A 72,089-nucleotide genomic window follows, 5' to 3' on the forward strand; every position below is an offset into this window, starting at 1 on the left:
GAAAAGAGAAATAGAGTTGAGTGTCATCAACATACTGATGGCACCGAACACCAAAACCCCGGACAACCTCTCCCAGCGGTTTCATGTAGATGTTAAATAACATGGGGGACAAAACAGAACCCTGAGGGACCCCATAGGTCAATGGCCAAGGGGTCGAGCAGGAGTCCCCCAGTACCACCTTCTGGGTTCGATCCTCCAGGAAGGATTGGAGCCACTGTAAAACAGTGCCCCCAAGTCCCATCTCACCAAGGCGGCCCAGAAGGATACCATGATTGATGGTATCGAAAGCCGCTGAGAGGTCTAGTAGAACCAGCAGAGACACACTCCCCCCGTCCAGTTCTCTGCGTAGGTCATCCACCAAGGTGACCAAAGCCGTCTCTGTCCCATAGCCAGGTCTGAAACCAGATTGAAATGGATCTAGATAATCTGTGTCATCCAAGAATCTCTGGAGTTGGGCAACCACAACACGTTCTATTATCTTGCTTAAAAATGGAATATTGGAGTGAGAATTGAGGGTATGGTGTGGTGGCTGCAAAGAGACTGGTAGTTGAATGACAAGTATGTGGGAGTTGTGGATTGTACCCAGTGTAGTGCTAATATGAAGTCATTTATCAGTACAGTAGGGCCCCGCTTTACAGCGCTTTGCTTTACAGCATTCCACTAATACAGCGGTTGTGAATTGTAGAAAGGCCCCGCTTTACAGCGCTTGTTCCACTTTTACGGCGGTTTTTTGCCGCCGGGTGCCATTTTGGTCAATGTAAGTCAATGGGATCCGCTTTACAGTGGTTTTCGCTTTACAGCAGGGGTCCGGAACGTAACCCGCTGTATGAGCGGGGCCCTACTGTATGCTTGTTCCTCCGGCAAAACTTTTTCCACCAGTGGAACATTGTTGTACAAAGGAATCCATAAGCAGGTTGTAAACTGCTTAGAGGGTTTCTTTCATTTTTGTTTTTTACAATCAAGTGGTATATAAGTTTTGTTAAATTAATAGATTGTGCACAAACTGTTGCACAGTGAGTTTCTGCTAGTGCAACGGTTGCATTGGATTCCTATACTGCACAACATTCAAACACACTGTTGTGCTAGCAGACAGAGAACACTGGATGCAGCCATATGTGTTGAGATTAGTTTTGTGGAATGCAAATGTATATCTGAATTATTTTGGTGAATGTGCTATTACATATGGAGTTCTTTTTGTAAACTTTATGAGATTTTCTAGATAGTCGTATAATGTTGCATTTTGATGCAGGATCTTGATGTTTTGTATATGTCTTGCTTTTAGGGTTCTTGTTGACTTTACTTACTGTATGTCCATTGTTTTGAGATACTGTTGCTTAATCGGGTTACTTAAAATGTGGAATTATTATTATTTAGTAGTAGCAGCAGCAGCAGAATTGCTTAGTACCGAACGTGCAATTTGCATCGTATATTTTAAATACTGATTTTGTTGTAGTTGTCCAGATATGTGAACTGTTTAGAGATTTCTGTTGAAATATGAAACTGTATGCAAGTTAAACAAAGAAACAAAGAAACTACTCTGGATGTTGGCAAGAGGGAAATTTCACTGCCAATTGTAGAGAGACTGAGGGTCGAAATAGATGCTTGGCAACTGCCACCAAATATCTAAAAACAAACAAACAGACAAGCAAAGGTAAGGTGTGGTTGAGAGAGGAGAAGAGGCTTAACCCTTCCTCCTCTGGAGCCACTTTTCCACATCCATCATTCTCAGATATGTGTTCATTCGGGGTGGGGTGGTGGAGGAAGGAAGGTGCTAAAAATAAGGAGTATGGCAAGGGGATATGCACTAGGGATGTCAACAAACAAACGAAAAAGAGCAAGAGTTGAGGGAGAATGTTGACTTGAGAAATGAAGAAACACTTCCATGGGGAGCACACTGAGAAAACAGCACCCAGCAATCTGCAGCGCAGTCAGGGGCCAGGGGAGACACCCTATCTCCTTCCCTTGCCACCCTTCCCAACCGTATATTTAATTAGGGTTTCTAAAGCCTGATTGAACATTAAGTCCTCCCCCAAAGGGATTTGGGGCCAGATCCAGGTCAGATGTTCCCCAGGTCAGGACAGGGCCCCCAATGAGGTCAGTCAGCAGCTCTCATTGGTAAAGCAGCAAGGTGGGGAGGGGGCAGCTTTCCGAAGAGGCCTTCTTTTGAATGGAAAGAATGGAGACTCACAAGAGAAACAGAAATGCTTGTGTTGCATGGTTGCGCTTCTTGTCGTGACGTTTCCTATCACTTCTTTATATGCACTGAACAAATCAAAGCGGAGCCACCCTGCCATCCCTCCTTGTTGGATATCTGCTTCTTCCAAAAAGCACAGCTCAGCCCTTTTAGGGACTTGTCTGGCGTGGAGATGATGGGGTGGGGGGTTCTTTCAGGATCACTGAAAATCAGTCCCAAGTGTTTAACTGATCACAGTAGCTAACAAAGCCTGGATTTGTAGTTTAATCCATAAAGGCTTAGCAGAACCCAGTTGGGTTGCAAATTCTGCCGTACTAGCTACTTACTGATTCATGTTGCGGAGGCCTTTGCCCTTACTTATTGGCATTGGAAGCAAGGAGATTCACTGTGAGCAGGTGGATTTCCTGCCGAAATCCCTTTTGTGGCAGTGACCAGACTAGCAGATGCACTGGTGGCGTGTCAAGTTGTCAGAGGGGCTGGACGTCAGGACCAAGAGGATTTCCTCCATTCCACTCGGCTGTGGTTCCATTCTGCTCCACATAGTTTCTGATTTAACCTGGAAAATATCTCACATTAATTTCTGAATTCAGTAGATGGACTGTGTATCGCTATTTTCAGTTTCTACCTTTCTTTCCCTGTCCACCCTCCTCGCCACCTCTGGGTACAGGCTACTGGAGGAAGGGCCATAGCTCATCGGTAGAGCATCTGCCTTGCATGCAGAAGGTCCCAGGTTCAATCCCTGGCTTCTCCAGGAAGGGCTGGGAGAGAACCCTGGCTGAAACCCCGGAGAGGTGCTGCCAGTCAGTGTAGACAATACTGAGCTAGATGGACCAATGGTCTGACTCAGTATAAGGCAGCTTCCTGTCTTCCTAAGGACAAGCTAAGGAGCAAGATCAAACAGCAATTCAGGGCTGTAGAGCAGCAAACAAAGGAAACAGGAACACACCAGTGTTCAGAAAGACTTTGCTGTTCAAGCAAGATTCCACTGGAAGAGGAGGCCCTTTAATACTCCCCCCTGTCCAGAAGGATCCAATGGCTAGCTTGAATGGGTGGAGTCAGTCTGGGATCTGAGGATACCGGGTTGCTTTGACAACAGTAGAGGCTGGTGGCTCCAATATCAGTGGAGCAGTAAATCCACTCTGGGTTTTGTCTGAGCTTTCAAGGAGATGTCCAAGGTGAAAGCACTAAAGGGAAAGTTCAGACGAAAACCCGGAGCGGCTTCACTGTCCCACTAACATTGGAGTGACCAGCCTCCATTGCTTGACAAGTGCTGCCATGTGCAGTTTATTGGGTTCACCACAAGGGGCTGCTGCACACAGATCCCGGGGCTCCCCCTTGAGCTCCAGCAGTTCCTGGCACACACATCCTGTAGGCACTTGCAGCCTATACATATTTAATGACTAATAATGGGATTTCTCTGTTCATGTATTCCTTGCAGTTTTCCTTCCACCTTGTAGACTTTCAGGTTAAGTGTATGTGCTTCACCGGATTCCTTTCGGTTATGAGGAAAGTAAAGAGCCACTCCTTTGGTACAACTAATGCAGAAAGGATTATCTCTGGAACGTTTCTGATGCCTTCCCACTGGCACTTGCATTTGCTGGAGAGTTTGCTAAGCATCTGAAGAAGAAGCCATGGACCACATTCACATCACATATTTATTCCACTATTAAATGTAAATGTACTGCCTTCAAGTCAATTCTGACTTACGGCGACCCTATGAATAGGGTTTTCATGAGGCTGAGAGGCAGTGACTGGCCCAAGGTCACCCAGTGAGCTTCATGGCTATGTGGGGATTTGAACCCTGGTCTCCCAGGTCGTAACCCAACACCTTAATCACTATACTACACTGGCTCTCTTATTCCACTATTATTCCACTTTAAACAGTCTTTGCTTCCCCCAAAGGATTCTGGGAAGTGTAGTTTGTGAATTCCCAGAAGTCTCTGGGAAGAGGGACTGACTGCTAAACCACTCGGAGAATTGTAGCTCTGTGAGGGGAACAAAGATCTCCTAACATAGCCTTTCCCAACTAGTGGGCCACCAGATGTTGTTGGACCACAATTCCCATCTTTCCTGAACATTGGCAATGCTGGCTGAAGCTGATGGGAGTTGTGGTCCAACAACACCTGGTGGCCCACTAGTTGGGAAAGGCTGTCCTAACAACTCTCAGCACCCTTCACAAACTACACTTCCCAGGACTCTTTTGGGGAAGCCATGACTGTTTCAAGTGTAATAATAATGGAATAAATGTGAGGCATGGATGTGCCCTTGGTGCTGTGGATCTCCTGTTTTTGCCCAATTCATTATGAATTAGAACCATGCGATGAAATGGCAACTGGGAACACCGAACAGTAGTAGGGATGGGCAAGAATTTCGGTTCAGTTCACATTTCAAGCCAAATCCATCAAATTCACATTTTCTGAAACAATATGAGAACCAAAACACAGCTATCCTTTGAAATTCACTCTTATTCAGATTTTGCAAACCAGTTCACCAGCCAAACAGTGTTTATAAAAATGCATATATTGGCAAAAAATGTGCATAAAAATGAATATATGAGTGAAAACAACATGCAAAAATGCATTATATTTATTTGTTTGTTTATTAGATTTATATCCTGCCCTTCCTCCCAGTAGGAGCCCAGGGCAGCAAACAAAAGAACTAAAAACACTTTAAAACATCATAAAAACAGACTTAAAATATATTAAAACAAAACATCCTTAAAAACATATTAAAACAAAACATTAAACAAAAGTTTAAAAACATCTTTAAAAAAAAAAGCTTTAAAAACATCTTAAAAAGCAGTTCGAGCACCGACACAGACTGGGATAAGGTCTCTACTTAAAAGGCTTGTTGAAAGAGGAAGGTCTTCAATAGGTGCCGAAAAGATAACAGAGATGGCGGCTGTCTAATATTCAAGGGGAGGAAATTCCAAAGGATATATGATGAGAAATGGCTTGCAAAAATATGTACATTAGTCAAAATGGCCTACAAAAATGTGCTTATTAGGAGAAATCCACATTAAAATGCTGAAGAACTTTCATGAGGATTTTTTTTTTTTAAATCACAAGTTGCTGCAAAAATGTGGAGAACCAAATTTAAGACTGGAAAAATGAGAAACTGAGTGAACTGGAACTGACAGATCTTTCCATCTCTCAACAGCAGGCAGCTATTGCAACTCGTGAAGAGTAAATGGACGTGAGCTCCTTGCTCCAAATTGGATCTGGCAGCTTATTTATTTTATTTAAGAATTTATATACTGCTTAATCATTAGCATTTCTAAGCGGTTTACATAAAAATAAACCATACAGAAAATAAAACAGTAAAAATCCATCATAAACTGAACACTGCCTTAAATTGCCTTCTGGAACAAGAAAGTCTTTGCCATGTGCCATCCATGGCTCCTTCTGGAAGGAAGGGCGGGATATAAATTTAATAAATGAAATAATAAATAAGTTCAACAAGGAGGGTGCCTGTCTAATCTCAATTGGGAGGGAGTTCCACAGGCTTAGACCCACCACACTAAATGCACAGCTTCCAGTAGTTATGAGCCATGGGGGACCACCAACCATTTGAGCCATGGGGGACCACCAACAGAGACTCCTACAAAGATCTCAGTGGTCGGGCAGTCCTTATATAGCCCGCTTACCAATGTAACCCTTTGGGGAATATTTGTTGTGTTCTTCAAAGCAAAAGCAGCTTCGGCCAGGACCTGTCAATGTTTTTGCTTGGCGGCTACTTTTAACCAGGGCCCTGCACTGACTGAGAAGGTTGTCTCAGAAGGATCTCCTTTGCTGATATGTCCTTCCACAAATATTCAGATCAAAGTGGAGGCCCTTCGCCGCTTTCCTCCGACATTCGAGGTATGACGGGTGGGCATTCTGCATAGGGCCTTTCCTGTTTTGGCACTCCGCTTATAGAATTCCTGGTTGTGGAATGCCTGCCTGTGAGAGGCCAGCCTAGCCCTATTGCTATGATTCACCCCACCCCACCTCAGTATGCAATTAAAATATGGCAGTCTTTCAAAGCATTTTAGGAAGGTGTTTCTGAATTGCTCCTAAATGTTGTTGTTTGTTATTGTTTACTGTGGTGGTTGTGTTTTTGCAAGGCTGGCTGTTGGTTTTTAATGGATTTTAACTCCACACCCACATTGTTTTAATCTGACTGTTATCCACCTTGGGTGTCTCTTAGACAAAGAAGGACCAACAGTGTTGTCTCTGACCAGCTATTTGACATATTACGCCTGAACGACTATAGACTTTGGAGGGGAGGGGAGCGGTGGTGAAATTCTGGACCGTACCATTTCAGATTGCTGATGAAGGTTTCATTTTTTAAAATGCTTCTCCAAGTAAAATGCTTCCTAAGGTTGCAATACTATACTCACTTACCTGGTTGTAAGCCCCACTGAATGGTAGCCTTCTTCCTGATATGCTAGTTAACATCATGCAGGGAGTTTGTACAGTGAAGTTCAAAAATATGCTCCATCACCCCTGTTTGTGTAATGCAGAGATGGAGAAGCTGTGGCCCTCCAGATGTTATTGGACTCCAACTCCCATCAGCAGGGGTATAGTCATCTAGGGACTTGGGGGTCCTAGACCCCTTCCTTTTTTGGGAGCAGGGTCCCAACAGGATCCCTATGTCTCCAGCATCCTAAGAGCCACTCATCATGAAAGGAGAGTGTGTTAGCCACTGAGAAGAGTCTTCTAACATGCTTCCTTATCCTTTCCTGCTGATGGGAGCCAATCAGAGTGAAAGGAGGTGAGTCAGCCAGTGAGAAGACTTTTTGCAGTAGCTAACGCACTAACCTTTCAGGCTTATTGGCTCCTAGGGACATCTGTTGCTGTGGGAGAAGGTGTTAACAAGGATTTCATTCTCAATCCAGGAGCAAAAAAAAAAGAGGGGAAAGGGTGTTGCTGTGACTATCATGAAGGGAACCTGCACTTCTGAATTTGCCAACCACACTACTGCCCATCAGTGCCAGCCAGCATGGTCAAAAAGCAGAGATTGTGGCAGCTGTCATCCAGCAACATCTGGAGAGCCAAAAGTTCCCTACCTCTGGTGTCATCTGTAGGATGGATGTCACTCCCACACAAGCTACAGGAGGAGCAGTCAAGTGGTGCCCTCCAGGTGTTGTTGGGCTACAACTCCCATCATTTCAACAAGCCTTTTGAGACCTATCCCAGTCTGCGTCTGTGTTGGAATTGCTTTTTAATATGTTCTTAAGCCTTCTTTTTAAAAATGTTTTTAATCTTAGATGTTTTGAACACTTTTTTAAGCAACGTTTTTGAAGATGTTTTGCTTTAATGTGTTTTAAAGCTTGTTTTTACAATGTTTTAACATTTTTGGTGCTTTTGTTTGCTGCCCTGGGCTCCTGCTGGGAGGAAGTGTGGGATATAAATCTAATCATCATCATCATCCCTCACCATGGGAGCTGCAAGACAAAAGCATCTGGAGGGCACCATGTTGGCTATTCCTTTTTTGATCCCCCTCCTCCCCAGCAGGAGTGTAGTCGTCCAGGGTCTCAGCGGGTCTTAGACCCTTCATTTTGGGGGAACACAGTCCCAGTAGGGTCCCTATGTCTCCAGCATCCTACAAGTCAATCAGCATGAAAGGGGAGTGTGTTAGCCACTGAGAAGAGTCTTCTAACATGCTTCCTTGCCTTTTCCTGCTGATTGGCGCTAATCAAAGTGAAAGGTGGTGAGTCAGTGACTGAGAAGACTCTTTTCAGTAGCCAAAGCTCCCCCTTTTCACGATTATTGGCTCCTAGGGCGCCTGTTGTTGTGGGAGAAGGATCTCACTAACAAGGATCTCATTCTCAATCCAGCAGCAATAAAAAGGGGAGAGGGAAGGGATGTGGCTGTGGTTATCATAAAGGGACCCTGCACTTCTGAATTTACCACTACACTACCGCTCCCCAGTGTAGAGGGCATGAGACTTTGGCAGAGTCCTTCTGTGATGATGCATCCAACTCTTCAGGTAACTAGAAAAGGACTCCTTAAATACTACAGGTCTGCACCAACCATTAAGCACTTCCTGGACCTACCTAGCTGATCCATCCTTGGATAACTCAAATAAGCTGCAATGGACAATGGGCAAGAGAGCACGGTACAGGTTAGACAGCTGCAAGCACCATGTCCATGTCTTCAGGCCTCAATAACTGAAAGTGATCCTACAAAACTGAGTAGGATATAACATTGGGCGTCTCATTTATTTATTTATTTATTTAAAGTACTTATATACTGCCCCATAGCCGAAGCTCTCTGGGCGGTTTACAGTAACTAAAAACATTAAAACAAATATATAAATTTAAAAACACATCTTTTAAAAACAATTTAAAACACAATATAAAAATTTAAAACAATTTAAAACACATGCTAAAATGCCTGGGAGAAGAGGAAATATCATCTGGTTCTGTAACAGCAGCAGCATTCAAGTCAGCATGGAGATGAGCAGTTTTATCTTGAAGTGCATAACAAACTTGTCACAGCCAGCTTTCAACACCCCATTCCACTAGGGCAGAAGTCAACTGCCCTCTCGCCACTCAGAATAACTCTGCTGGACAGCTACTCCAGTTTAGGGTGCACAATCTTCGCTAAACTTTTCCGGGAAATCTCAGTGTCTTGGGCTGCAAATGGTGTTGAACAGGCCAAGCATCAGGTGCATCATGGTCAGGAATCTGCTGAGGCCTACACCCTACCAGGGCACCCGTCGCCCTCCAATTCCTCACTGTCACCACTTGCTTGCTCACCCACTCTCTCCTTCTGGCCCAGGGGAGTGAAGAAAGAAATGGTGGTGGTGAGGACGGGCATTCATCAGTGAGGAGGGACAATGTTGGTGAGGAAGCGGTGGAGATACTGATTCTGTCTTGTCCCGCTGGCACTGATGCTACATGAACTCCTCACCCCTGTATATTTCTCTTGAGGAGGGGAAAGTCAGGAAGATCTTGGGCAAACGTTCCCCTTGACCTACCTACTGATTCAAGTTGCTATTCTGGTTAGTTTCATCAATAAGTACATAAAGCAATTGCCAAAGCCCTTCCCGTGCAGGTAGAATTCTACCCCATTTCTCTCGAAGACGTCAGCTTGTTCCTGCCTTCCAACATTCTGCCCAATGATTGCAAGGCCCTAGGATGACAATGCCCTTCTCTTCTTTGTCTTCTTTCTATTTTATGACTGCATTTTATATTTCAATATTTAATGCCATTAAATTCACTTTGAACAGAGGTTTTGGATGTTCTGCAATGATCTTCTGAGGAAAGGCTGTAGGCTCAGTGGTGCAGCACATGTTTTGTGTGGAGAAGGCCCCGGGTTCAGTTCTTAGCATCTCCAGGTAGGGCTGGGAGAGATTTTGTCCGAAACACAGGGGAACTGCTGCCAGTCGGTCTGGACAATACTGAGTTAGATGGACTCAGGGTAAGCCAGCTTCCTGTGCTGCCTGCCCCCCACCACAATTAGGCCCCCTAATCAGAACACTTCTGGCTCCATGCCTGCAACACCATGAAAGCTAAAAGCCCGACAAGGCTGACTTCTGTCTGAATGTTGGCCCAGAAGCATGAACATCTGCTTCTTTCCTCCCAAATCCAAAGTCGCAGATCGCTGTGGGTCACTTTTAAAAGGACAGGACAGAGAATTCCGCCAAATACCCTTTCCAAGGTCCCAATCCACTAATAGCAGAATAATCCTCTTACTAGGGCCAGATAAGGGCACGGCCAGAAATTCATACATATTTGCACATTGGGAGAAATTACAGCTACACTTTCTATGCCCCACACGCACACAGCCGCTGCATTAGCGGGATGTTCTAATATAGCACACAAGTCCACTTACATAACCCCGTGCGAGTCTGGGCTGATGTGCATTTTTGGAAGAGAACCCGCCTCTTGTATCATCATGAAAGCAGGATAACAACTGCAATGGTTATTCTTCTGTCAAATGAGACGGTGCAGAATGGTCAGGATTCAAGTCACACAGAAGCAGCTCCCACATTGGGGTGGAGCCTCAATGCTGGCTTCCTGACAGTGGCAGTGAAGCTGTTTACTTGGGAGGGGAGGGGAGGAGGAAAGGCAGCAAGATTAGGTTTGTGAGGCTATACTGGCAGGAGCACCGAATTGGCTCAGCCTTGCCACAACCTCATAACGATGGACGAATCTGTCCACTTCAGTTCTCTGGTTTTCTTATTTTCCCCATCTTCTATTCATTTCTCCATATTTCTGCTGCAGATGGCAATTTAAAAAAAAAATCCTCATGAAAATGTATCAACATTTTAGTGCAAATTTCTTCCAATAAACATATTTTTGTAAGCAGTTTTGACAAACGTGCATATTTTTTTTTGCAATCCGGTTTCCCAAATATAATGTATATTTGTGTGTTATTTTCACTAAACAGCTGGTGAAGGGCAGATATTATCAACAACAACAACATTCATTTTTATGCACACTTCCTTCCGATACATGCATTTGTGTAAATATTGTTTGGTTGGAGAAGTGCACTGGAAAATTCAGAGAAGGGCGAATGAATTTTGAAAGACGGCTGTGTTTTGGTTCTTGTGCTATTTCGGAAAGTGCGAGTTTGGGGTGTCTGCCTTTGAATGTGAACTGATTTGAATTTCTTCCCCATCCTTAATGCTCCATCCCTCCTCCTCCCCCTCTCAGCAGGCAGGAGTGAGGTTGCTTCTAGGAAGGAAGCCTTGTGGCTCTGCCCAGCTAGGGACCTGCTTTTACCCCAGGGATTCTGAACCTGGGGGATGTGAGGTAGGGATTCTGCTTAGGCAACATTGCCTCACCTTTCAGCTTTGATCAAAGGAGGGAATGGCAGGAGAACCATCCAGGCCAATGAAGAAGCCATTCACAACAACAGTGCAGAAAGGGTCAAACCAGAGAGCTTCCAGGCTCGGCTTGTTAAATGATCCCAGCAAGGAGTTTCTGTTGTTCCTGTTCCCTGTAATGGATTGCCTTTGTCCAAGGAGATTGGTGGCTCCCTGTCAGTGGGGCAGTGAATCCACTCTGGGTTTTAATCTGGACTTTCAAGATGCTGTCCAACGTGCTGAAAGTATTTAGCAGAGGTTGAGGAAGAACCATACCTCAGTGGTAACACGCAGCATCTGCTTTGCATGCAGAAGGTCCCAAGTTCAACCTGTAAAATCACCAGTCAAAGCAGAGGTGAGGAAGGCTTTGGCCCACCAGTTGCTGTTGGACTACAACTCCAAGGATCCCTGCTGCTTACTGGCCAATCTGGCTGGAGATGATGGGAGTTGGAGTCCAATAACATCTAGTGGCTTTCGATACCGTTGACCACGGTATCCTGTTGAATCGCCTGGAGGGATTGGGAATAGGAGGCACTGTTTTACAGTGGTTCCGTTCCTATCTCTCCGGTAAATATCAACGGGTAGTGTTGGGGGACGAGGTTTCAGACCCTTGGCCCCTCAACTGTGGTGTGCCACAGGGTTCTATCCTCTCCCCCATGCTATTTAACATTTATATGAAACCGCTGGGAGCCATCATCAGAAGTTTTGGGCTGCAGTGCCATCAATATGCGGATGACACGCAGCTCTATCTCTCATTTAAATCCTCACCAGAGTTGGCTGTGGATACCTTGTCCAAGTGCCTGGAGTCCGTAAGTGGATGGATGGGACAGAACGGGCTGAAGCTGAACCCCAATAAGACCGAGGTGTTACTGGTGGGGGACAAGATAAGGTTGGATGATTTTGACCTGATACTTAATGGGGTGAGTTTGCCCCTGAAGGACCAGGTCCGCAGTCTCGGGGTCATCTTGGACTCCCAGCTGTCTATGGAAGCTCAGGTTTCTGCAGTGAGCCGGGCAGCCTGGTACCAGCTTCATCTGGTACAGAGACTGTGACCCTATCTTCCCATACATCTGCTCCCACGAGTGATACATGCCCTGATCTCCTCTCGATTAGACTACTGTAATGCGCTCTACGTGGGGTTACCCTTGAAGACGGTCCGGAAACTCCAGCTGGTACAAAACGCGGCGGCACGCTTAATAAAGCAGACCCGCCGCCGCGATCATATCACCCCAGTGTTGACTGAATGACACTGGTTGCCAGTTGTATACCGGGCCCAATTCAAGGTGTTGGTTTTAACCTTTAAAACCCTATACGGTTCCGGCCCCGTTTATCTGAAGGAACGCCTCCAGTATCACAAAATATGCCGCCAAACAAGATCAGCCTCACAGGACCTTCTCTCGGTCCCACTGACGAAGACAGCTAGGTTGGTGCGGACCAGGGAGAGGGCTTTTTCAGTCGTGGCCCCCACCATCTGGAACTTACTTCCCTTTGACCTTCGGCATGCCCCCTCCCTGTTGACTTTTCGCCGAGCCTTGAAGACCTGGCTCTTTAGGCAGGCCTATGGGATCTCTGGGGTGGGCTAGATTTTATACTGTATTAGCGTAGGATGGTCTGTTAGATGAGACGTTATGATATTAATATTATGATGATTATGTATATGTTGAGATTGTATTTTATATTGTACATCGCCCGGAGTGTCCGTTCGGTCGGACAGATGGGCGTCTGATAAATAAAATTTTATTATTATTTATTATTAGAGATCCACAGGATTCCCTGTCCATGAGTTAAAGGATCTCAGTGGTAGGGATGACAGAGAATTCTGATGAAAACAGAAATTGGAGCAGAAACTACTGATGTTTCCTTGTTCGTCCCATGTCTGGAACAGAAATTGACCCAGCTAATAAGAGCGGGATTTGCTGTTGTTACTTTCAGTCTGCGAATGATACATAGTCCTAGGCTATAGTCTGAAGGCACATGAGGCCACCACGTTGTGGAAGCTAAGCAGGCCTTGGTCTGGTTAGTGTCTGGATGGGAGATTGCCTTGGGTTCTATAATGAAAGAAAGGTGGGGTATAAACGTAAGAAATAAAATAATAATGTGGTACAACATGTTTCTGAATTTGGGATGAGAGGATCTATCAATTTTAGTTCTCTCCATTCCTCATTTATCTGATTTTAAATTTGGTTCTCCACATTTCTGCAGCCATTTGTGATTTTTTTTAAAAATCCTCATGAAAATTCTTCAGCATTTTAGCACAGATTTCTCCTAATGTACACATTTGTGCAAGCAGTTTATGTATTTTTGTATGTTATTTTCATTTTTGTAAACATTGTTTGGAGAACTGCATCACAAAATTTGGAGAGGTGCAAATTTGGAAGGATGGCTGTGTTTTGGTGCTCATCTTGTTTTGGAAAGTGTGGATTTGACAGATTCAGCTCTAAATGCAAACTAAATTAAATTTGTCCCCCATCCCTCATCAGAAAATACCAGTTGCCGGACACTGCAGAAGGGAGAGTGTTGTTGAGCTCAGGTCCTGCTTTTAGGCTTTCCAGAGGCATCTGGCTGGGCACTGTGAGAACAGGATGCTGGATAAGATGGGCCAGAAGTTCTAATGAAACTTCCATCAGGTGAAGGACAGGCGTTTTGGGTGGCCGTAGTGCAGAGGGGGCCCTTGAGGAGTCACAAGAGCATGCTGACACCAAAAGCACCCCCTTGAGGAATCAGGTGAACCTGATGGCCTTCCTGCCAGACCTTCCCTTTTCTCCCCTGGGCCCCAGGAATAACAATGGCAACATGCCATTCTGGGGGAAAACCAAAACCTGTAATGCAGCACCTGCCTGGCTGCTCAAGTCTCCATTTGGGTAGTTCTTTGTGAATTAAGGGGGCAACTAGTGCAGACCCTGAACTGAGAGAAAGGGGTGGTGCAGCCTCTTGCTATAAAATCTTGCAGCCTCCGCCTTCTGGTGCAACAGTTTGCTTAGGGCTTTCTTTAGGGCGCTAGTTTGCAGCTTTAAGCTCAGTTGCTATCCATCCCCTCTAGGGGTGACGTGGGCTTTTCATTGGAGTTGATTCATAATATAAAGGCTCGTGTGAAACAACCTGCCATCTCCACTTGAAGGTATGTTTGCTATGTTCTTTTCAATTCTCCCCTCCTCCCTGCAATTTGTCAGAAAGTAACAGTTTTGCTCACTGGCGGAATGAGAAGATGGCCATCTGATTATTAAAAATAAATGCTGGCGTCCAGCCTGCAACCTACTTACACATTAATCTTTTCTGACAGATGCTGATTAGCAAACACACTTTCAACTCCCAACAGGAGGACCAGTCCCCTGCTCCAGCTGTGTTTTATTATCCTTTAAAAGCTATCGGCCTAGTCTAATTACGAACTCCAACCTCTTAAGGCCTTTGTGCTGAGGATCAGGCCTCTAGGAATATACCCGGTCTCTTTAAACCTAGAAGAGGGTCAAATGAAGGCAGGATCAAACATGCTTCCTGTTTTCTGCAAGAAAGGGGGGGAGATTGTTGGTGACAAATCAACATTAAAGCTGTAAATAAAAGGAAGCCGGAAGCATCTGCTTGGCTGACTTTGCATGATTTTGGCTACAGGCATTGCATCATCTTGTCATGGATTTAGGGAATTTCGTTTTTTATTTTTTTGCTTTAAATGATTGATGTTGCAAGTTAGACTAATGGCTCCGCTTAGCCACAGAGATCAAATTCACACAGGATTGGGAACTCCAATTTGTTCGGTTTGCATTTTAAGGTCTTCCCTCATTCAAGGACCAAAACACAAACCGAAATGCAGCTCTCCCTCAGAATTCACACTTCGCTGAATTTTGTGGTGCAGTTTCCCCAACCAAAAAATCCGTACAAAAATGAGCATATTGAGCAAACATGTGCACAAACATGCATCTATTAGAGATAGTAACATACAAAAGTGCACTGTACTAGGAAAAATTACTTGCAAAGATGTTCCAGGGAATAATGGAAAAGCCCCAATGCCTGTTGCTTGCAACAGTTCTAACAGGAAGTGCAGGAGATATTATGCGCACTTCAGGCCAAACTAGAAGAGGAGTTAATTGTGTGAATGGAAATAACAAGCAGGCGTGGTTTTTTTTTTAAAAAAAATGTAAATATCAGCTGCAGGGGGGAGTTAGCTGCAGCAGAAATATAGTGTGTGAGGAGGAGAATTAACCCTTTCCTCCTGGTGTGGTCCTGACAAAAATAGCTCCTATGCTGTTTGCATTGGGATGGAGCCTCCATTGCTGCCAATGTGAATTTCCTTCCCAATGCAAATAACAACTTATGGGGATAGGATCTTTGCTGGTACTATGGCAAGAGGGAAGGCTTACATTTTGCTCCCCACACCCTGTGGCTCACACCCTTGGCAGCTTTGGGGGGTAGGGGGCATGCAGCAATTTTTCATTTAAGCCATGCACATTAATTTCATTCACAGAGTTAGTATCACATCTAGTTGTGGTTCTCAGGTGGAGTTTGCACTAGGGATGGGAAGATCTGTCAATTTAAGTTCTCTCAGATTCTTATTTTTCCAGTCTTAAATTCAGTTCTCCACAATTCTGCAGCAATTTGTGATTTTTTTTAAAATCCTCATGAAAATTCTCCAGCATATTAGTGCAAATTTCACCTAATAAACACATTGTTGTAGTCAGTTTTGACTAATATACACATTTTTGCAAGCCACTTCTCATGATATGATACATTTTTGCATGTTCTTTTCACTCATTTTTATGCACACACTACCCTGGTATATACATTTCTGTAAACATTGGTTGGTTGGTTGGTGAACTGCATTGCAAAATCCAAATAAGTGCGAATTTCAAATGATAGCTGGTTTTGGTTCTCATATCGTTTCTGAAAGTGTGAAGTTGATAAATTCGGCTTGAAATGCAAACTGAACCAAAATTCTCACCCATCACTAGTTTGCACCAAATAGCTTTCCCACATTTGAAAATATAATCAATATCAAATCAATTTTTATTACACTCAACAGACCATTGAATCATCAGATAAAAACAGATAATATTATTACAACCTCACTTTAAAAAGTATAAATGGAATATATATAAATAAGTGAAATACAGGAATACCCCGCTATACGGACCTTCACTTTACGGACACTCGTGAGTATGGACATATGTACAGTAGCACCATTCCCCTGTTTACGTACGCTCGCTTCGCAAGAACGGACACTTAACGGCATGACGCCACCGCCCGATCAGTTTCCACGACAAAGTTTTTCTTATAATAAGGCCTACTGTGTTTATTTTAGTTATAAATGTGTTATTTACATCAGTTATGCCCGTATATGACGATTGCAGTGCAGTATATGCATTGATAAGTGAAAAAAGGTAGTGCTTCACTTTAAGTACATTTTCAGTTTACGTACTTGCTCTGGACCCATTGCGTACTTTAATGCAGGGTATTCCTGTAATACTTTTTAAAAAATGACAAAGGACCAAGCAACACAAAGTTAGTTTGGAGACTATCAAACAATCATTAGTGGTCTAATATGAATAGCCAAGTTCAAGAATTTGGCCACTTGCTCTGTAATTGACTTGTTAGTGTTGGATGTTGTATCTGGCGCAAGCAGATGCCCAGGATGCAGAACAGTATAGTGACAGGCTAGATGCCAGTTGAAGCAAATAGCCAGACAAGTAATAAGTTTTAAGAGTCACTTTACTGACAATAGAGGTATAGAATATATCACAAGCTCTCTCTCTGTACAAACTCCTCGACCCCCACACCAACTGGCCAGATCTGCCAAGTCTTATAGATAAGGCCAGCTGGTTGCCTTGGATACTTGTCCTTGAGATCTGCACGGACTCTGAGCGTCTTGGCCTTGTAACTCTGCCATGGAAAAAATACTCTTACGAACTTTTTACTTGCCAACACCCCCCACCTATTTTTCCATAGCCTTCTTGCTTAGCATTTCCTTTGAAGATGTTGTTTGGAACCACAAAAGTAACACGCTTTTTGTCCATACAGTCTCTCTTGTGCTGCTTTGTTGTTCTGCTTTTCCACGTTGTGTTTAGACTCAGTCTTTTCCTGCTTTGTCATTTCTTGCCTTCTTTGAAATTCTTGTAAAAGTTTGCCTTCTATATAATCCATATTGAGATTGGCATCGTCCATTGCTTCCAAAGAGCTCACCAGACTATCATAACTTGAATCTAGTGAAGCTAATGTGATATACACTTTTTGCGTTTGAGAATGTTCAATTTCACGTTCTGACAACTCAGTAAACAGTCTGTTTATTTCCAACAAATGCTCTGACATGGTTGTATCTCCAGATAAGCGCATCTGATACAATTTTCTGGCCAGATATATTTTAGAACTAGCAGTCTTTTTCACATGAATATTTCTTAAAGTTTCCCAGGTTTCCTTAGCCGTTGTTGCATCATGCACGTGCAGTAATTGAGAATCATCAATAGCAAGAACAATTAACGCCTTTGCCCTCTCATCCAGCCTTCTCCAATCTGCTGGAATTGGCACCACCGCGGGTGGGTCTTCTGCGATAGCTTTCCACAGGTCTTCTTTCACTAGAAAAGCCTGCATTCTCTGTTTCCAAGTGCCATAATTTTTCCCTGTCAGCCTTTCCAAGGGAATCCCGGCCGATAACGTAACAGACATACTTTCACTTTTCACAGTTCACCGCCTTTGTAATTAGAGCTTCTCACCTCTGTCCTTCAGTTAGTTTTTTTCTTCCCACGGCTCTCTCACAGCTTTCAGCTCAGCTTTCGGTTTCTCCGTCTCTCTGCTGTTTTACTCGCTGGTCTGCAGTTCTGGCTTTTCTCTGCCGCTTTTCTGCAATCCTCAGCACCAGGTAATCCTCAGCACCAGGTAACCATCCTCTGCTACCACTTGTTGGATGTTGTATCTGGCGCAAGCAGATGCCCAGGATGCAGAACAGTATAGTGACAGGCTAGATGCCAGTTGAAGCAATGAGCCAGACAAGTAATAAGTTTTAAGAGTCATTTTATTGACAATAGAGGTATAGAATATATCACAAGCTCTCTCTCTGTACAAACTCCTCGACCCCCACACCAACTGGCCAGATCTGCCAAGTCTTATAGATAAGGCCAGCTGGTTGCCTTGGATACTTGTCCTTGAGATCTGCACGGACTCTGAGCGTCTTGGCCTTGTAACTCTGCCATGGAAAAAATACTCTTAGGAACTTTTTACTTGCCAACAGTTAGTACCTTGAGGTAATATAATCATAAGAGATTTGTTAAAATGAGCAGGGAAAGACTGGGTAATAGGGTATATTAAGTCCTTCCTGGCCCTTGATAGAAGCTACAATACCAAGAGTCAGTCAGTCAATCTTTATTTTCAGTCAACCGATCACAAATACAAACATAGTATTAAGTATTAAAAATAAGACTACTTGGTAACAGAAGCTATGGCAGACAGCAAAGCAGTTCAGTGGAATTAATTGCCATTCACAATCTTACAGGGTCTGGTCAAAATGGCCAAGTACAATACCAAACAATATGCAAGGACACAGCCTCTGCATTGTTGGAGCGGCAACTCCTAGAATTCATGGGAGTTTTATTATATCTGCCATTGAGAAATTTCCAACATGTATAGTAGATGAAGAGAATTTCCAACATGTAGATGAAGAGAAATGAAGCTTGGTAGGAAAATAAGAAATGCACATATGATTCAACATGTTTGACAGCAATAACACATGGAGCAATGGGCTAGGTAGAAATATTTTGATGCCAATAGCCTCATGATTAGAATCAGAATTAATCTTACCATTTGTTATATTGATCAGGATGAGACCAAGGATAAAATAGAGCTTCTTTATTTAATAATTCTTAAACAGTAAAACACCTGAGCTTGTCCTGTGCTAGGCCTCACCCAGCACACACAACACTGACTAACTCCAGTAACTAAATCAGTCTAGCTTGCCCTAGGGTGTGTAATACCCTCTAGAGAAAGTCAATTCTTTCTTTGCTGTGCATCTAACCTAAAGACACATTTTAATACATTTCCCTTTCTTTGAGTTCTAACTTATTTTGTGTGTTTTTTCCTATCAGCAAACATTGTGTAGAATAACATTTAGTCTCTATAATGTTCTGGTTTTCAAATTACTCTTCTTCTGGATGTCACTCTCTTCAGACTCTCAGGAGATAGGCTGTCTTTGGCAGGTGATGCTTGCTCACAAGAATTTGTTAGTTCTTTGTTCTCAGTCTTTTGAGATTGTTCTGTCAATAAATTCTGCTCTTCTGGTATTTCTGCTTCTGAATTCTCACTTTGTTGTGAAATTGGTTGCGGTTTGGGAACCAACTGTGGATGTCTCCTGTTCCTTCGGAATGTTCCATTGTTGGTAATGACAACATAAGATCTTGGAGTTTGACTTTGGCTCTGGACTGTTGCTGGTTCAAGCCATCCTTTCTGGTCATCCAATTTCAGTTGTACTTGTGAATCAGGTTGTAATTTTGGAAGTGTCTTCACTCCATAACATCTGTTGTAGTAATATTTGTAGTTTCTTTTAGCCATGTTGTCTACAACACGGACCTTTCCCAAATCAGGCCACTTAGGATACAAATTTGCTTCTAAGGTTGGAATTGGTGTTCTTAATTGTCTTCCCATTATCAGTTGTGCAGGACTGTACTTCGTTGTGTTGATAGATGTTGCTCTGTAGCTTAGCAGTGCCGGGAAGGGATCTACCTGACATAAGATTTGCTTTGCTGTCTGTACTGCTCTCTCTGCTTCCCCATTGGCTTATGGGTAATGTGGACTGGCTGTAATGTGACAAAAGTCATATTCCTTTGTGAACAAAGTAAACTCTTTCCCTGCAAATTGTGGTCTGTGATCTGTTACCAGTTCATTTGGGCATCCCCATCTGGCAAAGATATTCTTCAGACAACTAATAACAGTAGAGGTTGTTGAATCAGGCATGTATGTAATCTCTATGTATCTGGAGAAATAGTCTATTGTGACTAAGTACTTTTGTCCTTGTAACTCACAGATGTCTGCTCCCACTCTCTTCCATGGTCTATCTAGCAACAGAGTGGTAATGAGTGGTTCCTTCCTTTGTGAAGGTTTATTTGTCTGGCAAAACTCACACTTTGCTATTATTGCCTTGAGGTCTTGCCCTATTCGTGGCCACCAAACAGCCATTCTTGCACGTTCTCTGCACTTAGTGATTCCTTGATGACCTTCATGGAGTTTTCCCAACATTTCCTGTCACATTGTAGCAGGAATGACAATTCTATCACCAAATAAGACTGTTCCTTCCAACTCTGTAAGGCTTCCCTTTTCTGCAAAGAAAGGTTTAAGGTTAGTTGTCACTTCAGACATGTACAATGGCCAACCAGTTCTGACAAATTTCAGCACTGTTGAAAGGTCTGGGTCAGTGCTGGTAACTGCGTGGATGCATTGAAGGAGTGTGGTAGAAATTGGTTTAGAAGATTTACATAGACTTTGATTTCCTCAACTAACTGGGTTGTTTCGGGGTCTGGAGTTTCCAGTGGATTTCTTGACAGTGTGTCTGCTACAACAAGAGTCTTGCCTTGTCTGTATTCTGCTCAAGGATTGTACCTCATCATGCGTAAAAGGAGTCACTGACATCGTATTGGTACTTGATCCAGGTCTTTGCAATTTATCACCGGTACCAAGGATTTATGGTGTGTACAGAGTATAAATGATTCTAGCCCATAGAGATATTCTGAGAATTTTTCACAAGCCCAAACAGCAGCTAGACATTTCTTTTCTATCTGAGTGTATTGGGTCTCAGCTTCTGTTAGCATTGTTGAGCAATAGGCCACTGGTTTCAACTCTCCATCATGATTTTGGAGTAATACTCCTCCCAGGCCATAACTGCTGGCATCAGCATTCACTACAGTCTGCTGGTTAACTTCATAGTAAGCAAGTACTGGAGTCTCTGTTAAGAGTTTTTTCACTGTTACGAAGGCCTTTTCTTGGCTTGGACCAAGTGTATTTAATGGGTGTAGCTTCTCTGCCAAATTTGGCAAGAAGCGTCCTAAATAATGTACCATGCCCAAAAAATTTTCAATCCTGCGATGGAGTCTGGAGGTTTGATTGCAGAAATGGTTTCTACTTCCTTAGGATCTGGACTCACACCATGCTCATTTATGCAGTGTCCAAGATATGTAAGGTCTTTCTGGCGTAAGATGAATTTGCTGTTGTTGAGTCTTAACCCTGCTGCCTTTAATGTTGCTAAGACTTTGGCCAATATTTCGTCATGTTCTGCCTTTATTTTGGGTAGTAGTGGAACTCATATTATTCTGGCGGTGTGAATAGCATAGGGTACAGCTTCTTCTTTGAGACTTATCTGTACTGGTGCTGTCTTCAAAGTTCCAACTATGTCAGGAATTTCTGTGGAAAGTTCATCTAAACGTTGCACCAACTCCATCATAGTTGCAACATCTCAGCTTAGGAGGCACAGATCACATAGACCTTAAAGTCATAGCCATTGTCTCTATAGCAGGTTCTTGTTATGAAGTATCCCATGCAATTTAAATTCTGTCCTCCAGGACCAGTTAAAACTGCTGTTGTTTTCTGGAGACTAGGCAGGTTAGAAAAAAACTTGTAAACAGACTCAGAAATTATGCTGACATCTGCATCAGTGTCTATTTTAAACTTTATCGAGAGCCCACTGATTTATAGTGATATTTCCCAAGGATCTGTGGAATTTTCCACCCATGTGACTGGACCCAGAAAAAATGGTTCTTGACTTTTCTGCTGCTCCACAGTTTCACTCACCATTCTAGTGAGGGACAGTGGCAAAATGACCTATCTTCTTACATTTGTGGCCTTCTGCAGCCTTTGCCGGACAGACTGCTCTTTGTGTGTGCCCTTTCCCACATCTTGTGTATCCAGGGGATTTTATTTCAGCATTAGATGTTTGGCCATATATTTGTTTATGGTATTTTGGCATTTGGGGTTTCCATTTCTGCAGGGGTTTCTTGGCTATTTCTTGCAGCCCTTTTAAAGCACCCTGGTCTTGGACCCGGCCTTTTATAAGCTCTGAGTTTTTTATCATTTCCATAGCCCTCTCCAAAGTGAGATTGGATTCCATCTGCAGCTTCTGGGACTGGTCTTTATCCAAAATTCCCACTACCAATTGGTCTCTGAGCATTTCATTCCTGGTATCCCCAAAAGCACATTCATCAGCTTTCTCATGCAGCCATCTTATGTAGGCCTCTGCAGATTCCCCTGGTTTCTGATGTCTCTGGTCAAAGCATGCCCTCTCATGAGTGAGATTTTTGTTTGGCACAAAATATTCATCAAATTTCCCCAGGACTAGGAGATAGTCATCCTGGTCCTCTGCAGCAGCAAATTCAAATGATTTAAATATCTGCTCTGCTTGCTGGCCCATGGCATAAATCAAGGACCATACCCGAATTTCTTCCTTCTCTTCAGTCACTTTTGTAGCAATGCAGTATCTGGAAAACCTCTGCTTCCAATCTGGCCATGCTGCAGGCCTGGTGAAAGCAAAGGCCTCTGGTGTGGAAAACTTTGCCATTGCTTTTCTTTGGGGTTTTTTTTTTCAGTTGTCCCAGGAGCCCTACTACTCTGGAGACACTATGAGGACTTCTTAACTTCTGACACCATGTTATATTGATCAGGATGAGACCGAGAATAAAATAGAGCTTCTTTATTTAGTAATGCTTAAACAGTAAAACATCTGAGCTTGTTCTGTGCTAAGCCTCACCGAGCACACACAACACTGACTAACTCACTCCAGTAACTAAATCAGTCTAGCTCCCCCTACGATATGTAATACCCTGTAGAGCAGTGGTTCCTAACCTGGGGTGCATGCACCCCGAGGGTGCGAGACAGAAGCAGAGAATTAACTATACAACCAAAGATTTTGGAAAACTCATTTATCTTAGCTAAGTCAGGCTAAAACACACATTAAAATAAAATAAAATGAAAATGAAATAAAAAAATGAACTGTATTTTTCCAGGGGGTGCGAGAACATATTTTGGAAATCCAAGGGGTGCTGGCAGTGGAAAAGGTTAAGAACCACTCTAGAGAAAGTTAACTCTTTCTTTGCTGTGCATTAAACCTAAAGACACATTTCACTACACCATTCAGTAGTTGACAATTTTTAATGTCTCACTTAAATCAGTATTTTAACTACAAGCTGCAGTCAGTGTAATGATTAAGAACCCATCTGCACTGTACATTTAAAGCAGTATCATACCACTTTAAACAGTAATAGCTTCCTCCAAAGGATCCTGGGAACTGTAGTTTGTTCAGGGTGCTGAGAGTTGTTAGGAGACCCCTACTCCCCTCACAGCACTACAATTTCCAAAGTTCCCTGGGAGGAGGGATCAATTCTTAAACTGCTCTGAGAATTGTAGTTGTGTGTGGGCACCCACATAGCTTCATTTGGGATGAGTGGGTGCAATTTGGTTTGGTTTGCATTTTAATGCAAGCTTATTTAATGCACACGTACCAAAACAATGTACAAAGCAAAACTCAGCTATCCTTCAAAATTCACGTTTCTCTGACTGTTGTGATGCAACTCTCCAACCAAAAAGTCTATACAAAGATGTATGTGTTAGGGGGAAGTGTGCGTAAAATTGCATATACTAGTGACCATAACACAAGAATGTATTATGTTTCCAAAAGTGTGTATACTAGGCAACATTGCATGTAAAAATATGTATAGGAGGAGAGATGTCCACTACAATGCTGATGAATTAAAAAGAATCACAAATTGAGGCAGAAATGTGAAGAACAGAACTTAAGAGTGGGAAAATGAGAAGATGAAATTGACCAATTTGTCCATCCCTAAGCTCCCAGCATATCCATTAGGACTGACTGCTTTGCAAGCTGTGTGGCCTCTCATAATGGAGTCTGATACCTTGAAAATGGAAGCAACTCATGTTCATGCTTGCCAAATCTTAGGAATTGTGGCCAGTATATACTCAAGCCCATCCCATGCCAGGATTCTGTCAGATTCTCTTTGTATTTATCAGGCACTTGGCTGAGACAATGCTTGTGTTAAATATTTGACAAGCATGCAAAGCTACATTGCAATTTGCTTCTCCAACTCAGGCTCAGAAACCAGGATGGAAAACTACAGGCCTCGTTGTCTAGCTTGGCAGAATGTCAGAAAAACAGCTGTAGGTTATATCTTTGATAACAGCTTTAAAATATAAGGTACAAAAGATTTGGAGTGCTGGCTGGGGAACCGGAGTTCGGGGGCCGGGGTTGGAGGGGAGAGTTTCCGCTGAATGCATTTCTTACTGGTGCTGCATTCCGAGCTGACACATCTTTGAAGAATGACAGCCAGAGAAGAGTTGAGAGGAGAGTAGGCGAATGTGAGAAAATGAGTCCAGATTGCCAGCAGAGCATAAATGGACGATAGGTAGGAATTTCAAAAAATCATGGGCTGTTTTTTCAGTAAAGCTTTTCACAAAGTCTTATCCCAAAGCCCTCCCCCTTTAGCAATCTAGGCAAAGGAGGTGAAGTGACAGCTTTCCATATGGGTTACTAGATGTAGCTCTCCCTTTGACCTCAAGTGCTGAAAGATCCCCCCCCTCTATATTGTTAGATCTGTCTCTAGATCAATGTTTTCCAAACTTTTATAAAAATTTAAAATTAGGCAGATAGTTTGCTCCTATAGCCAAGAACTTTTAGAGCATGTGAAAGAAGGATCACTATTCTATGGTGGCTCTGCTCCACTGGCCACACTGCTGCTTCCTAGGTCCTATGCACCAATGATGTGTTACGTTTCTGTAGCAAGCCGCCAATGTCTCCAGAGTGTGTTGGTTAGCCATTGGCTGGATTGGGGAGGTAGGCATATACCATAATAATACATGTTCTGAGATGGCTAAGGGGTGATCTTCCTTCCTTGCTAACTTTTTTTTTTTTTTTAGAAATACTTACATGCCATTTTACACATTCCCCAGCCAATATGTTTCCCAGAATGCCCATGGGAAGACAATACGGCCTCATCTGCGCTATACATTTAAAGCGGTATCTAAACAGTCGTGACTTCCCCCAAAGAATTATGAGAAGTGCAATTTGTTAAGGGTGCTGAGTGTTGTAAGGTGACCCCTATTTTTCCCACAGAGCGATGGAATTCATTCCCACAGGAGGGAGGGATGGCCACCAACTTGGATGGCTTCAAAAGAAGATTAGACAAATTCATGGAGGGTAAGGCTATCAATGGCTACTGGCCATTGATGACCGTGCTGTCCCTCTGGCCAGAGGCATTATGCTTCTGAATGCCAGTTATTGGAAACTGCAGGATGGGAGAGTGCTCTTGCTCTCCGTTCCCATAGGCTTCTGGCTGGCACTCCGAGAACGGGATGCTGGAGTAGATGGGCCATTGGCCTGATCCAGCAGGACTCTGCTTATGTTCTTATGAGCTACAATTCCCAGAGTCCCCTGGATGGAGGGATTGATTATTAAACTACTCTGGGAATCACAGCTCTGTGAGAGGAAGAGGGCCTCGTAACAACTGTCAGTACCCTTAACAAACTATAGTCCCCAGGATTCTTTGGGAGGAAGCCATGACTGTTTAAAGTGATATGACACTGCTTTAAATGAATAGTGCAGATGGGGCCTCTGTGACAACATCCTCACATGGAAAATTAAGTCCAGGGAGAAAATGTCCGTAAAAAACCCGTCCCATCAATTGTATTCTTTTGCTCTGCCCATAAGTGGCTTGCTCAATGGGGTTCCCTCGCCACATGAGCTTCCCTGCAACAGTGTTGCTTGCCACTTCCTAGGAGAAGCAAGGTGGTGAGGAGTATGGCACTGTGTGGGTGCACTAGGGGGAGCACAGGATTGGTTCACCCAGTGTGCTTGCACCATGCTGATCTCTCCAGCACCTTGCCGTGTGCTGCCCCTCTCACTTCCAGCAAGTGGCAGCCATGCCAATGCTGGGAAGTTCACATTGCAGGTCCACCTTACCAGGAGAGCCGCTTCTGGCTCAGTGAGTCAGTTGGCTTTGTTTGGTCTCAGTGGCACAAGTCTGATTGGCTATGTAGCACTATGACATCATCCCACTCGCTACATTCTCCCTGATTGGTGGGGAATTAGCTGGTCTCTGACGCAGAAAACAGAAAGAAGCCACAGCCAGCAAAGTGTTTTGGGGTGGGGGGATGGTGCTGAAAGCAGCATCAGTTCAAAGCAACAGCAGTGCTGAAGAGCATGAAAAGAAAGAAAAAAGATACGAGTGTTCTCATCATCAAAGCATAAATCTTCAAACCCACTATTTTCAATCTTAAAATCAAAATGGGAAAATTTTCAGCATGGTCCTCAGGAGTGTAGTCATCCAGGATCTTGGGGGGTCTTAGAACCCTTACTTTTCTGGGCGTAGGGTCCCAGCAGGGTCTCTATGTCTCCAGCATCCTATGGGTCAATCAGCATGAAAGAGGACAGTGTTAGCCACTGAGAAGAGTCTTCTATCATGCTTCTTTGTACTTTCCTGCTGATTGGAGCCAATAGGAGTGAAAGGAGGTGAGTCAGCCATTGAGAAGACTCTTCACAGTAGCTAACACCCTCTGCTTTCATGCTCATTGGCTCCTAGGAACATTTGTGGTGGGAGAAGGCATTAACAAGGATCTCATTCTCAACCCGGCAGCAAATAGGGGGGGCATGGCTGTGACTATCATGCAGGGGCCCTCAGGGCCGGTGCTATCATTAGGCCAACCAGGCAGCCGCCTAGGGCGCAGACCTCAGAGGGGCGTCGTACTGACCTTTGAGTGGCACAGTTTTATACAGATTAGTTTTTTAACCCTTGGAAAAATGCAACCAAAATAAATTTAGCAGTTTCAAGTTTTGTGCTTTTCATTTTTTCTGCAAGACATTTGTTTTTGAAAATTGGAGTTAGCCATTTTTGGCTGTGTGTGTGTGCGCAAGTAGTTAGCCTTGCCTAGGGCACAACATTGCCTGGCACCGGCACTGGGGGCTCTGCTCTTCTGAATTTGCCTCTACACTACTGATGGTCCAAGATATGTAAATCAAATTATTCGCTTCCCATTAAACACCAGAGCAAACAATTCCATCTGGATCCAGAAGTCAAACAGCACCACTTGAAATCATCCTGCTTCTCGTACCAATAGATAGATCTTCTCTTCTGAGTTAGGTAGAGTTAGATATTTGGGGGGTCAGAAGAGAAAGATTCCTCAATAGTATCACAAAGCCCATCATCATATTAGCAGAATTCTGGCAGGAAAACAGATGGAACAAAATTATATTCTCTTTCAAACATGCGCAGGCACATACTCACACTTTACGTTTGTGTGTAAGAAGGAGCCCACTGCAAAATTCCTTTATTGCTATTATTACTGTAAGCAGCTATGCTGTTGTGGTCCCAAGAGTGTTCCTTCCGAGAGGGTCTAATCCAGGTATTCTCTTCCCTTAATTACTTCTGGTAACAGCAAACTGTAAATGTCTAAAGTGCTTGAGCAGCTGCAGCAGCTTATTAGGGCAATGATTAAAACACTGAAAGTGGGAAAGCTTTTTATGAGGACTGGGTAGTGCAAGTAACACAGAGATGCACATGCATCCGGCATCCTCTTGCATCCAGCATCTTCTTAGGGGAGACAATGACCAAGTCATTGCCCTCCCTATCTGTACCATTTCAGGTATATGATGAGCAACGGCTCATCTACATGGGAGCATTTCTTTGTAGGAAATACACTTCTTTTATCTTCGATTTTCATTTGCGTCATCTGGAGTTCCTGCTCAATGTTAGCTGCTCATCGCTTTTTCCCATTCACACAAGCTGGCATTCCTCTGGGGAGGATTAATCTCACTTTTTCCCACCCTCTAATTATACATTTCCACTCCTTCTGGTGTCTAGGTGACCGAGCATGCTCAATCTGTCCTACCAGCTGCAGTAGGTTCCTTTAAAAAAACACAGAGGTGCAAATATCTGTATTTCCTGGTAGGATACAGCTGAAATACAAATCTTTGTTTGAGCAGTGTTATGCTTTTGCACACAAGTTGAGGAGGAAAGAAACTAAAGGCACCATTTGCAGCAACATATAAAGGCCAGCAGAATGGAGGAGAGCAGCCAGAAGTTGCTTGTCAGACTACAGAAAATAAAATGAACAAAGGAAGGAGGAGGGAGTGGGCATGGAGAGGGGAATGATTGACACACCCACCTAAAAGCATTGGAGCAAAGTGTCTGCAAGCACTAGAGAAAGGGAGTGAAGACTTTTTTTCCTTCCTTTTTCATATTACCAGTGGATTGGGTTAGTACCGATTGAGGGGAAACTGTGTGATAGCTTCTGTTTGCCAGTAACGTCATGTGAACCATGCAAATTAAAAGGAAATGTGAGTAGCACCAAACACATGGTAAACCACCGTGTAGATGAGCCCCAAGTTCAACTCAACCTTTAATGAGAAAGAGAGTGGTAGGTTCCAGGGGCATGATCCATCTTGAGTAAAGCACTTTTAAGAACATAAGAAGAGCCTGCAATAACAGGCCAAGGGTTCATCTAGTCCAGCATCCTGCTCTCACAGATGCCTATGGGAAGCCTGCAAGCAGGACCTGAGTGCAACAGCACGCTCTCTGCTTGTGAGTCCCAGCCACTAGCGTTCAGAGATATGCTATGACCCATTGCTTAACTCTGCTACTGAAATTATTGCTGGCATAATAATACATACATTGAGCAGGATCCTGGAACTGTTATACCGTGCTGTTCCTCAGAAGAGGCCTTTTGGGCAGACGTGGGAAACATTTGGCCCTCCAGATGTTGCTGGACTACAGCTCTCATAATTCCTGCTCATTTGCCATGCTAGCTGGGGCTCATGGAGTCCAGTAACATCTGGAGGGCCACAGGTTCCCCATCCTTGAGTTAAAGGATCTCAGCAGATGCTGCCAAAGGCCTCTGAGATGAGACCATGATGAGTGTCTTCCAGTGAGAGTACACAGGCTAGATGGACCAGTGGTCCTCCAACCCAACAGAATTCATCCAGGCCTGTGGTGGATCTTGCTAAGCTTGCACTGGATCACAGAACAGTTTTGGACTGCAGTATGGCATTTAATCTATGATGCTTTTAACTGTGTTTGATTGTATTATATGCTGCATTAATTTACTGAATGGGCTGTAAACTTTGTGACCTCTCAGCGGTGAACAGCCTTTATAAATCCAGGAAATAAATAAATGTATCTATTTATTTAAATACTGCTTACTTGCCAAATCAATTTACAAGTGGTTTATCTGTCTAACAGACAGACAATCTGCAAAAACATGTTTTTAAAAATCTGCATGAAAATTCACAATTTAAAATGTACTTAAATACATGTTTAAATACATATTTGTGGTAAATTGTATTCAAACATTTTATTTTCATGTATGCATCTCTAAAACTATTTCATCCTAAAACAGAAGGGTTGCCAGGTTCATGGCCTGATCCTGATCCTGTATCTTTAGGAGAAGAGAAAGTCAGCCAAGTGCAGGTGTTCTTGCAACACTGTAATGAGAAAAACCACAAGGTGGAATTCTCCCTTCCCCCTGCACAACTTTTAAAGATACAGAAGACCTCTTGGTTGCCAGACCCAGCCTCCAAGAGGTCTTCTGTATCTTTAAGAGTTGTGCAGGGGGAAGGGAGAATTCCACCTTGTGGTTTTTCCCATTACAGTGTTGCAAGAACACCTGCACTTGGCTGACTTTCTCTTCTCCTAAAGATACAGGACCTGGCAACCATATTTGGAATAGGTCAGTTCACATTGGAATTCACAGAAATTGAATTCCTCAAGCATCTCTATGGGCAACATATATACATAGCAATCCTCCCACCTGCATTCTGCAGTGGTTGTGACCTCAGGAGGGCTCATCATGTAGATCCAAATACAGAATGGTACATCAGGTAGAACTCACATCCAAAATGGCACCCTTGAAGTTAAAAATCCCTTCCACCATTCCTGATTCATCCATAACCATTGCTTATATTCCATTTCCAAACCTGTATATCTGTTAACTGGAAGTCATCTGCAGCCTTATCTTTGGTAGTGTGTGACAACCAGGATTTTCTGTCACATGATGCTGCTGCTTTAGTGATTAAATGAGCACACAGCAACTTTGGGATGCAGAAGACACAGAGCTGTATGCGGGCAGCTGCTATGCCAACATGACACAAAGCATGTACCCAGAGACAAAAATGTGAAATCCCCCCTCTGTAAAACACATGCCATAAGGTATAATTAGAGACTGACAGCAAACAGTGGACCACAGTACATCCCTCGCGAATGAATCATCCCTCCAGAAATAAATGCGGGGCTGCCTGAACCCTATAATGAAAGGCTGAAAGGCTCAATTAAAGAGGGATATACCTTCAAGAACTGCTACAGTAGCCAAGTTCAGGATATTACTTTCTGCTCAACCACAGCAAGGGGCAATTAAGGCTGGCCCTCTTGCAGGGCTTCATTTAACAGTCCTACATATTAAGCGGTTTGAGTGCACCTGGGACAGTGGCAGGGAGACAAAGCGAACATGAGCCAAAGAGTAAGCACATACACATGCGCACACTCCGACTGGAAGAAAGCCCGAGCCATTTTTTGAGAGCCTCTGTTGAATTTGAACTGGAAAAGTATGTGTCCAGGTTTCTTGCTCATTTTAGTTATTTTACAAAAAAAAAATGTTTAATTCATCTTTCCAAAATACAAAATCTGAGGCATTTTTTAAAAAATCTCTGTTAAATCTGAATGGGAAAAATGTGTGTGCACGCATGCATGGGTGCGTCCAGGTTACTGGTTCAGAATAAGGTTTCTTTTTTTCTTTCTCTTTTTGAATCTGTTTAATTAATCTTTCCAAAACACAAAATCTAAAGTGTTGTTAAGAGTCTCTGTTCAATAAGAACTAGGAAAGTGTGTGTGTGCCAGGTGATTGGCTCAGAATAAGAGCTCATTTTTTTAAAAAAAAAAACACTGCATAATCAATGCTTTACCACTGAGCTATGGCCCCTCCTCTGAAAGCACCACATTGGCTGCATCCTACCTTTACTAATGTAAATGTACTGCCTTCAAGTCGATTCCGACTTATGGCAACCCTGTGAATAGGGTTTTCATGAGGCTCAGAGGCAGTGACTGGCCCAAGGTCACCCAGCGAGTTTCATGACTGTGTGGGGATTCAAACCTTGGTCTCCCAGGTCGTAGTCCAACACCTTAACCACTACACCACACTGGCTCCTACCTTTACTAGGGTGTGGGAAAGGAATCTAGGTCTATCAGTCTTTAGTAGGAAAGAAACAGGGTCTGCAGCACAGTCAAAGCCTTTATTGAACAGCATCCAGGATGGAGGAAATCCTGAAAAGGAAAGATGCATGTAAGATTGCCAACTGGTCACTCCAACAGGGCTCCTGTGCCTTGTACAGTGGCTTATCAGACAGCAGAGTAGATGGTGCAGTGTGACTTATGACACCAGTTCATGTTGGGAACACCCATTCCCAGAGCAAGTAATTAAACACTGCAGAAGGGGAGAGATTTGGAGGTCCTTTGAAGTCCCTTCAGTTCTATGGGTTGCATCCAATCTTAGTTCTACTCAGAGTAAACCCATTGAAATTAATGAACATAAGAACTCAGCTTTTAATTTCAGTGGGTTTACTCATAGGCTGCAGTCCAATATAGGCTGGGCCCAGCCTCCAAGAGGTCTTCTGTATCTTTAAAAGGTGTGCAGGGGGAAGGGAGAATTCCACCTTGTGGTTTTTCCCATTACAGTGTTGCAAGAGCACCTGCACTTGGCTGACTTTCTCTTCTCCTCAAGATACAGGATCAGTCTCAGGCCCTGAACCTGGCAACCCTACTAGCCAGATTTCAATGACAAAACAATCCCTGCCCTCAGTTAGCAATGGCCCAATCAGACTGTGTCAATTTCACATACTGTATATTTATTCTTAAATCTGTTCTGTCCCATTTCCACATTAATCTTTATTGCTTTATTTATTTGTTTATTAAAAGTCCGTACTCAACTTGTATTTAATCACTAAATACAATGTTTAAATACATATTTTTCCTCAATATATGCATTTCTATATGTCTCCTAAAATGCACACTCTTTAAAAACACATATCGTTACATTTTTTGAGCTGGAAACTGTATTGAAAATCTGAAGACGTGAGAAATCTGAAGGAGAGGAGAGTTCTGCTTTGCAGCATAAAGAACGACAGAGGAAAATACTAATGATCATGTTAATGTTGCTGCTACCCAGAGAGGAATACGGCACCACCTAGCAACAACAGGCACAGCATGTTTAAAACAGATGCAAAGAGAGTGTGACCCATCAAATATGCATGTTTCAACAGATGTGGACACCTTGTTCTGATCCAAAGGCCCAAGCAAGATGGAGATCAGTCAGGCCAAGGTGCAGGAACAGAAGGGAAGGAAAGGCAAAGAGAAATCAGGACCGTGAACAAGGACCAAGGTTAGCAGTCCTGCTACCAAGGCAGAAATTCCACGTTGTTTCCATGCATTCTCAAAGGTCCTGAGAGGCTCAGGCCACTTCCAGCTTTTGAGGCCCATAGCCATAATAGAAATTTTAAAATGCCAACACAAAAGAGTGAGTGGTTTGGTTTAAATCAGGGGTGGGATGGATCTCAGGCCTAAGGGCCAGATGTGACCCTCTAGACCTCTCTATATGGCCCTTGGGTCTCTCCCTGGGCCATTTTCCCTCTCTCTGGGGCACACCCCTCACTGGCTCCACTTTGCATCCCAAGTGTTTTTGGCTGGCTGCCCTGAACTCTGATAATGCCTCTGGCTTGCCTGGTTGGAGGATAGGCAGGCTGCGTAGAAATTAGCATCCTGTACAAAGGTAAAATTTACATTAGTTGTTCCACCCGTTTTTGCCTCTTGCCCCCTTATCAGTAGCATGTGGCCCTTGGAAGGTTTGTTTATTAGATTTATATCCCACCCTTCCTCCTAGTAGGAATCCAGGGCAGCAAACAAAACACTAAAAACACTCTAAAACATCTCAAAAACAGACTTTAAAATATATTAAAACAAAACATCTTTTAAAAAGTCTTAAAAAGCAATTCCAACACAGACTGGGATAAGGTCTCTACTTAAAAGGCTTGTTGGAAGAGGAAGGGCTTCAGTAGGTACCAAAAAGATAACAGAGATGGTGACTTGGGCTGAAAGAGCTTCCCAGCTCCTGGTTTCTATAATCAACTGATCTCAGAGAACATGTTCGACACAGTCTAATCTTGTACCATCAGAACGGATACATTTTTATTAATATTTATGGACATTATAAACTCTTTAGTATGACTCTTCAACATATCAGTTAACAAAAAAAGTATTTTCCCAAATCACATCTCTTATTTGTTTAAATCCGTCTGTCATATTTTCGTCCAATGTGCATAGCAACCAGTTGTGCAACTTATCCATGGTGGCTCTATGTCAGTGGGGCAGTGGAATCCACTCCGGGTTTTAGTGCTTCAAGCCCCTTGGAAAAACCCCTGGAAGTTCAGACTAAAACCCAAAGCGGATTCCACTGCCCCACTGACATGAAACCACCAGTGGCCACTGGAACTTATCAGATGCCAAAAAAAAAGTGACTGTAAATCTGAGACCTTCTTTGAGCTCATGCCCCAGGCAAAATGGCCTCCTGCCTCCTCTCCCTCTGATTGGCCCTGCTTGTCTCACCTGTGCCTTGGAGCACCTGAAAGAGCTTAAAGGTCTGTGTGAGTGGGGGTGTGGGGTGTGACACCAGGGGCAGACAACAAAGACAGATCTTAAGAGTCTGGGTCAGGTGGTCAAGATGGCAACCCTACCCCCTGAGTGCTGCATCTGGCCAGTTAAAGGGCCAGTGCAGGTGTGTTTTGGTGGCGGCTGTTGGCGGCTTCTAGGCAGAAGGGTTCAAGCTGTAATGACTTCTTTGTGGAAAGCTCCTGATCCTCTGAGGATTCTGTGCCCCAGTCACCAGAGTACAGTAGCAGAGGTGTCTCCGCAGGGTTCAGGGAATAGGATTAAGGGTGGGAGAGAAATTCAATTCAGTTTGCACTCAAAGGCGAATCTATCTTATTTGCACCTCCCAAAACAATATGAGAAGTGAAAACACAGCCGTCCTTCAAAATTCACACTTCTCTGCAGTTTTTCAGTCAAGTCATGTCTGCTAAAATGCATATGTTGGGTTCAAGTGTGCAGAGAAGTGCATCTCTTGATGGAAAGAACATATAAAAATGCATTATAGGAAATTGCCTTGCAAACATGTGTATAGTCGGAGAAAGGTGCATTGAAATGCTAACGAATTTTCATGAGGGACTTTTAAAAAAAATAAAAAAATCACACGCTAATGTTGAAATGTAGAGAACTGAATTTAAGACTGGGAAAAGGAGAAGCTGGCAGAAACCAAAACTGCCCTTCCCTATATGTGATGAAGGTTTCAGTGGATTCACACGAGAAGACCAGAGGGAGGCGCCATCTCCTCAGGGTTGCTGTTGCAGGAGGACTCTCCATCAGAGGAGTCCTGATCTCGGATCTGGGATTATGACACACCTGTTGTGAATAATCAGCCACAGAAAAGCATATATGGAACTGCTTAGGCCACATCCGCACCATACACTGAAAGTAGTATCATGCCACTTTAAATAGTCACAGCTCCCCCCTCCCCCGCAAGAATCTGAAGTCTGTTATGGGTGCAGAGAGTTGTTAGGAGACTCACTTCATAGAGCTACAATTCCCAGAGTTCCCTGGGAAGAGAGATTGATTGTTAAACCACTCCGGGAATTCTAGCTCCATGAGGGAAATAGGGGTCTCCTAACAACTCTCAGCACCCTTCACAAACTGCACTTCCCAGTATTCTTGGGGGGAAGCCATGACTGTTTAAAGTGGTGCGACACTGCTTTCAATATATGGTGCGATGTGTCTTTAGTGTATTTATTTCTACTGGAGAAAAAGAAAGATCTTTGCCCATATTCAGCTGGTCCCAAACATCTAGAACAAAGAGCAGCTTCACTGCAGTAGAGATGTACAGCTTTTCCTCTGGGTGGACACCTTGTCCAAGCGCATCTTTTATGCTGGATGCTCCCATCTTCCATTCCATTTGGCACGAGAACTGAGGAAATTTACTTTGTTTGGGAACAATTACCATTAATTAGTTACAGAGCAATGCTTATTCCAGTTACTCAGAGCGGGCTGGGGAAATTAGCTGCTGCGTTTCATTTCCTCTTTTAAGTTCACAGGGCTACCCGGGGCTTTCAGACCATCACATATGAGAGCGGGCCCTGGTGAATTTTAGCTGATCTGAGTATCACTACACTGTGATGGCAGGCAGTTTTGCTGTGCCCCCCAACCCCTCTTGGGTTCCTTGGAGCAGAGCTTGGCAAAGTTACTTTTTTTGAACTACAGCTCCCATCAGCCCAATCCAGTGGCCATGCTGGCTGGGGCTGATGGGAGTTGTAGTTTTAAAAAAGTAACTTTGCCAAGCTCTGACTTGGAGGGAGGGTGGGGTTGAAACATTTACATTTCTAGTAATGCGGTGCTGTTTAGATGGCGTAAGGCAGGGGTAGAGGACCTTTTTAAGCTGGGGGGCCGCATCCTGGAGGTGGGTGGGACTGGAGGCATACACAGGCAGGGCAAAGGGTGTAACTCTTGCCTTTGCACAGCACCTCCACTCTGATGCCTCTGAGTGACAATTGCTGGAAGTCACAAGGGAGGAGAGTGCCTTGCACTCCTGTCCTGCTGGCGGGCTTCCCACGGGCATCTGGTTGGCCGGTGTGAGAACAGGATGCTGGACTAGATGGGCCATTGGCCTGATCCACCGGGGCTCTTCTTTTGGTTTTAAGCTTTATTCCAGCCGTGCAAAAGCCAGGTTTCTGACAAGCCACCTCTCCATCCTCAAGCCAGGCCAGGAAGAGGCATCATCACAGTTCAAGGACACATTTCAGCCAGGCAAAAGCACCTGAGGAGGGTGTGGAATAGATGAGGGGTCTGGCTTAGAGAGAATCTCAAGGGGGCAGGTAGACAGGCCCAGAGGGCCACATTCAGATGCTGAGCCTGAGGTTCTCTGCCTCTGGCATGAAGAGATGGAAGGATACCTGAGACACAATTAGAATTCTCCCTAACCCTCTTCAGGCGTTCACCCCCGTGAGATTAGACCAGTGGCGGCTGGGCGCTCCATGGCAGTGGGGCAGTGGAATCCCCTCTGGGTTTCGGTCTGAATTTTCAAGTTTGGCCTAAAACCCAGAGCAGATTCCACTGTCCCACTGGCATGGAGCTACCACTTAGAACGGGGATGGGGAACCTGGTGCTGCACTTTTGAGCTTGCTGAGTTTTGGGAAACAAGAAGCACGCCAAGCAAGTGAGCAGTAGTGTGGATATTGAGAAGAGTGATTAGATACAAGGAATTAAAAGAATGTAGGCATTGGGAAGCCAAGGGAATATGTTTGAACAGATGATAAGAATGAGCCCATGAGTAGGGGTCAGGGAGAGCAGCACCATCATGATAAACCATGGAATATACTGTGCAAACTGACGAATGGCGAAGACATTCAACCAGCCTTTCCCAACCGGTGTGCCTCCAGGTGTTGTTGGACCACAACTCCCATCTTTCCTGACCATTGGCAATGCTGGCTGAGGCTGATGGGAGTTGTGGTCCAACAGCATCTGGAGGCACACTGGTTGGGAAAGGCTGACAAAGTTTGAGAGACAAAGCAAGTGGATGGAGAGAATGTCAAACGAGCCGTCACAAGAAGGTGAAGATCTTTCACTGTGGCAGAGAGAAAATGGTAAATTTAAAAGATGAAAGTGACCTGATTTGTATGTGGGAGCCAAGATGACAGAAGCTGATTTGGACAAGCTGGAAATGGCAAACTTCTGGCTGGAGAAAATGATACATTAGTAGGTGGCCATGTTTTGTATTCTTGGGAACCATTCTGTCCTCCAGAACGTGGATGGGCCAGGATCTATAATGATCACAACATCACCTTTGGCTCAGTGGCAGAACACCTGCTTTGCATACAGAAGGTCCCAGCTTCAGTCATCAGTATCTCCTGGTAGGGCTGTGAAGACTCCAGAACCTTGGAGAGCTGCTGTCTGTCAGCAAGGACAATACTGAGTTAGATGGACCAATGGACTGTTAAGGCAGTTCCAAAGTTCCTATGCAAGGTCTCCATGAAAACACAGTCAGGTTAGATATGCCACTATGGTTATTCCTAGTAAGGCCCCCTATTGAGTTTGGAGCTGAACTAAGATTGCTCTTATTATTTCATTAAATAATATTTTTTAAAAAAGCATGTTTTAAATATAAAAAGAAAGATCAGAAATTCAGATAATGAATATTTTCTGAAACTTTTCCAACTCTACAACATCCATGTTGTAGTGAGGTGACTAGAACTGTACCCAATATTCCAAATGCAGCCACACCACAGATCTGTATGATGGCATTATGAAATTGGTTGTTTTATTTTCAATAAATTTCCTAATGATCCCGAGCATGGAATTTGCCTTTTTCCGCAGCCAAGGCACACCGGGTCAACATCTTCAGTGAGCTATCCACGATGTCCCCAAGGACTCATTCTTGGTCATTCACCATCAGTTCTGGCCCCATGAGTGTATATGTGAAATTAAGATATTTTGCTCCAATATGTATAATATTACACTTGCTTACATTGAATTGCAGGTCACCTGGTCACAGCTTTCCCATGATTATGAGATGTGTTGTATTTGCATGTAAATTATAGTCATTATTTCTCACTCTACCTCTATACATATAAATTGGCATGTGCAATTTTTATGACAACCTAGGTCCAATTTTGTCTCTCTCTCTTTTTTTCTTTTTCTCTTTTTTTGGTGATGCAAAAGTTACCACTGGAGTTTGAGGCAAGGACATTCAGCACCCTCCAGCAAAACTCTTCCACAAAGTGCTTTAGTACTGAGGGACTGGCTAAGCAGACGATGTACCAGAAGAACAGCAATAGGCCAGAATGTGGCATATGATAAGGCCTGGTCTATTCCTATAAAAGTTTCTAGGTCACCCCCTTTACCACAGATCTAGGGTTGCCAACTCCTGAAGTAAGATCAGCAGCAGCAGCATCAAGGATAATCACAATGACAACCAAAGGGAAAGGACTGTAGCTCAGTGGTAGACCAGAAAATTTGGGGGGTGGGGGAATGCAGGAAAAAGTGGGGGGTTCCCCCCATTTTTTCTCAGTTTTTTTCTGGGCCTTCACATCTCTAGGTAGAGTACCTACTTTGCATGCAGAAGGTGCCAGATTCAATCCTTGGCATGTCCAGCTAGGAATGCGAATGTCCCTGTAGAGTCACTGTTGGCAGTACTTGGCTAGATGGACCAATGTGTCTGGCTCACTATAAGGCAGGTTTCTATGTTTCTGGGAACCTGGGTTGGGCCTGGGTTTTGGGGTTCTTCCAACAGGCCCTGGGTTAGGCCTGTTGGAATAAGCCATTTCAAAAGCTGTGAAACTCACCATCATAAACTGAGGTAAGGATAAAACACAATCTTGCCCCTTGCTTTTCTGTCTGCTGGCCCAGACGTAAAAACACTGGCCAGGCCAGTTGTTGCCTCATCTGTTGGTTGTCCTACATCAGCCTTCATCAATGTGGTGCCCTCCAGGGGTCCTGGATCTTCCAAACTTCTGCTTCATTGGATGGTCTCAAGTTCTAGTATTATGAAAGAGGGAGGAAAGTTACTCTCTGTCCATTTTCTCCACACCTTGCATAGCTTTATTTTTATTTTTATTATTATTATTATTATTATTATTATTATTTATACCCCGCCCTTTTTCCAAACTGGAACTCAAGGTGGCTTCCAGATAAAAATAAGTACGTATCATTAAGAACCTATAAAAATATAAAACATATAAACATAAAAATCAGCATTAAAACAGGATTAAACTATTAAGATGTTAAAACCAATTAGATATACACTTAAAATACTGCAACCCAGTTTAAGAGCATACAAGTAAAACAATAACATACAGCATCCTCTTCAGTCACTACCCTTAAAACCTTCCGTTCCAAAGGCCTGCTGGAAGAAAAAAGTCTTTAGCTGTCAGCGGAAGGACTGCACAGAGGAGGCCATTCTTGCCTCCCTAGGGAGGGAGTTCCAGAGCCTAGGGGCAGCCACCGAAAAGGCCCTATCTCGTGTCCCCACCAGTCGCACTTGTAAAGGTGTTGGGATCATGAGAAGGGTCTCTCCTGAAGATCTCAGGGCCCAGGCAGGTTCATATAGGGAGATACGGTCTGACAAATAGCCTGGACCTAAGCCGTATAGGGCTTTATAGGTCATAACCAGCACTTTGAATTGTGTCCGGAAACAGACTGGCAGCCAGTGGAGCTGTTGCAGCAGGGGAGTTGTATGGTCCCTGTAACCAGCCCCAGTTAACATTCTCGCTGCACCTCTTATCATTTCCCCAATTGTTGTCATCTTTCCTCTTAGGGGAGTTGCTCCATCTCTTTGATCATCTTGGTTGCCCTCTTCTGAACCTTTTTCTAGCTCTACAGTATCATTTTTTGAGGCGAGGTGACCAGTATACAGTGTTCCAAGAGTGTGCCCAGACTGGAGATGGAAGGAGCTGTCAGTTTTGACTCCCAGTTTCCCATTTTTCCAATCTTAAATTCAGTTCTCCACATTTCTGCAGAAATTTGGTTTAAAAAAAGAAATCCTCATGAAAACTCTTCAGGGTTTTTAAGTGTGCATTTATCTTGATAAACACATTTTGGTGTGCAGTCTGACCATCATATACATTTTTGCAAGCAATTTCTCCTAATATAATTCATTTTGTATGTTATTTTCACTAATGTATTATTTTCGTGTGAGGGGTAAATGATAGTGCCCAGGGTTCTTGGGGGGGGATGTGCTTTAAATATGGTGAGTGTGCACCCTATGTGCATTCTCATCATTCCTCCCCGATAAGTGAGTGGAACGAAACCTTTAAGAGATTGGTGACTGAGAAGAGGCAGCTTATTGAACTTTTGCTATAGATCCCTGGGGGAAGGCACCTGTAATGCATTACTGTCTCTCCCGTCTGATGTGAGGCAGTGAGGAGCGGGTAATAAACTGGTAACAGATGCCGCTTGTCATGAGGATGGATCTAGCTGAAATGTCTTGCCCGGGCAAATGGGGGAAGTCTCCATTCAGGTAAGTTGTCCCCTGAGATGAAGCCCGTCAGAAGACCAAAGGGAAAGAAATGTGGGTTCTGTTTCCATAAAATTCATTCATAAATCTTTCAGCTGAAGATCAGGGAAAGAAGTCCTCAGGGTATTCACAGCTCATTGATCAGCACCATCTGGTTCTCTCCTCCTCCTTCTCCTTCTCCTCTTCTTATTCCCGTCTTTCTCCATTCTGTGCCAACTGCAGGAGGTCAGAATTAAGCAGATTATTTGCCTATCCCAGCCTGCAGCCTGTTGCTTGCCTGGACTGTGACACCTCCTCTTCCTGTTGCTCCTCTAGGGTCTGGCCTTGCTCAGGGCGGCTGTTAGCAAGGACTCTGCTCTATCGTTTGGCGGGGGGGCTTCTCTCCTGCCTTCCCCTTCTTTGTGGTAGGGGGTGGCCATTGAGCAGATCAGCAGTGAATCTGCGGCAGCTACAGATTCCATCCCTAGCCACTCCTCCTCTTGAGTATCTACCATTTATTGCTTGTGCAGGAGAACTTCCCAGTTGACTGTTCCCATCAAGTGCTGCTCTGGGCCATTGCTTTGGCAGTGGAAGAGGCTAATGTTAACTATTGAAATAGAAAGTCATGTTCTCTTTATTAATGTTTGAATCAGCTCATTTGTAAAGGAAGAAAAAAAATGCCATCAGCATGGCTGTTCATTCTAGGAACTCTGCCAAAACATGCAACGACAAAGGCCCTTGATTTGAAACTATCAGATCAATAGAGCACTTTCATATAGGGTTGCTTTATGTCAGAAGAGATTCTAGCAAATTAGCAAGGTCCTGATTTAAGACAGAATGGAAGCATTTATCCTCTCTGCCTTTAAATATAAAGATGCTAGTTAATACATCAGCAAACTCAATGGTGGGGAATTAAGAGGCAAGGGCATGAAACCGCAATTCTCATTGTGCCATTGCATAAACCTACAGTGGATCCCCATTTAGAATACATGTCCAGTTCTGGCCACCATTTCTAATTGAAAAAAAAATGATGGAACTGTGAACGTTTAAGAAAAGGACAACTCAGAAGATCAAAGGACAGGCACATCTTCTCCCCAAAGCTAATTTTGGGGCTTGTTAGTTTAGAAAACAAAGCAACTGAAAGAAAGCTGTCATAGAGGTTCATAAAAAGTGTGCGGAGCTCCTCAAGCTAGAGGGAGCCCAGCTGACAAAGCGTGTCTGTCCCAGCTGACAAAGTGGCAATGCAAATTGAGCAGCAAAGCAAATTCAGAAGCAGGGCAAGGAGGCCAGGGCATCCCACTCTGCCAATCCATCCCTTGATCTAAAAAACCCCTAAGCTCTATATAGCAACCCAATATATTTACGCAATAAACAACAAAAACAATTATGCAGGTCAGAAACCAGCAGGGGTGTGAAGGCTTTACAGTGTTTTGCGCTGCCTGTTACGTGCATGACTATCTGCCTGTTGGCCAGAAGTCGTAGGGGTGCCCTTGATGCAATGAGCTCCTGGCTCTCTGGAACAAGCTGGTTCCCTTGAGGCCAAGGCGGCTGACCTGGAGAAGCTGGGAGGGGCAGAGAGATTGGTGGGTGAGGTCTTCGGGGACATTATAACTCTGTCCCATGCTGTTGTAGGGAATGAGGGTCTTGGGAAGGAGAGTACCACTGAGGAAGGGGGAAATGATCCCTTGGAAGGGACCCATTCCGTGGGGGACAAGCAGCTATCCTCTCATGCCAAGGATGCTTCTTGGGGGGGGGGGTGAGGGATCCTGGTAGTGGGTGATCTGATCATTTGGAACATAGATAGTTGGGTGTGTGATGGGCCTACAGGTTGCAGGGATAATTGCCTGCCTGAAGTGAAGGTTGCAGATGCCACTGGAACTGGGATGGAACCAGGTGGTTGGTGCCGAAAATCCAAAAGGTGGCAGAGCAGCTCTTAAACCAACTGTAGGGGGAAAGCCGACAGGAGCCATGGAGGGTCCTGTTTGGAACAAACCTGCCCCCTGGGTTGAAGATGAAAAAAATGATGAAAATTTGAATGGGAGGGGCATAGAACTTGGCATTGTGAGTGTGTGGGCACAGGATAGCTATTCAGAGAAGCCAAACCACCATCGGCCAAAACACTCCAAGAGAGACACTGGATACAAGTATTTACATGCTAATGCTGGAAGCCTCCAAGCCAAGATGGGCAAACTGGAGTGCTTGGTCTTAGAGGAGAACATTGATATAGTGGGCATCACCGAAACTTGGCGGAATGGAGGGGACATGGTTGTCCCTGGATGTAAACTCTACAGGAAGGACATACTAGAGGTGGTGTTGCTTTGTACATCAAAGAGGACATTGAGACCAGCTAGCTAACAATCCCCAAAGGGGCAGACTCTTCCACAGAAACATTGTGGGTAGTGATAACTGGGCCTCAAGAGTAATATAGTACCAGGGACCTGCTTTGTCCCCCTAATCAAAATGATCAGGGATATCTGAAGATGAAAAATGAAGTAAACGAAGGATTCTAAACAGCAAATGCCGCAGTAAAGGGCAATTTCAGCTACCCTCACATAGAATGGCTACACACAAGGGTGTAGTTGTCCTGGATCGTAACGGGTCTTAGACCCCTTACTTTTGGGGAGCAGGGTCCCAGCAGGGTCCTTATGTCTCCAGCATCCTACCAGCCACTCAGCATGAAAGGGGAGTGTGTTACCACTAAGAAGATTCTTCTAACCTGCTTCTTGTCCTTTCTTGCTGATTGGAGCCAATCAGACTGAAAGGAGGTGAGTCAGCCACTGAGAAGACTCTTTTCAGTAGCTAGCACTCTCCCCTTTCGTGCTGATTGACTCCTAGGGACATCTGTTGTTGTGGAAGAAGGTGTTAACAAGGATCTCAACCCAGTAGCAAAAAAGGGGGGAGGGGTGGCTGTGACTATCATGAAGGGACCCTGCACTTCTGAATTTGCCACTGCACTATTGGCTACACATGGGTTCCAGTCACGACAAAGAGGTAAAATTTTGAAATGACTGAGCCTTAGAACAGTTGGTCATGGAACCTACCAGAGGGGCAGTGACCCTGGACTGAATTTTAAGTGGTGGCCTGGACCTGGTGGGGATGTGCTAGAATTCCACCTAATTCAGATTGGGTACTGAATTTTCCATTAATTTGCTTATTCACTATCATTGTGGATTGGATATTAATGTAGTGATTTTCCGCAGTCATTTTTGGAAACAGATTTTCTTGAGGGGGAAACCTGTATCTAAAATATTGTTATTAATATCAATATTTTTATCTGTATTTCATTGAGTTTATCAATATTTCCTTGTATTTATCATTTCCTTTCAAAATATCAGTATTTCCTTTCAAAATATTGATATTAATATCATTTTTTCCCGAGGGAGAAAACAAATCAGTAAAATTGCTTTTTAATACTTTTTAACAATATGTTTTTAACCCTTTTTTAGATGTTTTAAAGCTTTTTTTTAAAAAAATGTTTTTAACGTTATTTTGTTTTAATATATTTTAAGGTCTGTTTTTATGATGTTTTAGAGTGTTTTTAGTGCTTTTGTTTGCCGCCCTGGGCTCCTGCTGGGAGGAAGGGTGGGATATAAATCAAATAATAAATAAATAATAAAAGCAGTGGCTAGTGGACAAAGAACAGACTTGATACCAGCCTGTTAGATCGACGGAATGCTTTCAAATCAGCACTGGCCAATGGATCCCACCCTGAGGACCTGGTGTGAGATGTAAACGTTGTCAAATCAATTTGGAGCAGTGACCATAGTGATAATAAATTAAACATTTCAGGTCCCAGTTAGAGGAGTCCTCATCGGAGGAAGAGCAGGAGGCTCCAGTCTTGGACCCAGCCCTGGCTCAGGCTTCATTGAAGGGTGAGGGGCCAGGGTCCTATGACAAGGCCCAGGACAGGCTGTCTTCACCCAGGGCAAGTTTGGCCTCTGACGTCAAGGTTGAACAGCCCCCGAGCCCAAGGGAGAAGCATCTCCTCCAACGCCAGGTGGAGACCCACCCCATCCAGAGGAGCACCTGACTACAAGCCCAGACTCCTAGGGAGTAAAGGACTCCTCTGGAATAAAGGTCTGGCTGCAGGTGATCAATGGGAGTCAGCCAAGGTTTGGGGTGTGGTTCATACAGCTGGTATAGCCCAGTGTGGAGGAGTGCCTGGCTGGGAGTCCGGAGTCTGTGAGTTCAAATCCCCGCTCGTGTCTCCTGGGGGTCAAGGGCCAGCTAAAGATCACCCCCACAGGGAGTGGCTCAGGGGTTATGTGCCCTGCCACCTGTGCAGCTATGGGCAAGCTTCATAGTCTCAAGTTGCCCCCAGCTGCGGACAAGGAAGGGGCTGGCTTGTGCAGCTGTGGCAAGCTGAGCAGGTCCTAGCCAGCTGGGGAGGACTAGCCTCAGAGGGAGGCAATGGTCAACCCCCTCTGAATGCTGCTTGCCATGAAATCCCTATTCATAGGGTAGCCATAAGTCAGGATCGACTTGAAAGCAGTCCATTTCCATTTTGTCAGCAGCTCCAGCATAACAACCCTAGTGCTAGGCTGGAAGGGCTGCTGGAACAATGTCTATGCTCCAGCTCTGTACTAAAGATTGCCTGTGGACCTTGGACCTGTCTCTTGCCTTGCCTCTTACCCGTGTTGCTTACAGACTTTTGACTCTGATCCTTGCCTGACCCCCTTGGCTTTGAGGTAGACTCTGGACTCTGACTTTAGACTGACCCTGGTTACTGCCCTTGTTGTGCTGCCCTCCCTTGTGTTTCTGTTGAGGAATGTCTCACCTCCTTAGGGAGCCTAGAGAGAAGAGGGCAGCGTACATGTAAATGTTCAATTGCCAAGGAAATCCAGCATGGTCACATTTGACGGCAAAAGCAGAAACTTCCCTCAAATGAGAAGATTGGTAAAAAGGAAGTTGAAAAGCAAAGTCCAGAGGGCCCAATCACTCCAAACTGTGTGGGAGCTCTTTAATAACATAAGATTAGAAGCACAGCTGGAATATATACTGCAGATCAGGAAAGGTACCACCAGTGCTAACAGGATGCCAGCATGGTTAATGAGCAAAGTCAAAGGTGCTATTAGTAAGGAGAGGGTTTCCTTCAAAATATTGAAGACTTGTCCAAACAAAAAGGAACACAAACTCTAGCAAAATAAATGCAAGAAGAGACTTCCGGGAAGGGTGACTTAGCCTGTGCCTGCTTTTGAGACGGGCTCCTGCCTCAAAAGAAGCTTATTCAGATATATCAGTCAGTTTTTTCTTTTTTTTTTGACTGATTAAACTTCTCCCGGGTAGGGAGAAACGAAGAGATTAACCTCAAAGCCTATTTTTGTTGGGACGACCAGATCTCATTAATTTATGGGACGAGGTCCAGCCGACGAAGGTGGGACGGATTTTTAACAGCAAGCTCTATCTGATAAAGCGAACGTTCACCTTATCTTCTAAGAGAGAACGCATTAACAGGCAAGCACCCTTCTTTCTATATTTTTCTTTTACTTGACTTAAATTGTTGCTGTTTAAAAGAGATTTGCCAGATTGATCAGTTTTTGACATCTCACTGGGGAGCCATAACTTCTCTCTGCTACGCACTAATTAATAGCTTATCTCTGTTTTTGTTGCAAAAAGCTGTCCTGGATTTGCATTCTAAAGATATACACAGAAGAGGGATTTCTATTCCAGATTTTTATTTTGAAAAATATTATACTGTTTTGAGACTACTCTCTTTTTGGTCTATTTTATTTTGACGAATCTGTTTCTTGACGATTGCCATTAATTGTTTCGATCCTGGGAACTGCATTTTGTTTACTTAACTATTGGAGAGATAAGGCTGTCTGCTCTGTGTATACTGTGATGTCACCAAGTTTGGAGTATTAACCCAATTGTTGCTGAAATAAGAAGTGGTTTTCCTATATTTTTCTTTTAAAATGGCAATTAAGAAAGTGGCTGAAAATCTGGAAATAACTATGTTTCAGAAAATAATGGATGAGATTGAGATAATGAAAATTGAATTGAGTAAAATGAAGCAGGAGATTAAAGATATAAGGGTCCCTGTGAGAGAGGTGACCCTGGAAGGGGTCCCTGTGAGAGAGGAGACCCCGGAGATTGGAACAGGGGTCCCTGTGAGAGAGGCGACCCTGGAGACTGGAATAGGGGTCCCTGTGAGAGAGGAGATCCCGGAGATTGGAACCAACGTGGAACAGGAACAAGATTTGGAGTCTATGGACTTTAGAAATAAAATCTATTGTTTGGAACTCAATGTTATCTCTGAAGAAATGAATGAAGATTCTAGAGATAAAGTTATCAATGGCATGGATAATCTTCTGGACTGGAATGATGTGATGGAGCCCAATATAGAGAAAATCTATGGAATTATCTGCAGCCATGTGACAATGGAAAAACTTTTAAGAGATGACCCAGTGTATTTTGAAAAAAAGAACAGAGATATGATTTTACAGCAGTATTTCAGCAACCTATTCAGAATGGATGGCAAGAAAATATTTGGGATAGAGGTAATCCCCATCAGACTCTTACTATATGACTATGGCTTTGACAGCAAGATTATTATGGAATACTGATAATGGAAGATTGGATATTGAAATTACTGGACTTAACAAGACTACTGAAGATGGAAGATGGAAAATGGAACTAATAGAGATAATAGAACAATGGCTACTGAAATTATTGAACCTAACAGATTCTGATGTGATGGATTAATTGAAATGTTTATTTTGACTATGGTTATGACAATAAGATTATCATAATTAGTAATGAGATGGATTAATCGATATGCTTATCTGGAAAAAAAAATTGATAGATATATTTCTTAAAGAATTGAAACCTCTCTTTGACTTTTTGTGGAAAGAATAAAGTAATGTTTATGAGATTTGATGATTAAGTAAGATAACTACTGGAGGAAAGTGATTTTATAATATGACTTAAGAGACAGGATTGTTATATATTATAGACTTATAACTGATTTGATCTTTGACAAATGGGAAGTCAATATTTTACTCTTTATTTTTTATTTTTGTTTTTTTTTTTTCTTTTTTTCTTTTTGTTTAACTATTTTTGATTTTGTTTTTTGTCTTTGAATGTTTTATGATTTTGTCTTGTATGTTTTATGAAAATCTGAATAAAAATTATTGAAAAAAAAAAAAAAATGCAAGAAGACAATAAGATATGCTAAAAAAGAATTTGAGGAGCACCTTGCTAAAAGCATAATGACCACCAACAACAAAAGTCTTTAAATACATTAGTAGCAGGAGACTGCCTAAGGAGACAGTTGGATCCTGGGATGACAAGGGAGTCAAAAGTGTGCTAAAGGAGAATAAGGAGATTGCAGAGAAACTGAATGAATTCTTCACATCTGTCTTCACTGCAAATGATATGGGGGATAGAGAAGACATTCTAGGCCTATTAGACAAAATAAAAACTGACAAATTGCCAGTTCCGGTAGAAAGCAATGTTCACAATAAAATAACCAAGCACATAGACGAACAAGCCTTGCTGAAGCAGAACTAGCATGGCTTCTGGAAGGGCAAGTCCTGTCTCACTAACCTATTAGAGTTATCTGAGAGAGTCAACAAGCATATTGATAGAGGTGATCCAGTCAGAGCTTGGAAGTAATTCATACAAGATGGCTCACAGCCTCAGCAACAGCATACGAACCCTCTCACCTCTGTAGCCATCTCAACTTCCAGCCCACGTCAGCTGCTACAATTGGATGCCTTTTGGGGGAACCTAGTGGAGATGACAAGTAAGAATAAATACGTGCCGTTGATTTCAGGGCCTGCCATTCCCAGGCACTGATATTTGTGTTTGCTCCCTTTGACGTTTCTTCTTTAGCTTGGGGACGCTTATGCAGCGAGTAAGATTTAAAATAGCAAACACATAAACAACCAGGCCAAGCTGTTACCAAGCAATGTAATATCCTTGCTTCTGCCGGGGAAAAGCTGGCAACGGGGATTTCAATGCTACAATGAAGCAGAGACTTCCAAAGCAGATACAAAAATATGCAGGGAAATAAAGATTAGGGGAGGGGAGCCCGGTGGGTTTTGCAACGCTTGGGTGAGTTTTGATTCTAGGATACAGGGCAGGTGGAGCAAATCTGGCAAACTCTGACGCTACGGTCGAAATACATTTTCACAGGATTCCAAGGTAGCAGCAGTGAGGCACCTGTGTAGACATACAAAGCCCTGAACAGCTTGGGTCCAGGACACCTTAAGAACCACCTGATCCCTTACATCCCAGCCGGATCACTGTGATCATCCAGAGAAGCATTGTTAACTGCCCCCATGTTACAGAGGCCTGACTGGCCTCAAGCAGAAGTTGGGCATTTAGTGTCGCTGATCCCATGCTGCAGAACGCTCTTCCAGGAGATATTCGGCAGGCATCCTTGCTGTCACCCTTTCCTTGTGAGTTCTTAGATGTTGCACCCTTGTTGGGCATCTTCTCCTTGCAATTTCCCAGACAACTTCCTCCTCCGTATCTTCCGCCTCTTCAGCTTTCTCCAGCTCTTCTTCCTTTATTTTTAACTGGCGGCCACTTCAGCAGATGCATCAAGGGCAACCTTCAGTAAGCAGGTATATAAACACATGGATATAAAGTCGGGGGGAGGATTAAGCATTGAGGTCAGAGGGAAACGCACAGCAAAAAAAGTACCGTCTGCGACAATTGCATTCAAGCTTACATGCAGGCAAAAGAAGCCCTGTGACCGTTCACAACAGGAGTCATTGCTGACAACACAAGGATCCTAGCATTGCTCAGTTAATTTAATGTGTGCCTGTAGCGAGACAGTGAACGATGATCACAATCCAAGCCAGAGGTGGTAGAAGCATTGTTAGCTGTCCCCCATGTTACAGAGGCCCGACTGGCCTCAACCAGAAGCTGAGCATTTAGGCTCACCCATCCCATGCTGTGGAACACTCTTCCAGGAAAGATTCCGTAGGCACCGTAGCTGTTGCCCTTTCCCTGTGAGTTCTTAGCTGTTACACCTTTATTGGGCATCTTCTCCTTGCAATTTCCTCCTCTGTATCTTCCTCCTCTTCATCTTTCTCCAGCTCTTCTTCCTTCATACCCTCAGGCAGGTCATGGTGTCAAATCTTCAGTAAGTGTGCAGCTTCTCACATGGATGTTGCCATCGGTGTGATTCCCTTGTAGGACAATGGGAATCCCCAATGATAGCAGCTTCCTGCAGTTTTAAAGTGACTGGATGTAGTTGTTGCTGCCCCTACAGCATCTCTGGAGCCAGATCCTAAAGCAGCCTTTCCCAACTAGTGGGCCACCAGATGTTGTTGGACCACAACTCAGCCTCAGCCAGCATTGCCAATGGTCAGGAAGATGAGAATTGTGGTCCAACAACATCTGGAGGCACACTGGTTGGGAAAGGCTGTCCTAAAGGCAACGGCAGCTGGTGGCTCCGAGTCAATGGGGCAGCAAACTCTCCTCCGGAGTTTTGTTAGAACTTTCAAGTAGCTGTCTAAGGTGCTGAGCAGCCTTTTCAACCAAACATGCAGAGCTATTCTGTATCACCCTCAAATTCTAGCATGCCTAATACAAAATGCTAATGGTACATAATACACCCTAACGATTGTCTGAATTCTGATAATAAATCTTTTTGTTCCAACACTCAGTTTAGAGAAATATTTTGTGGGACATAGCACCACCCACTGCCCAAAATCATTCTTTGGCTTTCCCCCATATATTTTCCCCCTTATTAAAATGCAAGCCTTCGTCTAAATGGATTTGATTAATATTTGAGATTTGCCACACATATTAACTGTAATTTTTGCCAAGTTAACTACTGTAAATACACTTTCTATGCAACAAATTCTGTTTCTCACCCAAACAAAAGCGAATGAAGTCAGCCACTGATAGGGATGGAAGAGCCATTCAATTCAGATTACATGTAAAGATGAACCTATCTAATTTATACTTTTTGAAACAATACTCGAACTGCAGTACAGCCAACCCTTAGAAATATACCCTTCTTCTAATTTTGCAATGCATTTCTCCAGCCAAATAATGGGTACAAAAATGCACATAGTAAAGTGTGCATATATTAGAGGAAATAACACACAAAAATGCATTATGTTATGAGACATTGGTGGGAAAATGTGTATATTTGTCAAAAAGCATAAAATGTGTTTATTAGGGGAAATTTGCATTACACTGTTGGCGAATTTTCATAAGGATTTTTTTTAAAGCAATTTCCTGCAGAAATGTTGAAAACTAAATTGAAGATTGGAAAAATGAGAAACTGAGAGAAGTGAAATCGCCCCTAATCATTTATTAACTTTCAAGTCCATTGTTAAGTGTTCCCCACTTGCCTGAGTTGTAATAACGTGTTTTTTGGGGGGGGTCATTATAGGTTTTATAGGTTCACTTGGGTGCCAGAGTGCCAGAGTCCAAATCTGCCTGCAATATTTGCTTGGTGTTTACTAACATGCAAGCAGGGCCTTAGATCTACAGAAAGCCACTTAAAACATAACAGCATAAGAAAAGCCAGGTCAAAGCCCCATCTAGTCCAACATGCTGTTCTCACCATAGCTAACCAGAGGCCCCAATGGAAAGCCGGCAAGCTGGCCCTGATTGCAACAGCATTATCCCCACTACAGCAACTGATATTCAGAGCTGTATTGCCCCCAACAGTGGAGGTAGGGCACAGTCATCATAGCTGGTAGCCACTGATATGCTTCTCCTCCTTGAATTTCTCTATTTCTGTTGGACACACAAGGCTATATCCCAGTTTGCAAATAACTCTGGAAAAAACAGGCCTGGTGTCCACACCCGGCATTTTCAGGCAAAGGCCAATGGGGCAGGTCCCAGAAGGGCCCACTGACACTGACAAGAGTTCCTGACATCACTACTTCATACAGTGGGCATGCTGCCAAGCAAAGCGCTATGTCAGAGCCCAAAGGCATTTTGGTTGCAGCCTCCAGTGGCCCTTCACTGCACAGAATATCTACCATGTAAAAAGAAAGAAAGAAAAAAGATTTCTGCTAACCACAACCTCCTGGTAAACTTCTGGGGGGAGCACCAGGGTGGTGCAGGGGCTCTTAGGGTCAGTGTGCCCAGAGGCCCCTTCAGACCTGGCACCAGCCCTGAGCAAAAAGCTTTCAGCTCTTCAACCCCATCCACACTATATATGAAAGCAGTATCATACCACTTCAGACAGCATGGCTTCCCCCAAAGAATCCTGGGAAGTGTAGTTTGAAAAAGGTGCCAAGAGTTGTTAGGAGACTCCTATTCCCCTCATAGAGCTACAGTTCCCAGAGTGGTTTAGCAGTCAATCCCTCTTCCCAGGGCATGCTCCTTCTGCGCATTCCCCACCCCGACAGGTGACCATCCTCATTTCACATCCTTTTTGTCAAGGCCCTAGCCATGCAATCGCACTAATCAAAGTCAGGCAAAATTCTCAATCTCCTGAACATTGTGTCACACAGTGTTCGTTCTACCACTTCTGCCTTGGATTGTGATAATAGTTCTCTGTTCCACTCCAGACACACTTTAAATAAACTGAGCAATGCTTGGATCTTTGTGTTGTGAATGGTCACAGGGCTTCTTTCGTCTACATGTAAGCTTGAATGCAATTGTCACTCACAGACTGTATTTTTTGCTTTGCATTTCTCTCTGACCTCACTATTTACACACACACACCCTTTACATCCATGTACCTGCTTCCTGAAGACTGCACTTGATGCATCTGATGAAGTGGGCTCTAGTTAAAAATAAACGTGTATGCCGTAATAAATCAGTTTATCTTTCAGGTGCCCTAAGGTTTGGTTTGGCTTTATGATGACATTGTTTTATCATTTCATTTTTCTGTCGTTTCTCCCAATAGATGCATGTTTAAGTTATTTTTTTACTAAGGTACACATTTTTGCACTGCAAAATTCAGAGAAGTGCACATTTTGAAAGAGGGCAGCGTTTTGGTTCAGGAAGTGTGAATTTGGCAGGTCTGCATTTAAAAAAGTGACCCAAAGACATTTCTCCCTGATCCCTACCCCATCAGCTTTCAAGATTGTTTCAGAAAATGGCTTTGCCAGAGCTCATCACTTGAGTCAGATGAGAAAGACAAAACAAACAAAGAAAGGGAAAAAAGAATGAACCAGGAGTATTTTTCCATTTTCAATTTGGGGTTGTTTTCCGCTAGATTGGCTGTAAACAACAGCCGTGCACCAGAGACCAGCTGTCACGGGTTGTATATCACAACTTTATGGCTCATACATCCTGCTGTGAAATAAACACAGATCAACCCCCGTCTTCCATGTGAGATGGTTAAAAGCAATTGAGTAGGAGCATTCTCTCAGGTATGCCTGCAACCCAACAGAGTGTTCTTGTCTAAGCTGGATGTTTATAGTTGCTCCAGGAAAAATGTGTCTGGCTGACGCCAAAGTAATAGCTGAGAATAAAGCTGTCCTTGGGCTGACTGGCATGAATAAACTCACATAACATGCTTAACACAGGAGAAACAGCTAATCCTATACCATGAGATTCATGGGGGGGAATTCCCCCCCAAAAAAAGAAGTTGCTTTGTGTAGCTGGCAGTAGGACAGGTTTTTATGCAGAGCTATGTGTCTGCCACAACTCTCTGGCGGTGCAGGAAAGCCACCAAGTGATCTTCCTGGGTGCTTGATCTGAATTCTCAGACTGAAATGATACAGACTGGTGTGCCGGTGGAAGAGCCCACCTCTTTAAACAGGGGTCTATTCCAGGATTGAACCAAAATGGAGACCCCAACTGACCAAATCCACATGTCACAAAAATACGGAGGGAGATTTTGAGGGTTTTCAGGGAAACAGATCAGAGTGGGTGGTTTTTGAGGAGAGGGGACATTTGCAGTAGAGGCCAGTGGCTTCTGTTTTCTATTTACTGTTTTTTGTTTGTTTGCTTGTTTTAAAGTGATGCCACCTGCAAGGGGGGAAGAGGCTTCTACCTCTCCCCCATCCCCTTTCTTCTACTTTTTGAAATGATTGCATGCACTGCTGCTGGCCAAAGGAGAACTCTTGCCAGTGCCATGCCCCCACCTCTACGCCAGCAGCATGGCATGAGTGCCACTCTGGGGGCATCTGAAGGGCGGAAACCTGACCGCACGTGGTGAGAGGAAGGAAGGAGGGCAGAGAGAGAAAACCCTGCGGCAGACCAGGGATGGGGGAGAATTTGGATTCAGTTTGCATTTCAAGCCAGATTTGTCAAATCTGCACTTTCAAAAACAATATGAGAGCCAAAACACGGCTATCCTTTGAAATTCACACTTGTTTGGATTTTGTGATGCAGTTTGCCAGCCAAAAAATGTTTATAAAAATGCATATGTTAGGGGGGAAGTGTGCATAAAAATGAACGTCTGAGTGAAAATAACATGTAAAATTGGCTAATATGATAAGAAATGGCTTGAAAAAATGTATGCATTGGTCAAAACTGCCAGCAAGAAATTCGTGCTAAAATGCTGGAGAATTTTCATGCGGATTTTTTTTTAATTGCAAATTGCTGCAGAAAATGTGGAGAACTGAATTTAAGATTGGAAAAATGAGAAATGGAGAGAACTGAAATTGACAGATCCTTCCATCATCGTCCAAGTCCAAGTCGTTTTTGTTTATTCAGACTAAAACAATTTCTTCCAACCTGCGCTGATCCAGCCAGCTGGTCTTACTTTCTTAAGTGTGTACTACAACAGACACTGTTGTAAAGACAATGTATCCACTAGAGGGCAGAATCTACCAGGAAGTCCCCAGTGAAATGCAATGTGCTTTGTGTACTTTTAGAACGTTATTTTAAATGTTATTTAAAGCATTTTATCTCACTTTTTAGCCACAAAGGCTCCCAGAGTGGCATGCAAAAACCAGTAGGAAGACAGTCCCTTCCCTCAGGGCTACAGCGTGATGGGGATGAGATTTCATATTCAATATTAGCTATCACAGATCAAATTTTGAAATGCCAGCCTTGGGTGTCAGATAAAGGTAATTATAAACTCTGTCGTATGAAAATGTATTATGGCATAACAATCTGACTTTGAAGTATTAACAGCTTCAGAAAGTACAAAAGACTTAATTAGAGAAAATCAGTTGTCTTCCTTTGGATCAAGGTAATACTCAGTGTTAATTATGTTTCAAGTGGAGAAAGAGAGCAAGGAAGCAGGGATTCCTGAGAATGAATGGAGGTGGATATGGGGGGAATGGGCTGATGGATGTGACCAGCTCAGATGTTAAAGAAAACTTTCTAAAGGGTCCATCTCAGTGGCATTTGAGACTGATTAGAATCTTCAGAAGTCCCCTCCAAAGCACTGCACAAGTCAGTGCTTTAAAGGGGGGCTTCTGAAGACCCCTGTGGGCAAAAAAGGTCACCTGACATCACTGGGATGCCAACAGGTGAGCAACTCCACCCACCTGTCAGACCTGGGGGAGATAACAATCTGGCCTGCCAAAATCTGGGTGGGGATATGCCACCCCTTCTATTCTCTCTCTCTCTCTCTCTCTCTCTGCCACCCCTCCTCTGTTTTCCCAACATCCTTTTCTCTCTCCTTCCCTCTAGGGCCGGCCCTGCCATTAGGCAGACGACAGCCTCAGGCGATAGATGCTGGGAGGCAGAAGCAGCAGTTGCCTGGCTGTCTTTGCTGAACCCTCTGGATCTGCTGTGCTGTGTGCCCTGTCCTCTGCCCCCATAACTCACCTGCTGCTCTCTGGTCTGGTTGGAAAATGTCTTCCCAGCCCCCTTTTACCTATATTAGAACCCCCAGGCCCCTTCCTGTCTGCTTTGGGTGGCGTGGCAGTGACGCTTAAGCAGAAAAGAGGGACGAGGGAGAAATTGGATTCCATTTGCATTTCAAGCTGAATCTATCAAATTTGCACTTTCTGAAACAATATGAGAACCGAAACACAGCCCTCCTTTGCGATGTGCACTTCTCTGAATTTTGAAATGCAGCTCTCCAGCCAAGCAATGTGTTCCAAAATGCAAGTGCTAGGGTAAAAGGGCACATATTAGTGAAAATAACATTAGAATTTGTTTTGTTTTGCAAAATGTGTACGTTCGGCAAACTTGCATACAGAAATGTGTCTATTCCGAGAAATTCACTGATAAATTTTTATGAGAACATTTAAAAAAAAATAGATAAATTGCAAATGGATGTGGAACTGTGAAGAGAACTGAACTTAAGAATGGAAAAATGAGGAACTAGGAGAAGCTGAAATAGACAACTTACTTACTTATTTACTTACTTACAGAGGACCTTTGAAATGAGTTTGAGAGCTGCAGGCTGTCCTCCCTGCCCTGTGGAACTGGAAGCAGCGGGGAACCGTCCTCTGCAACTGAGTAACTGAAGTTGCCGAAAGAGATCGCTGACACTTTGGATGCATTTGATGGTGAAAATGGCATACTGTCTTTGTGGTTTTAAGATTTCCTCTGCCTGCTTGTTTCTCTGGCTTCATGAGAAGCTTCCTCCACCACCTTCATCATGGTTTATTACAGTCTCCAAATTAAAAATAATTATTAAAGGCACTCATTTTCTTGTAAGGCTTCTAGTGATTAACTATTTTGCTGAAAGCATCTTATCTGCCTTTGAATGAGGATGCTTCCCAGCCCTTTCCACCCATGACACTTCATTTAATTGCAATAATTAAAAGGCCTTTTCTTTCCAGTTCTTAATGAACTGGGTTTCTTTCATAGGAAAATGTTCCTACCCAGATATCATAGATAAGGAGTTGGGGGAGAAAAGATGTTTTGCCTGGTGTTTACACAAGTTAGACTTAGCGGAGGAGAAGAAATAAGATTCACATTGAAGAATGGTATTTCAACATCACAGGTGTGATGAGAGCTACTGTAAGATGTAGATGTTGATTAGAAGAAGGCTGCCATTAAAAAACAGGCAAATTATTTTCTTACAGCACTTAACTGATTGCATTTTCCCTCCCAAAAATCTTTGTGCCCAAAGAGAGAGAGAGAGAGAGAGAGAGAGAGAGAAGAAGAAGAAGCCTTTATGGGCTAAACCAAGGTCAGCCCTACCAGTAGGCAGAGTGAGGCAGCGGCCACAGGAAGATGGTTTTGGTGTCATGAAAGGACACCAAATAGTTAATTAGTATGATTATTCTGGGTTTTTTTCCATGCAAGCAATGAGTAAGAGGAGTGCGGGCCGTCCCTTAGCCAAACTACAGTGTTAGTTTTTCTCCAATCTTTTGTCTCTCTTTGAAAATCATAGATTTACAGAGTTGGAAGTTCCCTTAAAAGTCATCTTAGTCCAACCACTTGCCCGTGTAGCAAATCCACAGCTACAGTTTCCCAGATGCTGAAACTTGCGATGGAAGATTCATGCAGGTGCTTTCTGATCATTTCCCTTCAGCAGACCTGGTTTCAAGTTTGATGGGAGCTCGATAAAATGCACTTTAGGGACACCCTCGTATGTTGAAAGCCCCCACCCACTTTCCTGACAGCAACAGCAGGCCATGACAGCCCAGTGATCCGATCATCACTCCTCAGGAGCCCCCATTTTAATTCTCCACAATGCCCCAGCATGATCTTATGTCAGAGGCATGGTTAATGAAAATGGCAGCTCCCAGGCACAGGTGCCATATGTGTGTGTGCAGGGGTGTTCCAGCACCAATGAGCCCTGCCAGGGGTGTTGTAGGCAGATATAGGGCCTGCTCCTTGGGGTGGTTTTCTGCCAAAATCCCCCTCCAGGTGCTTCTGCATACCTGCTGTGAGGGGGTATGCAACCCTCATCCTTGCACTGCTTCCAGTGGAGGCTGATGACTCCGATGTCAGTGGGGAAGTGAATCCACTCCGGGTTTTAGTCTGAAGTTTCAAGGAGCTGTCCACCTTGGACAGCTCCTTGAATATTCAGACTAAAACCCAGGGCAGATTCACTGCCCTACTGGCATTGGAGCCATCAGCCTCGACGGAGTACAGCTTGTGGCTTCTATGACTGCCAGTTAGCTACTAGGCTAAGTTCAAGGTGCTGGTTCTACTGTACAAAGCCCTACACAGATCGGGACCAGGACACCGGAAAGATCATCTCCCCAGTTCAAAAGCAAGCATTGGAGTCTGCAGGAGAAGGCCTACTCCAGTCACCATCTTATCAGGAGGTCTGTAGCAGATGGCCTAGAACAGTGGTTCCCAACCTTTATGAGCACGGGACCCCCTTTATAAGCTGAAACTTTTTTGTGACCCCCTCCCCCCAGGGAGGCAGGCGGGAAGGGGGAAAGCAGCCTTTCTTGGCAGGCTTGCTTCTTTTTGCTTCACAAGAAGCCCTCTCCTCTCATTCTAAGTAAGGGCGCTGCCAGTAGCGGCAGTGCAAGGAGACGGGAATCAGTGATAGTAATCCCCTCTTCTTCCTGGTTGCTCCACCCTCAGCCTCCTTTGGCATCTGCCATGTATTCTATAGGCAGATGCCTGCCCTTAGTGCGCCTGAAAGATGCTCTGGAGCTTCAGAAAAGGCCTCCCCTCTTGTTTGCAGCAAGGGGGAGGTGTCATCTGCAGCGGCAGTGGAAAGCAGACAGTGTCGAGGGAGTGAAGACTTTCTTAAAAAAAAATAATAAATAATTCATTTCTTTACTGTTCACGGCCCCCTCTGGATTACTTTGCGGCCCCCCTGGGCATTCCGGCCCCCAGGTTGGGAACCACTGGCCTAGAATGTGGTTGTTATAGCATTCTTTTCAGGTCATAAAAGGGCTTCAGCAAGAACCCTTTGCTGTTGCTGAAGCTGCGCAAATTTGATTAGAGAAGGGGAGTGCCAGTGGCGAAAGCTAACTGAACTTTCCGATTGCTACTTTGTGCAAGAGATGACCCAAATCCAGTCATTACCCTTTCGGCTTGGGACCAGGGCATGTAGAAGATTTGTCCTGCCCCTTCAACACGCAACTGATCACCAGGCTCCACCTCCTGCAGCTAGGGATGTCAAAGAAAACAGAAAGGGGGCAGAAATTGCCGATGTCTGCTTATTCACCCCATATCCAGAAGGGAAATCAAGCCTGCGAAAACAATTGGTATTTGGTATTCACTATTGTTGCTGCTTTCAGACTACCAGGGCTGGAGCCAGGCATGACCGGGCCCTTGGGCACCAATCCTGCATCTGCTACAAAACAGGATTATCAATGACAGTAATAAATTATCAGTTGGTTTATATGCCCTCTGAACCTCATTAGTGAGGAACTGAAGGGAGCCCTCCCTGCATAAGGAATTTCACATTCTAGGTGCCGCCACGAAAAAGGCCCTGCTTCATGTATCACATGCCAGATAGCTATGGGGCAAGATATAGAGGAGGGGCTCATATGATGCTGTCAGCAGAGAGGAACCTCCAGCCCGAGGGCCTGATTAGGCCCACCAGACCTCCCCATTTGGCCTACAAGGCCATTTCAGTTGGGTCATGCCCACCTGCCCCATACTGACATCATTTATCACAGCCTTTCCCAACCGGTGTGCCTCCAGATGTTGTTGGACCACAACTCCCATCAGCCTCAGCCAGCATTGCCAATGGCTGAGGCTGATGGGAGTTGTGGTCCAACAACATCTGGAGGCACACCGGTTGGGAAAGGCTGATTTATCATGTAGCTCAGTGGTAGAGCACTGCAAATAGAAGGCCCCAGGTTCAGTCCCTGTCCCCTGCCTGAAACACTGGAGAGCCACTGCCAGTCAGAGTCAACAATACTTAGCTAGATGGTCCATAGATGGGTATAAGGCAGTTTCCTATATTCCTGTGCTCCTCTCTACAAAGAATCCTAAAGATGCATCTGGAGATACTGAAGGAGATCTCGGTGCCAGGGCTCCATATAAGCCTGGGAGACTTCTGAATAGTTAACAAGCCGGAACTTGAATAGCGTGGAAGTCCATCTGTGGATAGCTTTACTTAATGAAATGATGTTGCAGAATTGGGCTCTGCCACCTTTACATTCTCTCCACCTCATGGGAATTCTCATCAGAGCAATTAAGCCTCTAGCTTCCTTTAGTGTTGCCAAACACACACACACACACACACACACACACACCTCACCCAACTAAAGCAAACATTACATTGTCCTCGGATAATTTAAGAACAAAGTTGCTCTTAGAAAAAGACTCCACCTTCCTCTTCTGAAAAAAAATTAAGAAATCCCAAGCTCAAATTCTCAACACAGATAACTCTATAGAATCCAAGTTGTAAAAGAACTGAAAATTCTTTCAGGCCAATGTTTTGACCTTTGCTGATCTGTGTCCGTCAATTTATTTTATTTTATTCTTTATAAGCAGAATTTCTTGTCCTCTCTTATGGTTCTATATCTCTTCCTGATATTCAGGTAGCCATTCTATAATCTTCCATGCTTTCAGAAATCTCCAAACTATCCTTATATGAACAAAAATGAGGACCCATCTGCTCTATACGTTTAAAGAGGTATCATGCCACTTTATTATTATTATTATTATTATTATTATTATTATTATTATTATTATTATTATTATATTTATTTCTACCCTGCCTTTTGGCCAAAGGCCCTCAAGGCGGCTTACAAAAAAGAGGCACAAGCATACAAATACATCAATGAAGGTAATACAATTTACAAAAATTAAATAACAAATATCATTATTAAAAAAACAGCAATTACAACTTATACCCCTGCAGATGTTGCTGGACTGGATTGGATGTATGCATGTCACCCACTTTAAACCAGCTTGGCTTCGCCCAGAGAATCCTGAGGGCTGTAGTATGTTAAGGATGCTGCTCCCAGGATTCTTTGCAGGAAGCTGTTACTATTAAAGTAGTACAATAGTGCTTTAAATGTAAGGTGTGGATGTGGCCTAAATTATTCTCAATCATAACCTCTAATTCCAGTGTTGTGGCTGTGTACTCATGTATCCAAAATGGCACATCTGAATATAAGAGTGAGGTATCAGCTGGGAAATCCCAGAGGCTTCCAGAAGTTCAAAAAAGCTTAACAAAAAATCACCCTAAGGGCAGGGCCCAAATAGCCAATGGGGACTGAGCATGCAGAGTGGCTACAGAATGCTAACTAACTGCTAGAAGCAGGGACAGAAAACCAGGGGAGAGTGAGAGGTGGAGTGGAATTGTGCGCTTGGGATCCTAAACAGGGAATGCTCCCGACTGCAACATTTTGTTGCAGGTTCCACCTGTCAATATCTACAATCTTGAAATATTTCAATCTTTCCATTTCAAAAGATCTGCATCGTGATCCCCATGACATATTGGCCCTTTTGCTCTATTCTCTTAAGCAAAATATAAATGTGATGTCTGCATACTTTACATGTACATTTCAGATAATATTGACACACAAATGTAACCTTCCATCATTCAAAGTGGAGGCTCAGTTTTCCAAGGGAAACCTCTGCTCAGATCAGGAGGTGGAAACTACTGCCAATCTGAAAGTTTGCACTTTTAAACATTCAGCTCAAAATTGGGAGGTGGGATGGAAAATTGGAAGGGGCACCTGAAATGGGACGTGATTTGGGGAGGAGTGATTGTTCCTGTTGTTGAAATATTGCAGCCGATTCTCTCTCTCTCTCTCTCTCTCTCTCTCTCAAAGATGTTTTTGCCTCCAACTCTAGCAGCAGTGGAACATGGTCACTGTTGGCCAACGAAGGGCCATTGCTCAGTAGCAGAACGCCTGCTTTGCATGCAGAAGGTCCCAGCATCTCAAAGTAGCGCTGGCAATGTTTCGTGGCTGAAACCCTGAACAGACACTGCCAGTCAGTGTAGGTCAATTATACGACCAGTGGTTTGACCTGGTATAAGGTACTTTCCTAGCCACAGCCCAGTGGTAGAGTATCTGCTTGGCATGCGGAAGGTCCTAGGTATCGATTCCCTGCATCTCCAGGTAGCACTGGGGATGTCCCCTGCCTGAAACCCTGGCGAGACGCTGCCAGTCAGTGTAGACAAGACTGGGCTAAATGGACTATTAGTCCAACTCAGTGTAAGGCAGCTTTCTGTGCTCCTATATGCCATTCCCCTCTTTCCTAAATGCCCCTGGAACAATGCTATGTCACGATGTGGCACGGCCCTACTGCCTTCTTTGTTAGGTGAGGCAGCCATGTTTCTAGTTGAGGGATTTGGGAAGGGGGAGAGGTGCACAGTGCCAGCCAATCCCCGCTCCTCATGTGGAGAGGCTGTGAGAGCCAGGCCAAGGGAAGGGGAAGGCAGTGACTTTACCCTTCATTCCATCCAGAGAGTGTGTTAACTTACATGAATGAAGTTTAATCTGTTGAATTGTCTCAGCCTTTTCTGAGAGATCCTCAGGAATACCAGACTCAAAAGCTGGACTTTGCCGAAAGCTACAGACCCCTTTCACCTGTGGTCTGTCCCTTGTTCTGAGTCTTCATGAACTGAACTACTTTGGTAAAGACAGTGACCTCCTCAGCCTGGTTTTGATGATGCATTAGGCATCTCAGATTTAGATTCCACCTGAGCAACAAACGTGTCCATACTACAAGTTTGGAGGAGGACAGAGAGAAAATAAATACTGTAGGGTGCGTTTGATAACTCCTCCTTGAGAGTCCCTCCTTCTCGTCTCGTTCCTGACCTTAGATTTTCCTTTCTGTTGAACAATCGAAGGAAAACTTTTTAACTGGCTGCTATATAAAGGACGAACTAAGCAATTGGCAACTAATTGTGGAAAGCAATTGGATTTTTTTTTTACTGGTTGCTGGGTTGATTTTTCTGTCCAGAAACACTGAAAAGGCCTCATGTTGAGCTGCACATATTGGGAAAATCAAAACATTAGCGCTGAATTACAGCCTAGGTGGCCAGCCAGCTACCTGTAGTATACACAACAATATTTCTATTCCTCTAGGGCTATTTTCCTCCTTTGCCATCAGGTACTCAAGACAAAGAAGAAAAAATAGCGATTATGATTGTGAGTATAGTGCATGCTTTAAAAGAGTAAAAGGTAACTTAGTATAGCCATTTTTTCAGATCACGTTACGTTATCTCTTTATTTCACCCTTTAGCAATAAGCACCAAATCCTGCACTACTCAACGTAATAATTGAAGAACAAACAACCTCTTACTTCTTACTGCAGGCAAACAAACATGCTTCTTTTTTGCTGGCTGGGTAGGCAGCACAACTGAAATGGAACAAAAAAGCAGAGCAAGGATGTTATGGAAATTTGTATATGCAATGTATATTCAGTGGTCTGAGATGCATGTGTGCCAGTGTGATGTGTGCCAGTCTTAGATCACTAAGACTTAGTAAAATAAGAAAAGCTACTTTATTTACAGAAATACATAGTAGATAAGAAAGGCATACCTAGTTCTAACTAACTAAGTTGGAGGCACAATGCCCAGATGTGGGTATTGCCCTCATGGCTCAGGAGAGAGAGCAAAGACAAAGATGTCTCCTCTCTCTTCGGACAGTAGAAAAAGAAGACAAAGGAAGGAGGGACAGGTCAGCTTCCCTGAGCATATCAGTTTACAAAGGAAGGAAGTTAGGTAGAGAACAGCACAAGTAAAGGTAGGCCAGCTTAGCCGGCTAGAGGACCCTCACTCTATCTTCCCTTTGGAATGCAAACAAAAGAACCCAAACAGGAGTTGCTCTTGCCCCCCTTCTAACAAAAGAAAAATCCGAGGGGTGGAGTTTAACTCTAGCCCATAATACAAAGTTCTAATATTTACCTCTTCAAGGGTCATACAGTATGGCCCCGCTTTTCGGCGGCCCACTTTTCAGTGTTCCGCTAATACGGCGGCTAAAATTATAGTAAGGCCCCACTCATATGGTGCTTGTTCTGCTCTTACGGCGTTTTTCGGGCATCAGGCACCATTTTATTGAAGGAGTTCCTCTTTTCGTTGGGCTTCGCTTTTAGGCAGGGGTCTGGAACGTAACCCGCCGTACGAGTGAGGCCCTACTGTATTACTATACAGGCTGGTTTTTTCAGGATCACTTAAGTAATTATACGGTGATTGCGATCATGAAAAATCCACCCCCAGTCAGGGAGGTTCTTGAGTGGGCAGACTTATGGGGGCTGTTCCAGACAAGGCTTTTTTTTTAGTGCACTTGCCCTGCCTTAGTCACTGAATTTTTCTCAGAGGGTCCAATTCTTAAACTGCTCTTGTTTTTAAAACGAGCCATTATTCCATAAATGGAGACTGCCATTGTCTGTCATGTCACAAATTCAAAAGAAGACAATTCCCCCCCAAAAAAAAATTGTGTGTGTGTGTGTGAAGCACAGCTCTGGGAGGGTGTACTCCTATTCCCCCACCACCACCACAGGCATCATTCTGAAGAGCTTTCTCAGGGGAAATGATGTCTCCTCACCCCCGTCATTGTTTCATGATATACATCATTTCAGGGGCATTAGTCATGGAGAACAGCAGTTGTCAAGAGGATCCACGGGCATCAGCAAAAAATTAAGTAGAACAAACAGAAACCACTGTAAGTGGCGAGTGGTAACCCCTGAAAATCCATGAAATGCCAGCCATTTTCACCACCTTCAAAGCAGGGTGGTGGATTTGTGGGGGGAGCATTTCTGAACTGCAAAATGGAATTATTATTCCAGTGGGTTTGAACGGTGTCTACCTATATTAAACACTTTAGATTTGTGCTGCTGCAGCTAAAGTACCTACTCACACTGGAGAAATGGAGCATAGCTCTGCTTCTATGCCCTGCTTTTCTTTTAAAACACACACAGAGGATTGTATTCAGCTAAGCCTTACTCAGGGTAGACGCACTGAAATTAATGAAACTCAGTTACTCATGTCTATTAACTTCAGTGGGTAGGCCTAGCATTGGATAACACCCACACACTTTACTATGCTGACTGCTAAAGTTTGCTGGTGGACTGCTGCATCAGCTCTAATATGCAGGGGTGTAGCTGTCCAGGGTCTTGGGGCCAAGGTCCCAGCAGGGTTTCTATGTCTCCAGCATCTTACAAGCCAATCAGCGTGAAAGGAGAGTGTGTTGGCCACTGAGAAGGGTCTTCTAACATGCTTCCTTACCCATTCCTGCCAATTGGAGACAATCAGGGTGAAAGGAAGTGAGTCAGCCACTGAGAACACTGGTCACAGAACTGAAACAGCCTTGGTCGCTCTGGTAGATGATATGAGGAGGGCATTAGATAGGGGAGAATTCACCTTTCTTGTCCTCCTTGATCTCTCAGCGGCTATGGATACTGTCGACCACAGTATCCTTTTACAGCGCCTGGAGGGATTGGGAATTGGAGGCACCGTGTTACAGTGGTTCTGTTCCTTTCTCTCCGATAGGTACCAACAGGTAGTATTGGGGGAGGAGGTTTCAGACCCTTGGCCTCTCAATTGTGGTGTGCCACAGGGCTCTATCCTCTCTCCCATGCTATTTAACATTTATATGAAGCCGCTGGGGACAATCATCAGGAGATTTGGGCTGCAGTGTCACCAATATGCGGATGACACTCAGCTCTATCTCTCGTTTAAATCTTCACCAGAGTTGGCTGTGGAGACCTTGTCCAAGTGCCTGGAATCCGTGAGTGGATGGATGGGAAGGAACAAGCTGAAGTTGAACCCCGATAAGACCGAGGTGCTACTCGTGGGGGACAAGAGAAGGTTGGGAGATGTTGACCTGAAGTTCAATGAGGTGAGTCTACCCCTGAAGGACCAGGTCCACAGCCTTGGGGTTGTGCTTGATTCCAGGCTGTCCATGGAGGCTCAGATTTTGGCAGTGAGCCGGGCAGCCTGGTATCAACTACACCTCATACGAAGGCTGCAACCCTACCTTCCTGTTCATCAGCTCCCACTGGTAGTACACGCCCTGGTCACCTCTCGATTGGATTACTGTAATGCGCTCTACGTGGGGTTACCCTTGAAAACGGTCCGGAAACTACAACTTATACAAAACGTGGCGGCTCAACTACTTACGAATAGTCGCCGCCGGGATCACATCACACCAATGTTGTTCGATCTACACTGGCTTCCAGTTGTCTTCCGGGCCCAATTCAAGGTGTTGGTATTAACCTTTAAATCCCTATACGGTCTCGGCCCAGTTTATCTAAAGGAGCGCCTTCAACGCCACCAATTATGCCGCCCGACAAGATCAACCACACAGGGCCTTCTCTCAATCCCGCCGACAAAAACAGCTAGATTGGCGGGAACTAGAGAGAGGGCATTCTCAGTGGCGGCACCCACCCTTTGGAACTCCCTCCCACAAGATCTACGGCACGCCTCTTCCCTAAATGTATTTCGTAAAGCCTTAAAGACCTGGCTCTTTCAACAGGCCTTTGGGATTTCCGGGGAGGGTTAACTTTTATGAGTGAAATGCCTCTTACCCTGCACTAGTATTGTTGTTGCTGCTGTATTGTTTATATATTGTATTAATGTATTTTATCACATTGTGTTTTAACTGTTTACATGTACGTTGCCTAGAGTGGCCATCGGCCAGATAGGCGACACATAAATTAAATTTAATTATTATTATTAGCTAACACACTTGCCTTTCATGCTGAATAGCTCCTGTTGTTACGGGAGAAGGCACAAGCAAGAACAGAGAAGCAGAAAGCAGTATTCAAACCTGGCCATATTATTATATAATCTGAGAAGGTTATATAATCTTAGAAGGGGGTGTGGCTATCATGAATGGACCCTGTACTTCTAACAGGGCTGGTGCCTAAGGGTGGCCAGGTTGGGCCCTGGCGAAGGGCCCCTGCGGCCCAGAGGAGCCCCTGAAGGGCCCTTCCTTAGGGTGTGGGGGTAGCGCTCTCCTTCCACGATCCTTGGAACCATTGACTCCCTACCCTGCCGTAGATCACAGAGACGAAGCTCCCAGCCCCCCTACAGACTGTGTAGGCCCCAACACCTGCCCGCTCCACCTACCTCTCCTCCCTTTCTGAGAATGCCCTGAACGCTGTGCGCGCAGCTGCTATCAACCAAGATGGCAGCTGAAGCCTCTCTAAGGGGCTGATGCCCTTAATGCCATATTGATTGATGGCAGGCATGTGCATGCACACGCGTGCATGCGTGCCATTAACAAAGATGGCAGTGGGGATATCAGCCCCTTAGAGAAGCCTCTGCCGCCATCTTGGTTGATGGCAGCGACCTGCGTGCCCAGCATGCAGGCATTCACAGAAAGAGAAAAGGGGTAGGTGGAGCAGTCCCACCCCATCTGGGGGGGCTGGGAGCAGGGGGCCTGGGGCAGGCTGGCACCCAAGGGCCCAGTCATGCCTGGCGCTGGTCCTGGCCCTGGCCACTACACTACTGCTAGTAAAAAAGGGCTACTTTGATAGCTCTTGTGGTGCCAGCCAGGGGCATCAGAGCTTGTGCATCGAACAACTGATGTGGCACCCACTGGGATAAGAGGAGACAGAACTATTTTTTTTTGGTAGTTCATAATGTTAAAGTAATAGCTAGTATAGCACAGTGGGGAGGACAGCCTGGCTGGGAGTCCAGAGTCTGTGAGTTCAAATCCCTGCTCATGTCTCCTGGGTGTCAAGGGCTAGCTAAAAACCACCCCACAGTGAGTGGCTCAGGGGTTACGTGCTCTGCCACCTGTGCAGCCATGGGCAAGCTGCAGAGTCCCAAGGAGCCCAGTTGCCCCCCAGCTGGCAGTTGCGGACAAGGAAGGGGCTGGCTTGTGCAGCTGTGGCAAGCTGAGCAGGCCCTAGCCAGCTGGGGAGGACTAGCCTCAGAGGGAGGCAATGGTAAACCCCCTCTGGATACCGCTCACCATGAAAACCCTATTCATAGGGTCTCCATAAGTCGGGATCGACTTGAAGGCAGTCCATTTCCATTTTCAATGTTAAAGTTGGTCCGACAGTCTCCACTAGGTGTCCTCTTCCCACCAGATACGGTAGCTCACAATTGTACAAACAACCCAGTTCTGCACTTACTTCTATGCAGAGAGAGGAAATGTGGAGACATCCATTATGTGTAGAAATGGATGTATGGAGGAAAGATCAAGACTGGCACCAGTGGCCAAGAATTCAAGGTCTCATTTGCACAGGGGCCTATGCGCACATACCTGGATGCACACAAGCTCTGTGTGTGTGAACAGGGATGGGTGACTCCATCAATTTTACCCAGAGCTTGGAAAAGTTACTTTTTTGAACTACAACTCCCATCAGCCCAATCCAGTGGCCATGCTGGCTGGGGCTGATGGGAGTTGTAGTTCAAAAAAGTAACTTTTCCAAGCTCTGATTTCACCTCATCTCAGTTTCTCATTAGTCCAGTCTTAAGTTCAGTTCTCCTTATTTCCACACGCAGATTTTGAGGGGGGGGGGGAAAGCCCTCAAGAAAATTCATCAGCGTTTTAGTGCAGATTTCTCCAAATGTACAAATTTATTACATACATTTTTGCAAAACATTTTCCCCCAATATAGTGTGTTTTGTACAGACTTTAGTGAATACATTTCTGTACACATTAATTGGCTGGGGAACTGTACTGCAAAATTCGGAAAAGTGAGAATTTCTAAGAATGACTCTGTTTCGGTTCAAATATTGTTGCAGAAATTGTGAATTATGTAGGTTCATCTTTAACTGCAAACTGAATCATATTTCTCCCCCCAACCCTAGATTTGTACCCTGTGCCTCTGTAGAGATAGGCAGCTGTGCAAGTAAGCCACTGAACACATGAGAAATGGAAGCAGACCCAGTCAGCACAGTCCTGACCTCCAGTCCACGACAGGATTTCCACTCTGTGTCATTATTGCATGCTTTTACCCATAATTCTGTTCTGTTCCATTTCTGCATTAGCCTGTGCTTTTAAGAAATCCCCTCAAGACATGTATTTTGATACATATTTAAAACTGTACTTTATTTCAAAAACTATTTGCAAGTGCATTCCTATATCTTAAGCAGAACATAAGTAAGCCCCCATTGTTTTCAGTGGGATCTATTCCCTTCCCAAGTAAAGGTGTGTAGGATTATAGCCGAAATGTGCATAACCATTTTGCAGAGAACCACATTGCAACAGTCAGAGAAGTTCAGAGTGTGACGGATAGCTATGTTCCAGAGCAGCCCTAGCTGGAGCTCAGGAACGTTGTCCAAAACTTCCAGAGGGCACCAGCTTGAGGAAGATAATTGGGGGCGGGGAGGAAGTACAAATGACTTGCATTTCCGCTTCCCTGCGGCTGTCTGTCATGTCAAAGGGAAACTTCCACATTTTTCCTTCCTCAAAAAGTGCACAAACTTACTACGCAGGGACAGCTCGCCCGGTTCCCTTTTGAACATGACAGAGCCATGGAGGCAAACAGGAAGTGGAAGTCACATGCTTCCTGTTCCCTCCTCTTATCATCACATCTGAAGTGGGTCAAAGAGAAAATATTTTAGCCATAATTCTCTGCCTAGTTCTTGACTAGGGATGTCAGAAAATTCCAACGAAAATGGAAACAGGAGCAGGAATTGCTCAGTCCTCCCAGGTACAGAATAGACATCTATCCAACAAATACAATCGGTATTCAGTGTTCCTGCTTTTAGTCCACAAATGGTATGCAACTGATTTATTTCCCCCCCCCCCCCGCTACTTGCATTGTGTGTGTTTGCACTGAAATGAATGTAGTGGAATAAAGTAACGGCAATGTGATTTACATAATTAATTATGTAAATTACATAACTTCTTCACAGCAGACAGTGAGGCAAATAATATTGGTTTTGGTGGAATTTTTTTATTATTTATTTATTTGATTTATATCCCGCCCTTCCTCCCAGTAGGAACCCAGGGCAGCAAACAAAATGAACTGCAGCGGACCAGAAACAGTGCTCCATGCAATGAATACAGGCTGGAATAGAAAACGAGGCCTTCTTAGATCTCAAATCTTGACTGTGATAGATAGAATAAAATTCCGGGTTCCATTTCAGAGGCGGGGGGGGGACACCCAGATTCTGGCCCTTAATGTCAGTGAGGTAATGCCTGAAAATAGATTATAGTGTCTGAGGTAAGCAAGCTATTTCAAAAGCCAAGCAGAATATATTCTGCTCTCCACAGGCAAGGTCTGTGACCCTGTTTGCCAATTGTCAATTTAAATTCCGCCATCTCTGGATCGACTTCCTCTGTGGCCTTCGTAATGCTCAGGACCTTTAAAAGACTAACCACAGGTTTTGAAGAGAAATGGATTTTATGTGATAGCCTGACAGAGTAATCCTATACTTACATTATTTCGGGCTGGGAAGGAAATGTTGCCGCTCTCCTGTGGAACAGCTGCAGAATGAAATGAGTGCTCCACCCGGAAGGGGACATGAGTAGAAAGTGCCAAAACAGCCCCAGCACCCCTAGGGTCAGTGCCAGCGCCCAGCAACTGGGGACTGTGCTGATGGCAATGCCCACAAACTACCCACACATAAAGGCAACCACCAAACTCACCCTGATGAGGCCACAGCTCCAGTAGTGTAGTGGCAAATTCAGAAGTGCAGGATCCCTTAATGATAGTCACAGCCACGCCATGCCATGCCACACCCCCTCCCCTCCTTTTTGCTGCTGGGTTGAGAATGAGATCCTTATTAATGCCTTCTCCCACCACAACAGATGTTCCTAGGAGCCAATGAGCATGAAAGAGGAGCGTGTTAGCTACTGAGAAGAATCTTCTCAGTGGCTGACTCACCTCCTCTCACTCTGATCGGCTCCAATCAGCAGGAAAGGACAAGGAAACATGTTAGAAGATAATCTTATCAGTGGCTCATAGGACGCTGGAGACTAAGGGGCCTTGCTAGAACCCTGCTCCTAAAAACGTAAAGGGTTTAAGACACCCTGACCCTGGATGACTACACCCCTGCACACCTCTAACCATCACTACCCATATCAGCCCAAGAGCCTTGGTCCCCCTAGTCGCTATGTCTTAATTCTAAGAACAGGATGCCTTATTTAGAAACAGGTTTGGTGCCAGCTGACAGGCAGATTGGATCCTGGCTGAGGGCCCTGCTGCTGAGAGGGGCCCCTTCCACTGGTGCTGGGCAGTTGTGGCTTCCACTCCGCGATCTGCCCTAGTAATGGGTTGCGGAGCGTGTGTCCTGACGCTGGAGTGGATCACGGAGGGAGCCACCCTCCCCGACAACACCTCCCACTGCTGGGGCAGGCTGGCTGTGTTGCTGCACACTCATGTTTGCCATCACCCAAGGTGGTGACAGGGGTGTCAACACGCCCCCTCCACCAGCTTGGGTGGTGGCAGGCAGGCAGGCATGCAGTAATACACTGATGCTGCCAGGACTATTTAAGTCCCTGGTGGCAGCAGTCGTGCCGCTGCGTTGCCTTTGCCACCGCATTCAAAGGCCCCTGCAGTCTGGTGTCCAAGAGCCTGCTGGAATCTGGTGCCAGCCCTGTTTAGGAATATGGGGAGCTGCCTTCTACTGCGTCAGACCATTGGTCCATCTATCTCAGTATTGCCTATGCTGACTGGCAGTGGCTCTCCGAGTTTTCAGACAGGGAGTCTCCCCCAGCCCTACCTGGAGATGCTGGGGATTGAACCTGGGACCTTCTGCACAGAAAACAGATGACCTATAACTGAACCATTTATTGGTCCTGCCCCTGAACAGTTATTTCAACTGGCTCTCTAAATACGAGAAAGCTTTGTCCTTGGCAAACATTTATGCTTTACCCTTGGAGCTTCTAGAAGGCAGATATAATAAACTTTCTGTAGACCGGGTGTGGGGAACCGTTGGATCACTACATGTTCCCCTTGGCCCTAGTTACACCTTCACCCCTGTTGCAGAACTGGCTTGCAAGCAAGCACAGGGAAGCCTGCCTGACAACCCTGTGGAGGCACAGCCTGGGTTGCGTTTCGTTTGTCTGTCCTGTATCTTCTAACATTCGGCTTCGTTGGACGTCCACGAGTTCTAGTGTTATGAGATATTACCAGTATTGAAAGAAGTGCATTAACTGCTAATTTGCTACCAAGCACAGCTGAAGGCCCTGCTGATAACTTACAAGAACACTGGAAGAGCTTGCTGGATCAGGCCAGTGGCCCATCTAGTCCAGCATCCGGTTCACACAAGCCGATGCCTGTGGGAAGTCCACGCGCAGGAGCTGAGCCCAAGAGCACTCTCCCCTCCTGCGGTGTCCAGCAAGTGGTATTCGGAAGCATACTGCCCCCTGGAGGCAGAGCACAGGCGTCATGGCTAGTAGCCACTAGAGATGGGTGAGAATTTCGATTCAGTTAGCATTTTAAGCAGAATTTATCAAATTTGCAATTTGCAAATTTGCAATTGCATATGAGAACCGAAACACAGCCATCCTTCAAAGTTTGCATTTATTAGAATTTTGTGATGCAGTTCGCCAACTAAACAACATTTACAAAAATGCATATATTAGGGGAAAGTGTGCATAAAAATGAATATATGAGTGAAAGTAACCTAAAAAAGGCATGAAATGAGAAATGGCTTGCAAAAATGTGTGCCTTTGTCAAAGCTGCCTACAAAAATGTGTTTATTTGGAGAAATTCGCACTAAATTGGTGAATTTTCATGAGGTTTTTTTTTAAAAAAAATCACAGATTGCTATAGAAATGTAGAGAACTGAATTTAACATTGGAAAAATGAGAAACTGAGAGAACCGAAAGAGATCTTTCCATCCCTAGTAGCCACAGATAGCCTTATCCTCCATGGATTTGTCCAGTCCTCTTTTTACGCCATCCAGGTTGGTGGCCATTACCGCCTCTTGCGGGAGCAAATGCCATCATTTATCTATCTGCTGTGTGCAAGCATCCGGCTATGATCCTGCAAGGTACTCATGAGTGTTTGGCCAGCAGGGGCAACAGCTGGAGTGCAGAACCTGGCCTTGGCCAACGGAGCTGGTCTGCATGTGGGGGGATGATGATGAATGCCTCCCCTGTGTATGGAGGACCCTGCTCCCCACTGTTTGGGGATGAATGTAAGAGCAATACAGGTCAAAGAAGATGCAGGATTCATAAATGCCAAAGAGTGTTGGGGGTGGGGGAGGCATGGGAGACATGCTTTGCAGCAAGTGCTCCCCATTCCCTTGGTTACCTGCACAGGGTGCTGCCAAGAGCTGCTCAGCAGACCTGGCATGGCACACTCTGGAGGCAGATGAAGAGAAATGGGGAGAGGAGGCTGAGATTGCAGACTGAAGCCTACCTGGGGAAAGCCCCCTCTGTCGGATGCTCCTGCTGGAAGAGGAGCCCTAGCTGCACCTTCCCTCCCTGTGGGGGATGGAGGGCCATCTGAGGCTGGGGGAGAGCTCAGAGGAGGA

General features: G+C 44.4%; 1 long non-coding RNA gene across 1 annotated transcript; it reads left to right on the plus strand.

The window, feature by feature from the left end:
- Positions 1 to 14,015: 14,015 nt before the first annotated feature.
- On the plus strand, positions 14,016 to 55,505 carry LOC133369302 (uncharacterized). The gene is made up of 4 exons (XR_009758865.1): positions 14,016 to 14,111; positions 32,262 to 32,380; positions 53,831 to 53,979; positions 55,240 to 55,505. It is a non-coding gene; the product is annotated as an uncharacterized LOC133369302 (long non-coding RNA).
- The last annotated feature ends 16,584 nt before the right edge of the window (positions 55,506 to 72,089 follow it).

Source organism: Rhineura floridana, chromosome 13 (genome assembly GCF_030035675.1).
Source record: "Rhineura floridana isolate rRhiFlo1 chromosome 13, rRhiFlo1.hap2, whole genome shotgun sequence".
Taxonomy (NCBI): Eukaryota; Metazoa; Chordata; class Lepidosauria; order Squamata; family Rhineuridae; genus Rhineura; species Rhineura floridana.